Here is a 72,089-nt window from a genome sequence, read left to right as displayed (position 1 = left end):
GACTCTGGTCAATGGTTCAAATGGTTAAAAATCTTGGTTAAAGGTAAAGGATATTTTTTGGTAATTTTGTTTTGTTTTGTTAAAAAGGTTAAAGTACTATATTCTGATAGTAATCATTGCTACAGAGCATTTGTTCGGTCACAGGGGTCTCTCCAGCTCTTTAGTAAACAAAATATAGTACATGCTGTTTAATAAAGAGCTGGAGAGACTTGGGAGACTCGTTTTACTGAACAAACACTCTATAGCAATGATTACTATCAGAATATAGAGCTATTTAACACTTATTTTAATCAAAGTAAATCACTTACCCTACCTTTAAGAAATTGCCAGTTTAAATGAACTACATCTCTCTACTCAAATCTGTATCTGTCCAATGTCTTCTACTACAGTGACAACTGAACTTGAATTGTATTTGAAAAGAAAATAAAAAATCATCTGAGTGATTAACCCAGTGACCAATAGGGATCATTTAAAAGGTAAAACTTTCGGCTAGGCGTCTTATGGCAAGTGTCTTCAAACTGCTGACAAGTCAACACAGTGAATGAAGCCCAAAATACTCTGCTGTAACTTGTCTGTTTCTTATCTGTCTCTCTCCCTCACTGGTCCCCGGAACCCCAAGCAGTAAAATCCTCAGTAAATATGTACACGAATGTGTACCTCTGAGTGTGTACAAATGCAGCCAAATGGCAGTGGTGGAAAAAGTACTCATATTTGTTACTTAAGTAAAAGTATCAATACTGCAATGTAGAAATACTCTGTAAAAGTCTGGAATTCAAAATTGACTTGAGTAAAAGTACAAAAGTATTGGTTTCAGAATTTACTTAAAGTACCAAAAGTAGAAAGTACTCATTATGCAGAATGTCCCATTTCACATGTTTTCAAATGTATAAAAGGTAGACTAGGCTGAAGTGGTGAATGTATGCTCTGTTTTTCTACAAAGTAACAAGTAAGTTTTCAAATAATGGAGTAAAAGTACAATATTTGCCTCTGAGATGTAGTGGAGTAGAAGTAAAAGAATAGAAAAATGGAAATACTCCAGTAAAGTAAAAATTCCTCCAAAACAGTACTTGAGTAAATGTACTTAGTTACTTTCCACCACTGCCAGACCCTCCTACGGTCTACGCACTAGCTCCAGCCACTGAGGAATGCCTCAGTACTCTCCTGGCCTGATAGAGTGGCCACTGTTTCACCCTGATAACATCAGGCACCAGTGTCTGCAGCCAAGGGGCTCCGAGATACACTTTTATGACTTAAGTATCCAGGACTGATATCTGCAGCCATCAGCTCAGTACACCCTTGTCACATACTTACTTACACACACAGTGCACTTGTGCACACACACAACACACACAGTACACACTAACAGATGACAGACAGACCACGTAAATCAAGTCCCCTTTAATAGCTGCATAATAAGCACTGGTGCCGTCACAATGGAGACGCCCAGGTACACAGCTTTGATTCTTTGTTTAGTGATTGCTCCATTAAACCTGAGTTACACTTAGTTGCATGCGGGTGTTGTGCACCAAAAATAGATGATCTACAAGGTTACATGTTGTGAGCTTGTAGATCTGCACCATCAGGTGACGGACAGACATGCTTTCTGACTCAAATAGTTTAGTATCTCAGTGTTCATGCTGTGCCGGATGAGCTTTTAGAAACACTATGTGCTCATCAGTGTACTATTACTGCGGTGTGAACATTTTCAAGTTGTAATTTGATGCCATTCTACAAAAATATGTTGTATTTGCTACGGTCCTTAAAACATGTTATAAAAGTTTTTATCTTTTTATCTCAATGAATTCACTTTTTAAACTTTTGCCACACTGCAGGAATAGCTTTACCCAAATACGCTAAAGCTTTCCCCACGATGTGCCTGACTGGGAAAAGCTACTGTGCCTTTGACAATTTTGTGTGGAAAAAGCTTCACCCATGGGATGATGAAGCCTTTGCCACGTTTCTTCCGCCATCTTTCTTAGTTTCATCATCAAACGATAAATTGCAACGATAAAAAAAACATACTGCGCGCGTGCATTCGTGCGTGTGTGCATACAATGCATGTGCGCGTGTGTGCGTATCTGTCCTTCGCCTATCTCAAGAACTGGCCGGCCGATCGACTTCAAACTCGTCACGCACGTCGTTGAGGACCCAAGGGAGTGCAGTGCCCCGCGTATCCCAATTCCGGTCCAGAACTGCAGATCTGACCGATGGGCATATACTGATGACGTCAGAGATCTCCATATATGGGAATACAAGGGACATGGACAGACAGATACAGAGATCTCCTTATCGGGGCATAAAAGGGACCAGGCCAGACGGACAGGTAGAGCGATCTCCATATAAGGGCATAAAAGGGACACAGACAGACAATGGGTACAACGGGTATGCATAAATGGGTTGGCCAGTGGTACTGGTTACACCAATGCTAGTGTAACTAAGAGATTCACTCACACTCACTCCCAACTGCTTAGAATAACCTGGATGCTGTCCTCTTTATGGCAAAAGATTGCATAGATCAAGAGTCATTTTGGCCTGTATGCAGCATTGGCTAACTTGTTTCTTTCTGCAGATAAGGAGGAGACACTTGGACGGACTAGTAAGTACTTACTCAATCTTACTTTAGGTTCATTCATCTTCAAGCACCTCGAGCGTGCTATGATTAATACTTTTACTTACTACTCTTATACCTGTTATTCTTAATGATTTATTTTGTTATTGTTGATATTGCTGCTACAATGTTGAGGAAACGAAACCAAATAATTTTACTCTTGTGTGCTCATATGAGCTGTAATAAAATCATGCATCTATTGAAATAAGCCACTTTATAGCACACTTTCTCCGCTTACTGTCTGTTTATGAGAAAGTATAAATAATTATGTCAATACCAAAGCTCACGAATCCTATTTTTGAAAAACAAAAATAAAATAAAAACATGTTTTCACATTGGATGATGTCTGTCAGCTATGATGTCAATATTGTGACATCAGGCATGTCCATATTTGGGCATAATCCAGGCACCAGTGCTGTGACTTGCCTAACAACGTTGATTTGAGCTGACAGCAGGGATGTATATGGCCATTCAATCTAGGCACACACTCATCAACTGGTATCTCCATATATGGGCATGTGACGTGCTGATTTGCGCTGACATCGGCCATGTCCACCTTTGGGATGATAACGGGATGATGCGGAGCGCTATCTAGCTACCGTCATTGCTGTGGTTATTGAGATGTCGCGTCACAAATGTCCAGTCCATTTATCGGCATATCTGAGTGCCTGCCAAAGACAGACATACAAAGTTGATCTTTAAATATATATATATATATATATATATATATATATATATATATATATATATATATATATATATATATATATATATATATATGCGCGGTATATATCATGAGAATGTGTGTTTTGTGGTGGACAGGACTACTTCACTCTTTCACATTGATGGCTGGTCACACAAAAAAGAAAGGGATGAGACGAGTTTGTCATGGGGGTGAGCCTAATAAAATCAGGGTGTGTGGGGGTCCAGGGTAGGGGCCATATCTGATGCTCTAACAAAATGAAGGTCTTCGGCGTTCCAGCCCAGCAGTCTTTTAGCTGGAGCAAGCACATTTCTTTGAAGCCCGGCCACCTAGGCTGAAGAGCTATTACTCCCAGACTTTTCTATACATTAGCCATACAGCAGCAGCACAAGTGCATTACGGCCCGGCGCCCCGACGGGGCCTGATTGTACTCCCTCTTGTTAAATATTACCCCAACAGTGCTTTTGATTTTATTTTCATTTTTTTCCTCTGTCCGTTCCTCGTCCTCCTCCCCTCCCGCGATCAGATTAGGATCGATTGCTGCGTGGCAGCGCTGGCCCAGACACGAGGACCAGAACAACGCGGCAGCGTGATTGTGCTCCTCAGGCCCCGCCTTGGAGACTATTCAGGCGACTAAATAGAATGATTTGCCCTTAGATGTCAAATTTCCTCCGAGACAAGGATGTCAATACCAATTAGATTGTCTGCAGTTGCCTTAGTTACGCCAGTCTCGCCCCCACGCCCCACCGCCACCCCAACCTCTTCCCCTCTAAAGATACACTCAGTCTCTTTTAACATCTCACTCACATCTCTCTTGTTTGTAGGCAGAGTGGTGGTCTCGGCACCAAGCCTTTAGCTCCAAATCAGTTTTATGACTGGCACTGTGCAGACATTAGGCTAACTCCATTAGCTTCTCTGAAGGAGATGGCCTGAGGGGATACTCAGGGGCCAAGTGGGGGCTGCGTGTGTGTGCGTGCGGGTGTGCATGTGCGTGTGTGTGTGTGTGTGTGTGTGTGTGTGTGTGTGTGTGTGTGTGTGTGTGTGTGTGTGTGTGTGTGTGTGTGTGTGTGATGCAGGGGTGAAGGGGTAACATTGTCTTACAGACTCATTTGGCATCTACTTAAAGGTCAGTGTCTGCTGGTGCAAGGGGACGAGAGCATGAACGCAAACAAGAAGAAATGGGCAGAAAATTGATTACGGGCAAATATAACTAGTAAAAACGCAGGAAGGAGAGGTAGAAAGTAAGAAGAGTGTGTGTGTGTGTGTGTGTGTGTGTGTGTGTGTGTGTGTGTGTGTGTGTGTGTGTGTGTGTGTGTGTGTGTGTGTGTGTGTGTGTGTGTGTGTGTGTGTCTGTGTGTGTGTGTGTGTGTGTGTGTGTGTGTGTGTGTGTGTGTGTGTGTGTGTGTGTGTGTGTGTGTGTGTGTGTGAGAGAGAGTGAGTGCGTGCATGTGTGAGAGACAGACAGACAGGGAGCGGACCCTGTCTCCACTTTGTATTGTGGCTCCTGCAGGCGCTTAAGTGCAAACATGATAAACAGATGTGGCCCTGGCTGGCCAGACGTGTGCATGCGCATTCACACACACACACACACACACACACACACACACACGCACGCACACGCACACGCACACGCACACGCACACGCACACGCACACTGCAGGCTTCACTGACTGTGCACAATATTCAGAAAAAAATATGGGTTTACTTATTGATTTATAGGGATCTTAGCTTTAAAATACTGCACTATTTCAGGCAGTAGCAAACAAATTAAGACCAAAAAGACCAAATCCAAAGACAAATTCAAGAGTCAAACATGGAGAAAGCAACACTCTTTACACTTTAAACCACACACACAAAAAGGCAAGCATATTTTAGGCAAACAGTAATTCAGAATACATTGCAGACTCTAAAAGCCCGACAGCCATGGGTCCATAGTGCTTATATGACAACTGGAAAATAGCCTATAAGAAAAGAATGCGTCGCACTCTGCGACGCATTGTGTGCTTGTAGATCGACTATTTTCGGTATGGGACATTGGAGCGCATTCAAATAGATACAGTGAGTAGGACAAGCTGTCAAGGTTTCAATGTGGCTGTCAGTAGCTCATAGTTCAGACCTTATAGGAACATTTTTACATCAATTAACACTCTGGATTTTGTGGTAGTCACTACTCTTTGGCCTCCTGATCATTTCTATTCAGGTATTGTAGGAATAGCAATTATTAGTATTTTGTTATTAATTAGGTTGACGATCAAGTTTTTTTGTTTTCTTACTTGATATTGCGCCTCAGACTCAGTGGTTTTCTTGTAGATTTTATTATGTCCCATTCACATTACGTTTGAGGAAACATTGTCTGCCCACTCCCTGTCCTTCAAAAGCATGTGTTTTATAATTGGGTAGTTTATCCTTCCTCAGCTCCAGTATTCTCTAGCTACAGGCATGTAGATCCTAATATTTTACAAGTCATCAGTTTCTTTGCCAGGTTTGAGTTAGCATCTACTATTGCCATTAGCTAATTGACGACTCATTAGAAGAAGTCAATACCCATGCCAGAACGCATCTTAATCAGCATAAGATATAGTATATAACTCTGTTCTACATTCAATGTCAATAACAGTTAATGATTTCGATAAACACGAAGGGCCGTGTTTTAAGAACGTATGACAGCATCCGATCTAGTCTCGTCAGAAGAAAGAGTCTTGACGTTTCCAGCAATGTGCTCAAGCAAACCCATATGCCAAAGTTATTGAGATATAGTCAGCTGGGACAAAAATATCTTCAAAAGAAGCTGTAACAGTGCCCATCACTTTTAATGTTTTGCACATACTTACCCCAGGTTTCAGGTCAAAGGCACAGCCGGCATATCAGACTGATGTCAGCTATAACGTCTCTCCCTCCATCCCTTTCTGCCTTCCTTCCATTCATCCCTCTCTCCCTCTCTCCTGTAAGAATACACAATCACCGCACAATCAATTCCACAGTGGGGAATGGAAACGGGACTTCCATTTTGAAGTTGGCTTAACCTTGCAGTGACACCTATTGCAGAGGCTTTGAAATGGTTGTGGAGAATAGTTTCCGCATGGTGGGATCTGCAATTAGGCGGCACATCTGCTGCAGCAGCAGCAGCAGCAGCAACCCCCCCCCCCCCCCCAAACTCAGAATCTGGCATTCGCAATACAGTGTGTTGGTGGTCAGCCAACAACAACAGTTCCCACTCCCTAACTGTGAATAATTTTATTAGATGGATTTCAACTGGGCAATTAGATGGATTTCAACTGTGAATATTTCAAGAGGATTATGCATCTCCACCCTCCCATCCGGCAAAAAAAGAGGGGGGAATACACCAAAGAAGAGAGGGAGTCTCTCCACACAGCAGAGAGAGAGAGAGAGAGAGAGAGAGAGAGAGAGAGAGAGAGGGGGGGAGAGAGGAGGGATAAAGGGAAAAGTGGAGGAAGGAAACAGGGAGGGATGAGAGAAAGGAAGGGAAGAAAGACAGGAGAACAGAGATTTATGACCGGATCATCAATTAACTACTCCAATCACAATGGATCAAACAATTAAAGGAGCATTTATTCTAAACGACCTCATGACCGACAAACTCTGCAGATCAGTAGCTTGTCTTGATGTGTACCCGAGACACTGTAAAGTCCTAACATCTGAGAAGTCTGCTACGAGTGAGCAAATTTGGTGTATGCTGTCAGGAGCAAAACAAATGTACCCGTCCAATCCAGTGCAATCCGGTTATTTCAACCAACAAGAATAATGTCTTCTGCTCTGTAGCTGACATGTTTACCTAGCTCTGTGTTTTCCTCCTGCTGAATAAGCGCAGAATGTGACCATTAAATATATTGCTGATGGAGAGACAAGGGGAGGGAGGCATCAATATGGAAGGGAACTGAAGTTATAGCAGGTAGCAGAGCCCCCTCACTTCATCCCTGTGACATAATTGCCAAGTTACATGTATAATACCAAAGATTCCATGAATTAGCTTGCGTTGAATTACTTGAATCTCTCATGAATTTAGCCATGTGATCTAATGGTGTTTATGTACAGAGGCAGAATATGATGATAGGCTTATCATCATATTATATTATCATATTATATCATCATATTATAAAGTGTTTTTTTTTTTAAAACACTTTCAATCTGGCATCCCTATTTGGGCCATGTCATTAGACTTTTAAAAGTTTTCCAAACATTTTAAAATTCTCCAACATAATGCATATTAGCTTGAAGATCAGCTATTTTCACTATTCATCATACGATAAAATATATTGCTTTAAACCTACACTTATCTCCCCTACTACACAAACCAAAATAAGAAAGAAAACAGGTGTTCATTTCGCGTAAATAACCCTATTTAACAGCGAAAGCACGGAAAACAAAAGCATTTTGACCCCGAGACACGGCATGCTCTATAAAACCAACTTTCAACACCTTCGAAATTAGACCAACAGTCTCCCCAGAGGGGCCATTAGACGACAAATCCCTGGTATTGACCAGGTTCTACCTCCTGCGCGCTCATGACTGACGTCCTGACCTCTTTGAAGTCCTTCACCACCACAACATGGGCCGTTACCACTTCCTCTCCTCTAGAGAGGCAAAATGTGGGTTACCTCTTTTAGGGCACCAGGAAAGAGCACGAGGCAGGGGGGTAAGGGAGGGAATGCGACCCACAACATTCAAAATAAGCCAGATGTTTGCATCCCGACCCAAAATGTGGAGATATGTGCTTGCCGTGGGCCTGCATTAATGAAGTTGGAGACCCATCTGGGGGGGGGGCTGGTAAGCAAGGGGTTGCTGTGTGATAGGTCGTGGCACATACACACGCTCACCCGGTCACATGTGCTAGCAATAAGTTAGCCTCGCTGCCACTTTGGTTAGACAAACAGATGGAACTGTGTTAGGGCTTTTTTTTACTGAGACAGGAAATATCCCTGAAAGTAAAAATACTGACGAAAACAGCATTTTTTTGTTAAAACTGTTCTGGCACTGCTCTTTAGGGGGCTACAGTATGTATGCAGTGTTGAATTAAAAACCTATTGAAACCGGGAAAGCATCTGTGTCATTTTAGCTGTGTGTGTGTGTGTGTGTGTGTGTGTGTGTGTGTGTGTGTGTGTGTGTGTGTGTGTGTGTGTGTGTGTGTGTGTGTGTGTGTGTATGTATGTATATATATATATATATATATATATATATATATATATATATATAGCGCACATTGGTTCTCAAAGTGGGGACCGGGGATGCCCAGGGGTCCTTGGGGGGGTACCAGGGGGTCCCTAACAAAATGAGTTACAATCATTTTTACCACTTTAACCATATTTTATACTTTGGCTTTTCAAAAATAGCAGATATACAAGGTCATAGTTTGTCACTTCCTGCCACACTATTAGCTTGTAGATATACTATTTTTGAAAAATTGTGAATATCTGTTCAAATCTTTGAATATATATATATTTTTAACTCAAATCTTTTCTTCTGGAGGTCCCAGGAACACAATATTTTTGAGATTGGGGTACATGGCCAAATTTAATTATATATAATTTTGGGGGTCCTTGACATGAAAAGTTTGATATAGCAATATATGTTTTTCAGAAAACTTTTAGTATTTAGAAGATTTTTTTTTAATCGGCCCCAGGTCTTAATGGGTTAAAACTAAAAATTAGCAAATTAGAAAAGCAACTATTAGTTATTATAATATATGTTGTTTCAGAAGTAGCATTTGACATTGGTGATGTTATACACAACTTTACCCATAATTGCTTTTCAGCTTCTATTACTTATTCACATTAATGTGTTGAGAGTAGAATGAAATGTGATTTGTTTTTTAAGGAATATTGATAGATGGTACTTTGGTCTTGGGTTAGGGGGGGAATCGTTGACAATTAATATTTGTTGGGGTGAGGAGCAATTAGAAATGTCCCCCAAAAATTACATTCTCGAGCAATGCATTTCCTTCAGACGATAGGTAATTTCTGCAACATTGCACTCCTAAATCTTGTGTAAAGACAGTTAGATCAACAGTTGATACAAAACAGTATTAGTGGTTATGGTGTTTTATTTGCCCTTTGCTCCTACAGTTTGGGTGGGTATACGTGCAGAGGACAAATTCCATGTATATGCATGTATTTGACCAATGAAATGTTCCCCTATTGGTTGTATTCAGACAGTTAGCATTATTATCCTTGTATGACTCAGACATAGATTTGTACACAAGCTCATGAAATACTGAAAAAACACCATCAGCCGTGTCTATGAATGGAGTCCTGAAAGGTAAAATTATATGTTTTAACCCATTCAATCTGTGTCATATTTTAGCTATATATATAGCAACATACGTTTTTCAGAAAACTGTTTTGGCATTTTTAGAATCTGCCTCAGGTCTAAATGGCTTAAATACTCAGATATATTTGAAAAAGGCTTGGATATTTGATCATAGTGCCCTGTTCATATCATACAAATATAAAATCTTATGGTGTGTTTTTTATTTTTAATCAGTCACAGCCAAGAGAGATATTTCATCCTCATCAATTTTAGTATATCTTATAATATTAACATAATAAGTTAAAGGACCAAAGTTTATTCCAATATGTATTGGGATTGAGAATAGAAACAAAGAAGTGTGCACAGCAAAATCAGCAAAATCCTCAGTGTTAATTGAATTACCGGTAGTCAAAAACTATACCGTAAGGGTACATATTTACACTCTTGGGGTTAGGAACAGTTGTTTCTGTGTGGTGTCATTAAATTGTTTTAAGATTGTATGAAATTGTAAGAAATGTAATATATATATATATATATATATATATATAATTTATTTATCTATATTTATGCACACACACACAAACACATACTGTACATACATACTGCACACACACACACACACACACACACACACACACACACACACACACACACACACACACACACACACACACACACACACACACACACACACACACACACACACACACACACACACACACACACACACACACACACACACACACACACACACACACACACACACAAAACCCCGGCGGTTATTCAGGTTAACCGCCGAGCTCGTGTATACAGAAGTACACACACAGTCTGCCTCATGCTTCCAACATGGGTACAGGCTCCTGCGCTTTCAGTTAAATGTGCAACAGGAAAAATAAATCTAAAGATCTACACTTCAGCAATGTCCAGTCAAACAGAATTTAAAAATACAAGACAGAACTCAAGACAGAAATAACCGGTTACGGGGATTTGCATTTTGACAAAACAAAAAGACAAAAAAGAGAACTTCTTCAACAAAAAGAGAGAAGAAAAGAGTATGGGTGAATGGCAATGTAAAGATTGCACGGAATGCTCCTGCTTGAACTGTGAATGAACTCCCGAACCTCGATCTCCACCTGACAAAATCTGTTCCTCGCCCTGACATATAGCCATAAAGACTTGTAGCCAGCACACAAGAATGCCATCTAAAGATTACATTTGCTTCTGAACAGGCCTTACAAATAAATATTTCCCTCCCAAGAGAGGCCAACATTGAAACATTATACAACACAGTTCCAGACAATCTTTATACGCTCAATATTTCACCTTCCAGCTTTATGTGTTTGTTTCGGAAAAAAAATAAAAAAAATAAAAGACGAATATGCAGAGATGTGATACTTGGTACTTAGGTTCTCGTAGAGGGAATCATTGACAACTCAGGAAGAGTATTTCTTATTTTTTCTGTGGGGTGCAATGGGAGCAGTGAAGGGGCTGTCAACAAATTATAGACATGATAAACTTGTACACTCATTCACTGGCCTCGTCCCAACAACGGGAAGTTTTCATTTAAATTTTCAACTTAAAGAATCCAAGCAAAGCTAAGTAGCATGCCGTGAGTGTCGGGCAGAAAGCTTGTGCAATGCCGTCACTTTTGAGGAAATGGAAAAATATACATCCAACGTAGTTATTATTCAGTTACAAGCTCTTTTCATAAAACCCACAGACAGATTTAACCACTGCCAAAGTGGTGTCCCTATATTGAGCATGTAATTATAGGTGACAATTTTCACAGTTTTCCCAAGAGTGACAAAATAGCAGATCTACAAGCTCACGACATGTCGCATCTCAACATGTGTATAGTAATTTATGAAAAAAAACATTAAAATATGAAATACAGAGATACACATTTTCTTCCCGACAGTGACGACGTTCATCATTAGATACCCTGGCGAAAACCTCGCAATTTCCACACCTCTGTGACACGTAACCACAACTTTGGCCCTTTGCTCTGTTTCTAGCTGTCATCCATCACACACACACACACACACACACACACACACACACACACACACACACGGTTAAAACTGCACATGAATTGAGGTAATTGTGATAACCACCACTGCGTGGTTGGGGCTGTATTTAGGGAGCATAATGTCCTATTTGTTTTCCTACATAATCCCCCTGTGCTGCTCTCAACCCAGCGAGAGTGTGTTGAGTGGCATGATTGGGTGTGTGTGTGTGTGTGTGTGTGTGTGTGTGTGTGTGTGTGTGTGTGTGTGTGTGTGTGTGTGTGTGTCTTCAGAGAGACTCCCTCTCCTATGTCGGGGCCGGTCTCTCTCAGTCGTTCTCCCTCCTTTTAGTCTGTCACTCAGGTTCCCTTCACTCGATCTTTTCTTTCCCTTTTACTTCCCCTCTTTATGTCTGGTTGTTTCCTCCTCCCGCAGCCCCTCCGCCCATCCCTCCATCCCTCCTCCCTCCTCCCACTAGGGTTGTTCATACGCATTCCTGCCAGAAGGGGCAGAGGTGTCCGTGATCACGGAACCGCCTCCCTCCCCTCCCTCCCTTCAACACTGCCCTCCCTGTTGCTCATCCTCCTCCTCCTCTACCTCACCCCCTCCCTGGGAAAATGGGTGCCCACACCTCCCTGGCAGGGCTCCGGCTCTCCTTTGAGCGTGCTGCCAGCCGTGGCAGCAGAGACTTAACATGATTTGTTTGTCTGCTGCTGCGTGTTTGCGCCGAACCCCGAGCGCCAGGCCCCATTACTCCTGCCGGAGATCCAGGGAGAGGCTGGTTAGTTGGCCCAGTCTGGGAGATTGGCTCCTGGACAGAGTGTGTGTTTGTGGGGGCGGGTGGAGGGGTGTGAAAGAGGGGTGATAGCAGGTTAGGTGGTGGTGGGTGGGTGTAGGCGTGGGGGGGGGGGGGGGGGGGGGGGATACTGGAGGGCAGGGAGGAGGGGCATATGATCCACTGTCAGGAAACTGTCAACGTTTCCCAAAACTGGAAAAACTCAACGCTATGTTCTGAGCCTAGTTGCTATCAGATAAAGGGAAAGCAATTTTCCAGGCATGCACATGAATACGCATGCACCCATGCACATACACACACACACACACACACACACACACACACACACACACACACACACACACACACACACACACACACACACACACACACACACACACACACACACACACACACACATATACATAGACAGATTAACACTTGTCCCTGACCTTAAACAGTTCCCAAAGTGTAAAAGGTTTCAAATGTTTTTTTTTTGTACTTCCTTTTATTGGCTTGTTTCCTATAGTGCACCGGTGGCACCCATTGATCTTTCATCAGCCCACAGAGGTTGGACTGGAGGCGAAAGGAGAGGCTCTCTAGCGAGGCAGCCTCTGTTTTTATGGCAGCCCGCTGGAGCCTGCCTCGGATTGTTCCCCGTTTCCTCAGATTGTTTTTCATTTAGTCAGGGAGCAGCCGCGCACCGCTCTCAGAAGGTGAGGTGGACTGCCACAGACATTTAGGAGAGCACGTCCCAGCTGCGCTCAGGGTAGGTGGCCACAATGGGGTGTGTGTTTGTGTGTGTGTGTGTGTGTGTGTGTGTGTGTGTGTGTGTGTGTGTGTGTGTGTGTGTGTGTGTGTGTGTGTGTGTGTGTGTGTGTGTGTGTGTGTGTGTGTGTGTGTGTGTGCGCATGTTTATACAGTATGTGTGTATGAGTATGGGTGTGTGCTTTTTGTACTGCATATTTCTCTGTTTAAAAGCCTGGATGAAATGAAATGTAAACCTGTGATTAGTAGTAAGGTGCTGTAGGCCAGTGGTTTTCAAAGTGCGGTCCGGGGACCCACAGGGGTCCTTGGTGGGGCTCCAGGGGGTCCCCAGACAAATTAGTTACAGCATGAAAATCTGTTTAACCACTTTAAACCTATATAGATCGGCTATTTTAAGATAGCCGATCTACAGAGCTTGTATATTTGCTATTTTCAAATTTCAACACAAATCTTGTATGGAGGTCCCCCGCACAAAATATTTTCAGATGGGGGTTTGCAGCCAAATACATATTAATTTGGGGGTCCTTAACATGAAAAGGTTTGAGAACCTCTCGTGTAGGCAATTGATCTGTGGCAGTAATAACAGTGTGCATGTGTATCTGCTTGTAGTGCTGCAGGGTACTGATTAAGATGCCAGTAGGGATGCCAGGAGGATTAAGATGCAAGTAGCAATGCCAGGATGAAGATGTCAGTAGCGATGCCGTGCTTAGGACAAAATAAACAAGATGACTTACGTATACTACTATCTATCCACACACACACACACACACACACACACACACACACACACACACACACACACACACACACACACACACACACACACACACACACACACACACACACACACACACACACACACACACACACACACACACACGTTGTGTTCCAGAGTACTGGACAAATTATTTGTAACACATTTTAATCCAAAAAGCAGCCGCTCACTCCTTTAACAAGCCGCACTTGCCTTTAAGTGTCTAAAATTACCTTTATCAGTTTGTATGTATTCCATGCCATGCAGCCAATGGCAGTGGTCACAATGTCCACGTGATATCCAATCAGAGGGTCTGTTCAGCATGTGGGTGGGGTCATTCATACAGTATCCCCAACAGTATTCCATTGATCCAGGATCCAGTGTGCTGACCTGCAGCAGCCGTGCAGGCCCTGAACTTGGTCATCTAAATGATATGTGATATTAGAATACTTCTTCTGGGCAGCTCCAGGGGGATATGGTCAGAGAGGGAGAGAGAGAGAGAGAGAGAGAGAGAGAGAGAGAGAGAGAGAGAGAGAGAGAGAGAGAGAGAGAGAGAGAGAGAGAGAGAGAGAGAGAGCAGACTCCAGATCAGCAGATCAATTTTCACTGGACCTTGAATATTTCATGTAGGGAGTCTTGCAGCAGACACACAGATGGGCTAAATAAATGGCCAACGACCATGTCCATACACACTTGCACGACCAATTGTACATGCACATGTCCGTGCACTGTAGACACACTGACACACACACATACAGTAGACACACACGCTAGCGCATACACACACATGCGCAGTTGCGCACATGCACACGTACACTTCACCCTGAGGGCTGGGTTAGAGGAATCATGTCTGGATCATGTTTCTGGTCGCAGCGACCATGTGGTCGATGTAAGCCTGTGATACTGACACAGCCCTGGCCTTCAAACTGGGCACATGGACCAAAGCACAGCATGCTGAAACTGAGTTCATTCCTTTATGCAGAGGAACCATACTCTATATTCATGACTGGAATTATTAGTTTACTTTATCATTATTCTGTATTTGATGTAACTCCAGGCTGCTGCAAAGTGACATTTATTCATTTGGATAAAGAACATTCATCTTTAAACATCTAACGTTTTTTTCTGTTAAAGAATATTACCTGATCTATTTGTAAATGCCAAAATGTTTAATTAATGGAGTTCAGGGATAAACTGTGGCCTGCGGTTGCACACTGACTGTAAGACTAAAATATGTTTCAGACGTATTCATTTACCAAACTAAATAAATAACCATCAAACGGTACAGATTGAATTCATTAAGAATCTTTTAGTCTTGGAGGGTTACAGATTAGAGAATCCCAAAATAAAATTACAAACACTGTGTGAAATTATCCAATATTTTAGGTACAGTATATGTATGGGCAGTATGGCAAGTACACAGTAGAATCTTGAGGATTCATTCATCCATTTCTAACTCTGGGAAATAATAAATGTAATTCTCCAAGTTAAATTAACACTGAGGATTTTGACCATGTACAACAGACGTAGGCATTCCTGTAGCTATTACCCAAACCTGACCCCTAAACCTTCACCCACAGAAAGGATATTGTTTCACCGACTGTCTTCAAATACTTTCCTCTCGGAAAGACATCAGTGAAACCAGAGCCAGTCAGGTCCTCTGTTTGTTTATTAAGTATGTTCTTGGTCTGGCCCACTCCCAAGACGGCTGTAACCGAGAGATTTGTTCATGTAGGCATTAGTGCTGGCTATCAATGGTGAATTATTTATTGAAAAAAATCTCCCCTTCCTTGACGGATGAGAGAAAATATCGTGCTGCTCACTGACGCTGCCATATTGAGGCATTGTAGGAATGTTACAAACATTGGCAAGGACTGAATTATAGAAAACCAGCTGGACAGAGTGCCTGTTTATAGTTTGAAAATTACTTCAGTAATCCTGGGTAGTGACCTAATAAATGACAACAGTATATAATAGTAAGCACAGACGAGTCGAATTTTTAAATACTGTAAGTAAACTTATACACTAAATACAGTGTATACAGTGTGTGTGTGTATGTGTATGTGTATGTGTATGTGTGTGTATGTATGTATGTATGTATGTATGTATGTATGTATGTATGTATGTATGTATGTATGTATGTATGTATGTATGTATGTATGTATGTATGTATGTGTGTGTGTGTGTGTGTGTGTGTGTGTGTGTATGTGTGTGTGTGTGTGTGTGTGTGTGTGTGTGTGTGTGTGTGTGTGTGTGTGTGTGTGTGTGTGTGTGTGTGTGTGTAAATTATCATATTGATAATTATGAGTTTTCAATCTAAATACAGAAGCATACTTGATACGTTACGATTATAATTCACCCAAATAGTTTCTAGCTATCTTGTAAATGGGTTATCTCTCAGTTCTATGCCTTTCTATACATAACAACTAAACTGCCCCACATCTGAAAATCCCATTATCACTACTTTATCAGTGCCTCCATAAAATGGTTGAATGGTGTAAGCTTTATGAATGCTATCTTCTACAGTAAATATGATAAAGTGCAGGATTATAAATCCTCAGTGACAGGGACCACGGAGATTCCACATGGATGCTGCATTGATTGTGGAACATGTATTAATAATACTACTCATTTTTTGATCATGACAACATACAAAAGTGATCTAAAAACCCCAAAAGGACAAACTCATTCAGCAAGGCGAATTAAATTAAAGCTGCAATCCAGAGCTTATTTTAATGAGTAAAACATTATATGAACCAATCTGTATTGTAAACTATATTAATACATTATAACTACATGGTTGGAAATAGTCCTCCGACTCTTCAATTAAGAGATTTAGACCTACTGTAGGTGACGCATTGGACACCTACTGTTTGACAAGTAATAATGCCTGAAGCTCATGAACACAATATATCTCCTGGACAAGCAAGGATTGCCTGAATGAATGGTAGAAATGTGTTCTGTCATGTGGGAGACCCGTGTTTGAATCCCGGATAGGACATGAAAGTTGTGGATTGCAGCTTTAACACTCAGGAATTTGATGTGTACAATAAATCATTTCTGTCTATTTCCCCCAATCTCTGTCTCATGCTTTGTTTTTTTGTTGAGGCTGTGAGAGAAACAGATATAGATGGAGAGAGCGGGAGAGAGGGGAGAGAGGGGGAGAGTGATGGAGAGGGAGACAGGGGAGAGGGAGAGAAGGGAGAGAGGGAGAGAGGGAGAGAGGAGAGAGGAGAGAGGAGAGAGGGAGAGAGAAAGGGGGAGAGGGGCCTGGCTATTGTCATTCAATGGCAGAGCCATTTTGGAAATCACCGCTCCTGTTGTGTTCCTTTTGCCTTCTTGCCAGTATTCCCTAAAGGCTGGTCTACATGGAACGCTTCCTCTTATAATTTCCAAGTTATGTATACAAATCCCCCATGGCAGAACAAATGAAGAAGTGAGTTTCTTAGAATAACATATACATGTGGAGGGCATGGGTGAATGATGGAATGAGTGCATGCCATGATTAAATTAATAACTACGTCACAGAAGGAAGGTAGCGATGAATGAAAAGTGACAGAATGATTGAAATTTGTAGCCATTAAAGAAATCTTAATAGTGTCACAATAGCGTGTAGCTGCCTTGACGAATCATTCTATTGCTTTCCACATCTCACAATAAAATACACATTTGGATTCTCCCGAGACAATTTACAGCTACCAACGTCTACATACCAGTGTTTAAGCTAAAAGCTCATCCATTACCAGAAGGGACTAATAATTGTGATCTATGCCTGCTCACTCAGCAAATAATCAATCACAGTCATTTAAGCCTAGCGTGTTTAAACACGGGGATGCTGCTTAGGATTTCACAAAGTACCTAGAAGCTAGGTGTGTAAATAACCAGGCAAGGGGAACAATAGTCCTGCATGTAGATGGAACGTCTAGAACTGAGTCCAATTAGAGACATAGTTCAAAACCATCTACTGGATACAATAAGGCAATTTTAGACATGTTAGACTTAAACTTGTTACGATGTTGCACCTATAAGGGTCTAGAGGAGAGAGAGAGAGAGTGTGTGTGTGTGTGTGTGAGTGTGAGTGTGAGTGTGCGTGCGTGCGTGCGTGCGTGCGTGCGTGCGTGCGTGCGTGCGTGCGTGCGTGCGTGCGTGCGTGCGTGTGTGTGTGTGTGCGTGTGCGCCAATGTCACCGCCAATGGCGCCTAATGGCACGCTGCCAAGGAAGTAAATACCAGGATATCTTTTCTACATATTGTGAATTATTTTGCATGAATATTTCTTCACATTTTGTGAATACATGAGCTCATACACACCGTCGCGCCATCCCTCCATATTTGGGCCAGACTGACATCATCAATATGACATCAGAGATCCACAGGGAAGCCATGCTGTTAATAGACCCCATCTTATTACGTTTCAAAGCCTCACCCGAGGACACTCTCATTGTAAAGTGGTGGGTCGCTGGTCTTGCGAAGAGACGACCCACCAGTCCTGTGAACTTTCTGAGGTTTGCAGTGGCATTGGTATAATATACCGTAGCCATCATCGAAGGAGAATGCAAAGGCAGACTAATGAGGTTCTCACAGAAAGCATGTGAGACAGCATCCTCACTGGGGAGCGTCAATAAAGAGCTCAGCTAAAACAAAATCCATTTAAAAAATGCACTTCCTCCACACAGAAAGAGCAGCAATTAATAACAACAAAAGACAAGTACTGAACAAGTCATAGAACACACTCTCTATAACTACATCAGAACCACTTTAGTGATAGAAATGTTAAATATGCGGATTCTGACAATTAAGAGATTTGAAACACTGGTTCTCAACGTGAGGTCCAGGGACCACGAGGGATCCTTGGGGGGGTTCCAAGGGTTAGGAACTAAACGGAACATGCTGGGTCCGTAACAAATCAAACCAAATGATCCCTTCGGGTCCATTTGGTTCCATTTGTATTCTCACAGAGTTAAATTACTGTAACACTGAGAATTTCACAGTGTATGTTGGGGTCCCAGAGATTAAAAATAATAACAATTGTATTGGCCAAATGCATATCAAAACGGAAACTTCAAAAGCTGAGAATCACTGGTTTAAATAACTGCTGCCCTATTGTTAGAGCAACCTGTTGTGTTTTATTTGCAGTCGCATATCAGACGGAGCTTTCATTCTGCCAATTACATGTCATGGAAGATTATCATCATCTGGACCATGAAATGCACAGGCTTTCTACCAGACACCCCGTGAAGCTGAGCCATGCAGAGTGCTGCAGTGTGTGTGTGTGTGTGTGTGTGTGTGTGTGTGTGTGTGTGTGTGTGTGTGTGTGTGTGTGTGTGTGTGTGTGTGTGTGTGTGTGTGTGTGTGTGTGTGTGTGTGTGTGTGTGTGTGTGTGTCCTCTCTGTCCAGGAGGTTTTGACACATGAATTGTGTACAACGTCAATTTGGGTTTTTCTAACTATGCAGAGAAAAATCCTCATTTCACTCCAGGAGAGTAAAAATGTACCCAAAAGGTGCGCTTCCATTTGGTTACTTTTTACTCTCTCATTGAAAACATTTCCAATGAGGATTTTACTGTATGAGGTGGACTGATGTAACACACCTTTTTAACTTACTTAAAACATAGACTTTTCTGCATGAACTTCAGTATTTTCAACCAATGGTTGAAAGACAAGACAAGCATTATGAGTAGGCTACATCAATATATTGGTTAAACATGGCACTGTCATCATCATCAGCTTTGATAAAATGCCTGAACTTGAATGTACACCGATTTATATTGCAAATTTTGCCATGTGTTGTGAGCTTGTAGATCTGCTATTTTTGGTGCACGAAACCATATGATAAGCATGCTTAAATGCAACAAAATCCTCAGTGATGCCTTAACTCTGAGCAAAAACTGAGTTACACTGCAACACTGAGGATTCTAAGCCTAGGTGATCACACAGCTCCTGCATGCTGTAATCCGCCTGTTTTCACCAGGTTGAGGGGTTTGGAAGCTGACCTACGTGTAGGATACATAGCCTACACCCCCTATGAAATGAAAAAGGAGGGGCTAGCCTATGAGCTCGCAGCTCGCGCTCCCCCCCGCCTCTCGGTTGAGTTAAGATGCTCCAAGGTATTGCAGCAACAGTGTCTATAGGCCTATAGGTAGCACCATAATCCGTCATGTCACTGCAGAGCTGAGCAAACACGACAGGTAAAACTGGGGTCAAATTGAACAGTCATCTATTCCATCCACAGCTATAGCTAAGCATATCATCAGTATTTTTGATAAGAGTAAAAGTAAGTTGTAGACAACATATTTTAGAAGTAGGCTATACCTTTACAGATTATGTTCTCGCATCACGTGCATGTGTACAGTGTAAGTTAGTGTCTATGGTGTATGTGCATGTGAGTGTGTATATACAGTAGGCCTATATCATATATGTGCACGTATATATATATATATATATATATATATATATATATATATATATATATATATATATATATATATATATATATATATATATATATATATATATATATATATATATATATTTTGCCATGTATATATATATATATATATATATATATATATATATATATATATATATATATATATATATATATATATATATATATATATATATATATATATATATATATATATATATATATATATAATGTATAATGACAAACACATACACAGTAGCCTACAGTGTATACAGTATAATATACATATATACTTACTTACTATACACACACACACACACACACACACACACACACACACACACACACACACACACACACACACACACACACACACACACACACACACACACACACACACACACACACACACACACACACAGTAGCCTATAAACACACAAACGTACAGATATAGGCTACACACATGCATGCAAGCACGTGTCTCTCACGTCTCACACGCACACACACACACACACACACACACACACACACACACACACACACACACACACACACACACACACACACACACACACACACACACACACACACACACACACACACACGCGTCTAGTCTTGAAATAATAACTGGACTCTCTAATAACATTATGTATTTACATGATAGAACGAGCTGGTGTCCAGTGAATGACGGATATACAGTGCATGACAGCGGTGGGTCTGAACCTTCATCAGTGGCTGCTCACCGTCACTGAACTGCTGTATAATCCTCCGTTTAATATGGCTTGCTTTTAACGTGACGTTAGTGCGCCAGGCGCCAAAGAGAATCATTTGTTTACAGTGAGCGCGTCGATGGTCAGTTTTTATGATGTTGTTTGATCCAGACAGAGTCGAGAGGAGAGGACTGGAGGCTGTCTAGCAGAGCCCAGACAATCAGGCTCCACCATTGCAATGTCTTGCTTATAGCCTCGCTATAGGCTGCTCTATTTGAGCAGAGAGACAGGTGTAAATCTCTCCTATAAGGTCTTTACTCGGCACTCCCCGAGACACTTAGCCATACCTGAAGGTAAATACATGCTTTATGGCCAAGTAGGCTAAATGAAGCACCTTTCTTGCCTACATTCCTGCCTAAATAAAGAAATCACTCCAAGATGTTAAATGCCGTTTGGTGGTAGTTATTTGATTACAAATATATATATATATATATAATAGGAGAAAGCACTGGTCTATCAGAAAAAATGTAGGCTAAATAAACCTTTGGAGTCAACTTTTTCGCCCAAAAGAGGCTATGGATAAATGCCCTGTATACAGATTAGGCCTATTGAGGCTACATAATTATTTTGGAAATGTATCAAGACATGCATCGCACCAATTAGGCAACACATGTCAATTAAAGCGAACGTTTTCGTGTGAATGACGCCTGCACTATAGGCCACGCATTCTGGTGCTCTCACACCTGAAATGTGTGCACCATACAATTATATCCAACCACTACAGACACCACAGGCTATACAGCCTCTACATCCGCGCCTTTATGCCTTTGGAACACAATGGACATTCACTTAATTATGGAACAACTCCAAAAGTTCTGATGCCGCCCCGTAGGCTATAATTTGTCGCATTCATTCTCGTGTGGCACAGGACATGTCATGCACCAAACACAAAGAATAAGGGTGTGTGTGTGTGTGTGTGTGTGTCTGTGTGTGTGTGTGTGTGTGTGTGTGTGTGTGTGTGTGTGTGTGTGTGTGTGTGTGTGTGTGTGTGTGTGTGTGTGTGTGTGTGTGTGTGTGTGTGTGTGTGTGTGTGTGTGTGACTGTGCGTGCATGCGCCTTTGGGCAGTGGTGGAAGAAGTTCTGAGATATTTTACTTAAGTACGCAATACCACAATATAAACATACTCTGTAGTAAAAGGCCTATAAATGTTTATTTTTTTATTTGAGTAAAAGTAGGGCCTACAAAAGTATTGGCATCAAAATATACTTAAAGTACCAAAAGTAAAAGTAGGCTACTAAAATGTTTGAAAATAGCAAGCTCACAACCGATGTGAGGCATTGTGAGCTTGTAGATCGGCTATTTTCAAATAGCCTATATATAAAATAGGGCTAAAGTGGTTCATGCTTGTTTTATAATATACAAATGTAGGCCTATACCTGCATAGTAACTAAAGTTTTCAAATAATTGTAGTGGAGTAAAAAGTGCAATATTTGCCTGTGAGATGGAGTGGAAGTATAAATTGGAAATACTCCAGTGAGGTATACAAGAAGTACCTCAAAATTGTACTGAAGTGCAGTACTTGAGTAAATGTACTTGGTTACTTTCCACCACTGCCTTTGCGTGTACGTGTATGATGTGTACACAGTGCGTACGCGTGCGTGTGTGCGTGCTTTGTAGTGAGAAAGAGAGCGAGTGGGAGGGGGTTTATTATACCAAAGCTCTGCAAAGTAGGTCTGTGCCACTCTTGATTAGGGATTGTTCCCAAAAGATGGTTGCAGACATGAGATAATGAGGTCCTGTGATAACGCGGGTCTCCTTTAAGTTTTTCCCATGAATCGAGACTGTCGCCAGTCCACAAAACGACACTGTGCGTCGGCACCACGCTACTCACTTCTCATTTGTCGCGCACAAAAGCTGATCCAACCCAAATCCACCCTGACAAACCATGGGGCCGGGGAACGAAACATATAATGTTCGATCTTATTCACTTCTCCCCTAATTAACTGGAATCCCACCTTATTCTTTGATACGGTGACCAATTAATTTGCCATGTATGCCAAAGGTCTCCTGGGCCACGCTCGGTCGCCAGGAACATTTGTGAAGGTCTGTGGCTTCAAGGCAATGGATCTTATTAGGCGGATGACCTCGGCGAGGGAAAGGTTATAGGCTTTTCACTGCCTCGGTTGGAAAACTAAGATGTTTCCTAATCGGATTTTAATTGGTTGGTTGGAGGCTGGATGGTTGGTGCGCTTGTGTCTCGTCCCGCGTGTGCATTCGGATGGATCTGATGCTTATTTCATAGCGGACGTTGTCTGAACAATACACTAATCTGAAAGGCATGGGAAATGAGAAAAAACAATGGCTATATTACGAAATAGAAATACCATTCCACAAGTTGGATGTATAGAAAACATGGACTGTGATTTCAGGAGCAAATGTTGAAATCAACAGGTGTTAACAACAATTCAGAATAATTTGAAATAATTGAGTAAATAGCCTAACTATAAACTGGTGGTGACGTTATACTCACTCAACTGCAAAACACCAGTTGGCATAGATCATGCCCCACTTTTCAACGTCCTATTTGGACGGAGTTATGAACATTTTAGATATGCATGGCCACACATTATATCACCGACAACTATTTAGCCTGAAAGGGCCAGTCTCATTTTCTCTCCTAGAAACAATCTCTGCATGTCTTTGCGACAGTTGCACAGAGCCAGCCCCTTTCGTGCTGTATGAGTAGGCCAGCCAGGTTCAGCTCACGTTCAAATACTCCCCCTCATTACCCCAAAAAATGTCTTTATGCAAAACATCTGTGGGAACTTCAATAAATGAAAGCACAACTCCTAACCGCATCCTACTTATTTTGATTTTAATGTGGTTTTCGTGTATCGTCTAACTTAGTAAATAAGACCGGTCTCATATTTCAAATGTCACAAGTCTCTGACAACTTGTAATTTGAACACAAAAAGCAAGGCAGGCCATCAGCTTAAAAGAAACTACGGGCCTAGGTGAGTTAAGGGTATGACTGCATAACTTCAGTTTATGCAGCATAGCTGACAACAGGCCTATACAGAAACTAAACACAACTTATGTTTGGGTGGGGTGGAATTGCTGTGAATTGATCAAGTTAGCCTACTTTGGATAGTCATACATTGAAAGGAGCTGTAATAAGAACACATTTTGAATATTCAAGTGACAAATTTGGGACATACGTATGGTATTAATAGGCTATACACATGTAACGAACTAAATCGCATAGATAGCTAATTAAACGTGCATGTTCACTATACGTGACTACAAATTATCAGTAAAGGCCTAAAGACAAAGAGAGCTAAAAAAGCCCATAGGTGCCGGAATGATCATTTCTCATGGTAATAAAATAATACCAATGCCCTATAAAAAATATACAAGAACGTTTAGGATTTATCCAAACATTAACGTAATTAAAAAGCAATTAAGTTCTACAGAGAGTGTCTGCGCGTTTAATAGGCCCAAGGCATTTACAAGAGCTGTCTGCACATTTGTTGAGCAACGCAACACATTTCCAGCAAGTTAAAAACAAGGCCTGGTCTATTGTTAATTGTAAAAAAAAAAGAAAGTTGAACATATTTAATCATGGGTGTAGTTGGGATTATTTTAAAGTATGATTAAGGCGAATGAAATGTGCCTCTCTCCCTCAAGAGCAGCATAGCCTATAAGTCTAAGTCACGAAGAAGGCCCCTTGCCCAAAGGAATTATCAGTAAATATTTAGAAGCCATAATGGCCTCAAAACTTAAGGAGGGAAGCCATCCAACTCGCAGAGGAGCATGTGGGGGATTCAATTGACCGCACTCAACTTTGCCGTTTGAGCTTCGCCGCATGCACTTCAAATTGTTGTTCCCGCTACTGACAAAACCGTTAATTCACCCAGAAACAGAGGGTCAAGTTTCAGCAAAGGCAGGGGGAAAAAAGGAGCCGCCAATTTACAGAAACATTTGTATCAGACCACAAGGCTTCCACTCACAAACACCTAACTTCCACCTAACTGTGCAGCCAGGGCTCTCCTAAAATATTGACATACATCAACGAATGTTGAGAGTGGTTATTGCGTTTGAAATGTAATTTCCAGAATTATTTATTTTGATAGGAAACAGATATATATTTTTTGGTAAATCAAACCAAAATATTGGCCAGCAGGCTATTCAGTTAATCAATACTTTCTCAATAAAGAAATGCAGATTTTTGAAATGGCATGCATCATCAATTGGAGGTGCTCTTTTTATTTTTTATAAATTACATCTAATGAGTCAAGCTGATTTGTAAAGGGGGTATTTGCAACTTAAACACCTTTTCATATAAAATGCATGATTTCAGAATTAGGTCTATTTTAACCAGAAGATGTTTAAATACAGTGAAAATGAACAAATCATAAGAATGTATGCCAATTGGTTTCGCTAGCAAATCTCCAATATTTTGTCTGTGCCTAAGCCAATTGATGGCATTGAGTTAACATGTAGGCTAATTCTGTTATGTTTGATTATTGAGTTATTTAACTGCCGTGTCATGTTTCTTTTTCCTTTTTTTTCAGACATAAAGAGCATCTTTCATCCTTCAGGACTGAAGTGTTTGCAGTGGAGCTCCCTCTGAAAATGTTGGATTGAAGGATCCGGCCTAAGGCAGCACCTTTAGGGAATGGCAATTAAGGAAATCTTACTCAAAGTGAACCTGAACACCTGCAGTGTGATGTTAGCCATGAAAATGACACACCACATATCTTACAGAAAAAAAAATCTTGCCTGTCTTCTTTTGACTTCAGGGCATTGACACCCGAACATGCCATGATGAGCAGAGGTTTACATGGGCATGCAAGACCTTTCCCTGCATCCCAGAACTTTCATAAAGTCATACTTGTACATAACTGAGAATAGTCATAATGTGACGTGATTGTGGGCACAGGGATGATGAAAAAAACAAAAATCCTGATTCCCAATGTAAAATGTTATAGTACTAAGCATGGACTTAGTTTAAAGACTGGTATTGCATTTTATCCATTAACCCCAACAACTGTGCAGGTTCAGAAAACGTCTGATTGTGGGACTATACAGACATAAAAGGCATGATCCAACCATCCTCAAGCCATCAATGAAAATCAGCACTGGTTTCCCTTACCCACCCTCTCAGACTGCATGGCACTTGCTTTTCCGCCTATGGTTTTCCATTTCAAAGCTCCCTGTCTCCATGTAAATACCAAAACACAGTAATCCAATCTGACCCCATTGCAAATTTTCCAGAAACTATGGGGGGGCCCCGTTTTGACATGAGCCACACACTTATCCCACTTAACCTCTAGAGAGAAGCCACCCTAACCCCTTAGCACAAGATTCCCTTAGTAGAGGAATGCATGGCTTTATGCTGCTCTCCACTTAAAAGCACCAGGTTTCGGTCTTGGACTCAGTGACGGAGCCCTATAGCATCCTGAGACTCTGAAGTCAAAGAAAAGTAGCACAAAGCCGATGCCTATGGCAGGGGAGCTAAATGGACAGCAGATACTCCCATTAGAGCAGCTCCCTATGCCCACAATACAAACCTAAAACTGTCCCAAACTGACTGACATGGAAGACTGTGCCTCTGGACAACAAACGCATAAATACAATGGAAAAACAGTATTTATACTATATGCAAACTTAATAAAAAGAACCAGAGGACTGCTCTGTTTCCCATTTGCCATTGTTTGTTTTATAGCATGCAAAACTGGTTTCAGTAAGATTCTGTGTTCTTCAATCCAATAATAAAGATACTTATCTACAAGGGCTGACAAAGGGTGGCATGTAACGTGAAATAAATACTTCTGACAGACAGTCCACAACTTATTACCATGAACATGCATATCATACAGCTCCCAGCTGCAGCAGAGTAAACTTGACTGCTGTTTGTTGCATTATGCTCTACTGACGATGCATGCCCCTAGACTGAATTGTTCAGATAGTACTGTTTGTTCATAATAGTCCTCCTGATATTAACCCATTATTAATACATGAGGCCGATTCTGCAAATGCCTTCTAAATCAGTAGTTCTCAAACTTTCAAGATTTTTCAAAGATTTTCAAAAATAGCACATGTACAAGCTCGCAGCACGGCACGAAGTGACGCGCTGTGAGCATGTATATCTGCTATTTTTGAATAGCCAACGCAAAAATCTAAAATGACACAGATGCTTTCCCGGTTTTAATGGGATAATGTAGTTATGAACGAGAGTTGTTATTGTTTATACAGTGTAATAGCTACAGGCTAAATTGATCACGCATTTCACTTGTTTAGGAATCATTTAAAAAAAGTTACATTCCAACTGCAATATCATCATAACTTAGGACAAATAAAACAACTTATACAAACTAATTGAAATGCACTACCATTTTCCCTGTCAATCTGTATAGTCGATGCACTGTTGTCGATAAACACATCCCCTAATTAACTAAAATAGTTTTTCATCAATACCTGTACCAGGCCAGTGGAAGAATTGATGAGACCAAGGGTTGACTTGCATAAAAAATGACTGACAGGTACAAATCATTGACAGGTAAAGAGTTTATCATGCTTCCAGCAGATTGACTAAACCATACAGGCGATTCTAGAAAGTGCATTTCACAATTTCTGTCCATTTGAGCCAATAGCCCCAATGGATCAATATGAGTTGCACCTAAATCTTTGGAGTAAATGGTTACCATTTAGAAAGCCATTATAGTGTCAATTGACCCCCCCCCCAACCCCGCACGCACGCACGCACGCACGCGCACGCACACACACACACACACACACACACACACACACACACACACACACACACACACACACACACACACACACACACACACACACACACACACACACACACACACACACACACACACACACACACACACACACACACACACACACACACTTGTGTCAGGATGTCCATAATGAAGTTTGGGATCACTGAAATATAGCTGAATGGACTAACCTTGTGTTGTTTCCTTTCCATATCACGGCGAGTTAGGGCTGATGACTACCACCAGACGACGTCCTCCATTCAGCTAGGTGCCACCAAGTCTGTCCATGCTTATCATTTACAATCTGCAAATAAACAGCACAGCACACATTACATCACTTACAGCTCCATGATCAATTCTAGGAATGTCATTGATGGTTTACTTAATGAACCAACCAAGTGGTAGAGGCAGCATATAGCTTGGACATAAAGCATTGTAACCCGCATGACCACCACTTAAGCCTTACTTCGCTGCACAACAAATAGTGAAAATAGCCATTATAAACACGCTGGGAGCTTGTAGATCTGCTATTTTGGTATTTTTGAAAATGTTGAACATTTTAGAATTTTTGGTACATTTTTTTAAACTATAATGACATGCCCAAAATATAGCCGCCATGTTTATTTTGTTGTGTTTTATCGATGACATCTACAAAAAACTGGTGACACATCAGTAAAACTATGTACACATTAGGTAGGATAAGCAACTGGTTAGACTGAACAGCTGAAACATTTAAGGCATTTCTTTTCCATTTGAATGCTGTCTTTGCTCACCACATTGTGGGAAAGCAACCCTCTGCACAGTATGTGTACAACTATGTGGACAGCAGTGGACTCTACAATGTTGCTATTTATCAGACAGCGTTAAAATCCACACTGTCCTATTGCACTGCCAGGAATCACCCACCCACACAGAGTGAGAGATTTTAGAGCCTGTCTAGACAAATATACTGCCCCTTTTGATTTTGATATACATGATCACAGTGGATGTATAAGAGGCAAGCATTGACAAAGTCAGCCTCATCAATCAGTTGTGTCAGCGGAGACCTTTTTTATGGCCTCTTGGAGTCCCTGAGAGCCCTAACCCTGTAAAAGTTTATATAGTGTATTGACCATTCTCTGGGTTGCTTAGCTAATGAAGCTGCCCGGGCCAAAGAGAGACTGAAAGGCTACTGCCGTGTCAACACTGCTTCCTATTTGATGACACCTTCCACTAAATTGAAATGTGCTGCTAATGGGGGCAAGTGTTTAAAGAAGAATAAGCTCCTGTAATTGGCACAAGCCTGACCTCACATACAAAGGGGAGGCCACAAAGTCCATTGTGGACTGGTTACATTTTGGGATCTTGTCATAGGACATATATATATATATATATATATCATAATTCAGTTATACAGGTCATGTGTATTTAAATTCTTCCTGATGGGACAGAATGCTGTGACCAACAGCTCGTCATATTTTTCACTTGTACAGCAGATCGGGATCATGCAACACATAAGCCATGTCCTGTATCTCCCCTAATAATTACTGTGAGATAAACACATATGCATGTGTGTGCACGCACGCACGCACGCACGCACGCACGCACACACACACACACACACACACACACACACACACACACACACACACACACACACACACACACACACACACACACACACACACACACACACACACACACACACACACACACACACACACACACACACACACACACACCGGCCAGAGCATTACTTTAACTCTGAAAGTATAAACATTGACCTGCAATGGACATAGCAGGTCCACTGCAATTTCACTTCAAGAGTTAAATTAACACCCTGCATTTGGATTCTGAGGTATCTTCCCAGCACTAACAGCGAACTTTCATCTAGCCAAGTCTATGGCAAAGAGGATATTCCAACACTAATAACTCACAACATCATGCATTACACACATGTAGGGTATATAGCGCTAAAAGCATCCCAGGAACAAAACCAGAACATAACACTTGAAACTAGCTTCTCAGTGAAAACTTCAGGCTTGGATGATCCCGAATGGAGATTTGATTGTTTTCATTAGTGTAAAACTCAAGTAAATGTTCTCCCAAGGCTCCCAAGGAGCATGACCCCTGAGGCCCATCCACAAGTCCTCACAACACGGCTAGAGAGGTGGAGGTATCTTCTTTAAAATCAATACACTATTTTAGGCTTGCTGAATCTTTACAATGTATAAAAACAGAAAAGCAATAAGTAAACAAGATTTCTTCATAGACTCTACACATTTAACTTTTTAGGTTAACTCCAAGTGCAGGGCTCAGCAATAGAATTTCTCTGTGAACGCAGTTGCTTATTTTTATGGAATATCTAGGCCTAATGGTGAAATCAGAGGAGCCTACTCCTTAAGTGGATATCTGAGGCATTCTCAAAGATTTTGGGTTCCAATGCTCCTTGGGTCTTTGTATAGGACCTTGGAGACAGACAATTGGCTGAGAATTGATGGTCAATGTTTGTCCAGGGTGACTGACTATGGCCACCATTCTGTATAGTTTACTTGTGAAATAATCATTAGGGTTTGTTGTCGCAGGAGCCTGGCGCTGTCTAGACTGAGCATCTCTTTACAATGGAGCAATATTTTGGGATTTGATTGTGTAAGTTAGCAAAAGCTACAGCTATTCTAATTGTGTTTTGTGATATTGTAGACCAGCTCACAATATAGTATATTGTGAAAAATAAATATGCAACAAGATATGCGCTTATACAACCCATTGGCTCATAACAGGACAAAGAGTAGGCTAAAATATGACATAATTCATGGTGTTTATGCTAGATAAAAAGAAGGCAGAGCTGATAAAGATTCGTAGCAGTGTGGCCGCAAATGTATAGGCTACGTTTTTATGTCCAGTCAGACAGTGATAGATCCTATATGATTACAGCTGATAGATTACATGCATATATATCAAATGGATCCATGTGAGTAAGAGAGAGATAGACTATCATCTCTCTATGAAACGTATAGCCACACCAAATAGCACTAGCCTCTCATTAGACTGACTTACTTGTCATCCCATTTAAAAACAAAAAAACAATTAGGCTGCAGGGAAGACTAGAAATGAATATAATGAAATAAATGTGTGGTATGGGAAATGATGAAAGAATACAAGTAGATATGTATAGGCTTTATAGCTATAGTCAAAATAAATATAAAATAAAAGTAGCCACTCAACTCTAAAACACATCCTCAAAGTCAATCCACAAGATCAAATGTCATACAACGATCGGCGGACGTTTGGCCGGCGTTACAACTTCTACTGTCATATTCTTAAATATGATTAACGTTCCATATAACTTGTCATCGAGCGCCGCTCCAGTCGGCCGATCAAATGTCCCTATCGTTTCAAAATGAGATTTTTGCAGTGACGGATCCTTCCTTTATAACGCTCCGGTTAGACGAAATTAAAAGTCAGCAAAAACGCTCGGCATGTGGACCTGCGGAGCGGAATTAAGGAAGAATAATAGTCTACTCATTTATATTAATTAACGGAATATAAAACGTAATTCTTAAAAACAATAGCAACCCCGAGAATGCTGTTTACATGTTTGTGGGGGAAGCGACAGCTTCGGTGCTCTGCGTATGTACGAGAGACAACAACGCAAGCCAGAGAGAGGAGCTCTTAGCTCCGGCTTGCCTTGCTTGGCTACTCTCCCTTCGCTGGGTCCCACAGACCGACCGATAGCGCAACTATCTAATGATGTTGACATATTCACACAACATTGACGGAGGTAGTGGTGTTTCACGGCGCAAGCCTTTGAGTTTCCAAACACCTTTTTATAAGTCTGAAGTCTGTCCCCTCCACCCGACCTGTTAAAACCACGCCTACGGAGCCACACAATTGGTCCGAAAGCGTCAAAGAGCCAATCAACGGAGCCCAGGCTTCTCGTAACATGCAACACATCCATACAGTATGAAGCCTATGGCCACAGAAGCGCTAGGAAAACCTTAGTGCTGGGACCTTACCACCTCTCTCTGCCGTCAGCGGGACTCCTTTCACTGCCGTACGCTTTTGGGACTGAAATGTGTGTGTGCATAAAAGAGAGACGTATACAGCAGCGCGTGTGTGCGTGTGAGGGTGCATGTCTGGGACAAGTAAAGGCAGAGGAATTATTCGTCGCTATCGAAATATTTCAACACGTTGCTTGCTTGCGTTGCTGGAGGACTGAAGCCAATAAGAGGGGACGCATTTTAACAGGAATGCCGATATCGTAAACAGCGGCCAGAAAAGAAGCAGCAACACCGCAGTCAATTAAAAAAAGAGACTCGACCCTTCTTTTGGTTTAATTCCACTAATCTCCCAGGACACTGTGGAGCCTATAGAAAGGTGTCCGATGTCCGTCAATGTCTGAAGAAAATATTTCTCTCAACACTCTTGAAGATTAACGGAGAGAACTTTTCTTTTCTCGTTTATCTGTGCATGTCTTTAGAAGTGAGCGAACGGCAGTCGGCTCAGAATTCCCCGACAACTTGTGGAAAATACGTGGATGTTTATTTCTGACAGATTTGCGGTTGAATTTTGACCAATTTATAAACATTTAATTTCCCTTTTTATTTTATTTTTTTGGTTCTGTAGTTTGCGTCACCCGTCCTGTATACGCAGTGACAAGGCTACTGTGAATTTCTATCAAATAAAAAACACAAGCTACCAGGAACTTGGATGAGCTTCCTGATGAGAGACCCGGTCATACAGGGAGCAAGTATGGCATATCATCCGTTTATACCTCACCGGGGTCCGGAATTTGCCATGAGCGCAATGTTGGGACACCAGCCTCCTTTCTTCCCGGCCCTGGCGCTCCCTCACAACGGCTCCCTTTCACTCCCTGGCGCCCTGGGAAAGCCGATCATGGACCAGCTGATGGGAGCCGCTGAGACCGGCCTTCACTTCTCGGCTCTGGGGCACCAGGCTGCCGCAGCTCACCTTAGGCCTCTGAAGACCCTGGAACCCGAAGAGGAAGTGGAGGATGACCCTAAAGTTCACCTGGAGGCCAAGGAACTTTGGGAAACCTTCCACAAGCGAGGCACTGAAATGGTGATCACAAAATCCGGAAGGTAAATAGCAGCTTAGTGTGCATTCCCATACTATATGCGGACTGACATGCACCAGTTTAGCACTTTATGGAGGCACATTCTGATTATTCATACGCTGACAGTCCTCTCGGTCATTGATTTATTGATGGATGCTTGGAAATGTACCTCTACGGATCCTCTGACCAACATTTTGATTTCATGCATGCCTCTGGTGGCTATATATTTTTGAAATCAGTCAACTGAATACAATGTAAGTCTAGCAAAATTATCCTGCAGACACCATATTTATTTGGCCCACATAACATGCTAGTGTATAACACACTACGAAATAAGGATATAAACTATTTTAGTAGAACACCTTAGTCTGAACATTTTGTGACAAATAAGAAATGATTTAGTTGTGAAATCCTGGAAGCCTAACTTGACCCCTAGATTATGTAAGTTTGAACCTAAACTTTATACAGAAAGTTTCAAGCCAGCTTTTAACATATCTTCAATCATGATGATTACAGTTCGAATTGTGCTTAATTGTCTTTTTGTAAAAGGCCAATTTGCATCATGTATTACGCCTGTAACAAATTAATATTCAATCCAATATTTTAAGCAATAGCCTACTTCCAATTACCCGAGGGTTGTGTACATTCTGAAGCTGTTTTGTTATAGTCAGCCATTATTAATTCTAAACCTATAGCACCCTCATAGTTGAAATAACAGAATATTTGATGATTACTTTTAATACATTTTAATAACCAACCATCAGTGTGTGCAGCCCTGACAAAATGATTTTCGTCATCACGGCGCCATTCAAAGATGGCTGCTCCGTGTGTGTGTGTGTGTGTGTGTGTGTGTGTGTGTGTGTGTGTGTGTGTGTGTGTGTGTGTGTGTGTGTGTGTACACTCGTGCGTAATAGAGCATTACAAAAAATAAGTTTGAATCACATTTATGATCATAATTCTTATTATTTCCTTCTTCCCCACAGGCGAATGTTTCCCCCTTTCAAAGTGAGATGCACTGGCTTGGACAAGAAGGCAAAATACATTCTTTTGATGGATATTGTTGCAGCAGACGACTGCAGGTATAAATTTCATAATTCGCGCTGGATGGTGGCAGGGAAGGCCGACCCCGAAATGCCAAAGCGGATGTACATTCACCCGGACAGTCCAGCTACTGGTGAACAATGGATGTCAAAAGTCGTCAATTTTCACAAACTCAAGCTGACAAATAACATTTCCGACAAGCATGGATTTGTAAGTTCAGCTAATGTGTGTAATTCTTATTTCTTATTTACGCACCTTCACACGTAGCTCATTGAATATACATATATTTTGCATGTCAGTATTACCTTACTATACTTTACCATAAGTATCAAAAATGTCGATCTGTATTTGTTGACATTATTTGGGGTGAAATATGGACTGCAATAATATTAAGGCTTCTATTACTTGCTTATAATGCATGAATCACTATCGTTAAATTGAAAATGTAATCCATTGTAAGACTTAATAATACCCCACCATGAGTCAAAAGTCATGGCTTTCTAATTGTCATTCTAGCCATAATGTTTTAGATTAAATATTGTGCATAGGAAGTGTATTGCAACAACGATTACATAATCACATCTAACAACAGTGTATTACACGTGTTTTTTTTCTCTGATACAGACCATTCTAAACTCCATGCACAAATACCAGCCCCGATTTCACATCGTGAGGGCCAACGATATACTCAAACTCCCCTACAGTACATTCAGGACTTATGTTTTCCCTGAAACGGACTTCATCGCTGTGACTGCATATCAAAATGACAAGGTGAGGGAAATTAGTGTTTTGTTTAGTTTTTTTCTTGAAATGCTTTTTCAAGATATAGCTGAAGCAGAAAAATGCAATCTGAGTTTTAATGCGCTGAATGTGTCATGAACCCTTGGCCTTTGCATTCCCCCTTTGCTTTCCCATTTTGTTGTCATGAAATATGAATGACATAGGCTGTTTGAGCTTGTTTAGACTTTAGAGAGGGATATAAACCTCTTGTTCAACATGGATGGCTATAGCATTGATTCTCAAAGTGGGGTCCGGGGACCCCCAGGGGTCCTTGGCGGGGTATCAGGGGGTCCCCAGCTAAAATAAGTTAATATAGCGTCACAATCATTTTAACCACTTTAATGATTATTGTATACTTTGGCTATGCAAAAAATAGCAGATCTACAAGCTTATATCTGCTATTTTTGAAAAATCGTGAACTCGCAAATCTTTGAATCTATATTTATATATTTAAGCCAACATTTGTATCTCAAATCTTTGCTTCTAGGGATCCCTGGAACTAAATATTTTGGATAGGGTCCGTGCCCAAATTCATATAATTTTGGGGGTCCTTGACATGGAACATTTTGAGAACCACTGGGCTATAGGAAATTCAGAATTCCCAAGAATGTATGTCATACACAGCAGGCTATGTAGGCCTACAATTTATCTAATCACATGGAAAGGATTTAGCACCAAAACAACCTCGCACTCCCTCTCGCTATACCTCCGTGTGTACGTGTTTGTGTGCCCTGTACGCGTGCGCGACAAGAGGGGGGTGTGGGTGAGAAAAAGAGAGGGGGAACTCAATGTGCAGTGGAGCAGAGCAAAAAAAAGAAGAAAGGGGAGCATTTTGTTTGTAACAGCCTGGGCTGGTAACATTTTGTTCCATATGTGACATAGAGCTAATCAAAATCATCTCTCACGCTAGGTTTTTGATATCAAAGAGAGAGGAAGGTTAAGTGTTACTTCTGGCCACCGGTGTCAGGCAAAAAAGGGAAACATAAGGGAGAAAAAGGAAAAAAGGGGGTTGTATAGGAAAGGTTATAGGCTAAATGTTTTGCAGGAATCTGGGCTGAGAAGTATAGCCAATGTTGCCAAATTATGTACATACTGGATGAGAGGGAGAGGGGAGGGGCGGCAGTGGGAGAGGAAGTAAGGAGGGAATTCTGCAGGGGTTTACACACTGAAACACAGCATATTGTACAATGACGAACAATCCTCCCAAAGGTGGGAGGGCGTCTTCTTCTCTCCACACACACACACACACACACACACACACACACACACACACACACACACACACACACACACACACACACACACACACACACACACACACACACACACACACACACACACACACACACAATATTTTTCTTTTGTTGGTAATAATTCCCATCGTTTGAGATGAAGAAATGTACCTTAATGCTAAACATTATAGTCTGTATCTAAACGACGAAGAACAGTATAAACCTTTATGAAGAAGCTTAAGTTTAATTGCATATTTAGGCTCATGTATTTATTTTTTTATGATTGCAGATAACCCAGCTGAAAATTGACCATAATCCTTTTGCGAAAGGATTCCGTGACACCGGAAATGGGAGACGGGAAAAGAGGTAAAAAGAAAGGATAAAACGATCCTTACTGCAGCAAAAAATGTGTGACACCTGTTGTGTTGTCGAATTTTATATATGGGGACAGACGGTTTAGTGAATTCCAAAGAGCAGCATGACGATCGCGTTAATCCACGAAGGATTTTTTTCCCCACTAATGATAGAGATTAGTTTACTTTTATGAGAGAAAACAAATATATAGATACCATTCTGTTGTGAAAAATACACGGGGGAAAAACATTGTTTATGTTTAGGTTATTTTCGTTAAGTATTTATCTAAACATTAATTGTGTGGGCTACAAATGTTTCTGAATTGTGGCTAAAAGGTTCTGTGAAATCTGAAATAAAAATTAATCCACAAATTGGCGTGAATTGAGACAATTGCTACATTATGGGCTTGTCATATTCTCATCTATTCTTGTACAGCTAAATTGCTCGCTATGATGTAAAGTAAGCAGTCACCAGTGTTCATTTATCCATTTGTAGGCTACTCTCGGAGTTAATTAAAATTAACACTGGTGATTTTACTGTGTGTGTGGTGTGTCTAGTTTTAATCGAGCAGGTCTCACTATGAGCCGTCCTTACTCCTTGCACAGATAGCCTACTTTTTTAACGTGAGAACAGTGCCGATCATAACCTGCGTGGCTTATGTATAGGAAACAGCTGGCGCTGCAGTCCATGCGCTCCTATGAAGACCATCAGAAGAAAGAGAATGGGGCTTCAGACGACTCGTCTGGCGAACAGGCTTCGTTTAAGTGTTTTGGTCAGGCCTCGTCCCCTGCGGTGTCTACCGTGGGGCCTCCTCATCTGAAAGGTACGCTGATGTGTTGCATAATCTATGGTGTCAATCATAGGTTTGAGATGTCCAGTGCAATAAAATGGAATAAAGACTATCATATTTATTGAATATTTTCTGTGCACACTGCGAGTGAAATGTATTCGGAGTGCAGTGCTTGAACTGGATTTGGCACACTTAACACAGTCTTGGAAAAAATATGCATAGGCTATCACATTTGTTTTTCAGTACTTAGCCAATATACACATATAAATCGAATGGACTTATATTTTTACATGACAAACTATTCATACCCTTAATACATTTTTTAGGGTTATCTAAAATGCTAATTACATGGTTAGCAAATACAAAAAGACAATGCATGCAATTTGTCTCTTAATGCCTCAACACAATAGTGTGCATAACACATGTTTACATTGTAATGCAATTTAGTGTCTTATACCACTTTCTCAATTGGTTAGACCTCAGATATGCGGATCAAGTGAAGACACTGTTCCGATTGCAGGCTCCAAAACCAAACGGATTAAGAGTTCATGTTTAGGCTTAAACACAGTGGAGAAACACACGGACTACAGATCACAAAATATGGATCATAAAAACTAATCACATATGTGTCATTTTTGTCCCTCTCATTTTGGTAGATTTCTGCGACAGTGATGAGGACAGTGATGACGAGAGCAAAGACGGCAACACCAAAGATGGTCCCGATTCTAGCAAGATTTCCACGACCACGGAGGACGGGAAGGATCACGAAGCGAGTCCGGCCAAGTCTCATCAGTTTGTCAGCAGTGACTCCACCAGCAGGCCTAGAACTGAGAAAAGCCAAGCAGATTCACGACAGAGCCCCATCACCCTCATCTCCAGCACAACCCGTTCTGGGGAAGACCTCAAGAGCCCCAGCAGGGACCCGCCTAAAGGAGAGGAGTGCAGGCCCATAAAGGACACTTTTATGCCTTTGACTGTTCAGACTGACAGTGCGCACTTGGGTCACGGTCATTTGCATAATTTTGGATTTCCAACGGGTCTAACAGGACAGCAGTTTTTCAATCACTTAGGGGGAGCGCATCCTTTTCTCTTGCACCCCGGTCAGTTCAACATGGGGGGCGCTTTCTCAAACATGGCCGCAGGCATGGGTCCCTTACTAGCAGCGGTTTCATCTGGTGGAGTTAGCGCCATGGATACGGCAAGCATGGCGTCACCCCAAAGCTTGACAGGAGCGCATGGCCTGCCTTTTCATCTGCAGCAACATGTCTTGGCATCACAGGTAAAACCTGTTTCATTAGCCCTTATAGCACCACTGTTTCCCGGAGACTTTTCTTTATATTTCGCCAATTGCCTCAGCTCCAATAGGCTAGTGTCACTTCCATCAGTTTCTTTCATTAAGACAGATTATAATTTAGTTGTTTATGGTGTGTGTGCAAGCATGTGTCTTGTTTAGTCAATTTAACGTAATTCAGTGAAACATTAGCCAATTGTATTTTGACTGATTAAATTATAAAGCACACTTCATTACATTTCCTTGGGCACAGTTATGGATTTAAATTGTGTCAATTCTTTATAACAACAGATGGTTAAGTGGTTAAGACGCTAGAAGACCACCTAGGCACTGCAAACCTGGTGTTAGGGCATGGTGTTGATATGAGCTCATTAATTCTGTGTTTTGGAGGCAAAATGGCGAATGTTTTAAAACCCCTTCCTGATTTGGGGAGGGAAACAACATGGTTTAATACAGAACAGATCTGCCTTTTTCATGTAGCCTACAGTCTCAAAGGATGTTAGCACTAACAGCTCCAAAGTCCTGTTTCTGTTGTTTATTATGCGGGATTAGACTTTGAGATTATTATTTAATTTTGTGCCTAAATTAACAATTAAAGAGCTGTAAAGTTGTAAAGTTTCTCGTAATCGATTATAGGCTCATGCATTATAAAAATGTATTAGCTCATTGGGGTCTAGGCTTGTGTTAACTACACATACTAGACAGTCTCTCCAACGTCATTACAAAACGTTAGTGTGAATGTTAACTTTATCGATGGTTATGTGTCTCGTGTCTAAACGCTCACTGTGGGATATGAGTGTGTGTATCATTTTAACACCAAACAGGGGACTCACGCTCAGTCCTCTTTTTTTCCCCACAGGGCCTTGCCATGTCTCCTTTTGGGAGTCTGTTCCCCTATCCCTACACGTACATGGCAGCAGCCGCCGCTGCTCAATCCGCCGCTGCTCAGTCGTCGGTCCACCGGCATCCCTTCCTGAACGCGGTGCGCCCTCGCCTCCGGTACAGCCCCTACTCCATCCCCATGAGCGTGCCGGACAGCACGTTGCTCACCACCGCGATGCCCTCCATGGCCGGCCCCGGTAGTGCTGCTGATCTGAAGGGAGACGGCGACCACGTCTCCGCTGCTACCCTGGATTCCACGTGCGAGGTAACCAGCCGCTCCTCCACCATTTCGTCGGGCTCGGTCTCCATGTCTCCGAAAACGTGCAGCACGGAGAAAGACGGCGCCAACGAGCTGCAGAGCATACAGCGGCTGGTCAGTGGACTCGATTCGAATCAAGACAGGCCGCGGAGCGTGTCGCCATAGACCTTTCTCCACGCAGTAAAATCCTCAGTGTTAATTTAACTCTGAGAGAGTATAAATGGAACCAAATGGAGCCTTACGGGTCCATTTGGTCCCATCTATACTCTCTCAAGAGTTACGAATGGATACATTTAACACTGAGGATTTTACTGTGCACGTGCTTATCGTTTTAGTTTTTGTTGTTCTTGTGATGAAAATGTTGACAGTGATGAAGACATTAACAGCTGGACGATGCCCTCTTTAGATTAATGCGGGTTTAAAATGAAAAACTCAGACTGTTGGACATTTTAGATTTTTTAAATGCACTTTGGTTAAATACACACCTGATTATGTATAATTCTGTCTTTGTTAAATTAAACAATACTTCCTTTATTATTTTTTACTTTATATATTTTTTCCTGTTAGGCCTATTTGATTACCATACAAGTATTGAAACGGGAAGTGTTGGCTGGCATGGATGTGACTCACAGATGTATAGGAGAAGTTGCTGCTGTGTCCTATCTCCTATAAACTTTATTATAGGCCGACACGTGTTGCTGAGACAACTACATTTGTTTGGATAAATATGCACTCTGGTTTTGCTTATTTGAATTCACCTTCCGTATTCCTTATAAAGACTGCTGTATTTTGTTGTAACCTATTAATTGGTCGGAAATACTAACTTCTAAATCCTATCTATCATTACGCTCTAGATAGGTCAAACTTTGCATGGGCCCTTGAAAGCCATCACAGCTCTCTCTCTCTCGACTGACGTTGTTTTAACAATCAAATTGATATACGACAACCAAGAAAAAACGATTTGTTTGAAATATATTTCACTCACTCCTCTGTTGATAACTTTTTCTATTCAATTCGGTTCAACGTTTTCAAACGAATTTGTTGTGATTCATATACATCGTTTAAAATCAATATTCTGGCACTTGTTCAAATGAGCCAGGAATAAAGAACCGAGGTTATGGCATATAGCCTCTATACGAGTGTTGGAGACTGCCCTAAGCATGCTGAATTTAGCCTATATTCACCGGGCAAAGGGATTCTGAAATTCAATTAAAAGGTAGTATTGGTTTTAACTGTAAATAGTGCTATATAAAATATTTATGTAATTATTTCATATTGATATTGCGTGTAAATACGATGGAGTAGTTTGTTTTAGGGATCTGTTCTTAATTTATTGTCGATATACCTGTGTAAAGATAGTTTGTGGGCTATTATCCTTCTTTTTGCCATCTACATTTTATATCCCCCTACATATGGATTCCCCCTTTACCCCAAATATCCACAGAACTAGTTATTCACACTCACGTGCCATTGTGCTTTCACCTTTACCTGTTGTTTGTGTGTGAAGTGCTACTGTTCTAATGGATGAAAAAGCGACAACACACTGCACCATATGGCTTGAAGAAAAAAAAAGTTTTCTTTTTGAGAAGAGAAAAGGTGTCGTCAAAAGTGGACTATTTTTCTGATATTCAAATACATTTGCAGCCTGATAGTGAAAGTGCCGCATCTAATCGAAATATGAAGGTTTCTCTTGTGTTTCTTAAGGTTTCAGTGGGTTATGTTGTATTGGATTCATGTCTAGTTTACAACATCAACATCGTGTTCTTGAAAGTTTCAATAAAACGTTGAAATGCAGTCTCAAAATGTGTCCCTCGCTTTATGTCAATGTGGTAGACATAATTTGATTTATTACGTCAACGCCGCATATACAAAATAGTATAGGCCTATATAGATATGGCGTTAGGATATGTCACTCAACCGTTCAATTTAGAGAAGCCTTTTTGTTTAGTTTTTCGACCCACTCTAGTCCACTTCAGTAAGCACATGTCATAGATAGATATCATATCAGTTTAGACTGCGTTCAAAGAGTTCAATTAAGATAAGTCTTGGGAGAGAAACAGATCCTCTCAGTTCCAGCTATCATACCTGAAATTCCTACCTGGACAAGGGGTCGCGCAAAACCAACTTTGAGCACGTTTTTATGGGCCCGCAGAGTCGCCTATGATTGTTTATTTCAGTCAACTTGAGGCCTCAAGAATGTAAAATAACTGGATTGCCCTCTCCATTGCGCCTGGAGTCATGAGTTTATCAACATCATATCTTTATTTGTATATTGTATAGTTAATATGTAACCAGCATGGCGCTAGGGAATTGGGGTAAACACGACACCAACTATCTCAATTGTTCTGTCTTATTGCTCACCTGGCGCCTTCGATGGGCTATCTACTCGACTTTATTGCACGGAAGGCGGCGGTGCGTCTGCAATAATGCCCAACAGGAATCTCACTTTGGCGCGCCAGACGCAACGCCCCCACGTGGCCACAGCCGCGGTTACCACAGCGATAAGAAACCACAGGACAAGCCCCGGGTGAGAGCTTATTGCGGAGTCAAGTGATAAGGTTATATGCTCAGCAAAACCCTGAGTGATAGTGTTGGTTTAACTCCGAGAGTGCCGCTATAAAGTCAACACTCAGGATTTTGCTGAGTTGGGATATCATCCGCTGCAATTACCAAATGAGCAAAGTAAAAGAAATAGGCCTATCCTGCGTCAATTATGGCCCGAGTGGTTTAAGAATACAACAAAATCAGCTGTCGACATAGCCTCACGCTACCATTAGCAAGTTCAACATGCTTCATGACTCCTCTGGGTAAAAACAATAAGAGTGGAATCTGTTATTTATTTCATGGTGGCCTACATTTTACACAGCTTTTGGTTTATAGATATTCTTTAGACTCACTGTTTGACCATAAACATTTAAAACACTATAACTCCATACATCTCTAACAGACGAGCGGTTATATCCTATGATGTACATGGACTATATAAATATATATATATACTAGAAGGCTATACTGACGTATAGGCTATAATGCGTGCGCACACACCCCGAGATATGACACAGAGGGGAATCGGGATATATATTATAAGAGCAAAATGTCGTGTGTGCCAAACATATATATATGTAGGCCTATATCCACTGTAATTCAGTCACGGCAATTGCCCCAACATATCACTTTCAATTATCTGAGAATGAGGGTCAAAGACACGAGGAGAGTATAAGCCTATTCTTTGGCTATCTCTGTTACATTCCCATTTAATATCATACAATCTCCATTACGCATGCACCTGCCAGCTTTGGCGTAGGCTGCAGCTCCCTGGAGGCCCGGTTTACACCGATAGCAAGCGCACTTTGCACTAATCCGCACACCTGTGCAGTCGCGTTTTCACACGGAGTTGTTTTTTTCCCCCCACACTGACTGGGATGAATTCAGGACAGGGATCATGATCAACGTGTCCGTCCACGGATAAATGTGTCCATGACACATTCTTGTTTTTTTTTGGTTTTTTTTTTACATAACATTATAATCTCTTAATTTGAGTGTCAGTGTCAGTCTGTGGGTTTTCTTCAGAATATATATGACACTGATTTACTATGACACTAAGGCACACAAGGAGTCCACTAGGACAGTGGTTCTCTAACTATTTATTTTCAACGAGCCCCATAACTCTGAGAGTGCACAAATGGAACCAAATAGACCCGTATGGGTCCATTTGGTTCCATGTTGTGCACTCTCAGAGTTACAGACCTGTAAAGTTAATTTAAGGCTAGCTCTTTATGTGTTGCTTGCTGGTAATATTATTGTCTGCTCATTTGTATGTCCATGACAAAAAATGAATTTTCACAACAAGCCAGCATGGCGATGATCTCTGATTCAGGACAGTCCTGTTGTTGAATGTGTGCTCCAAGGACTTCTTCCGTGTTTCTGTAGGCCACCACTGTTAATTGAATTGAAATATGATATCTGTCTCCTTACGCCAGTGAGTGAGTCACCTTCAGTGTGTAAAAAACATGTGTCTAAAATGGGAGGAGGGTTGGAAGTGTCCTTTAGATATTTGCCAACTGTCTAGTAGCCTACTGACCAGTAGCCTCGCTGAACGCATGCCATGAGTCTGTTGCGCCACCCAGTGGCAGTTTCTGCTGCTCTTCTGTTACTGTCCATCCGTGACCTGTCCTTCACCAGATTAGAACACTTGTGTTTTTTCACTTATACTTTACCTTGCCAAGAAAAGGCCTGACTCAGTCATATGCTTACTCTTTTTAAGTCCTTTAATATACCAGAATCAGCCCAAACTCTACGCAGCATTATCGTATACTCGCATTTCAAAACCAATTAATCTAGGTTAAATGTCCATATTTTCAATCAACTTTTAGTGCTATTTATTTTTCGAATGCACTTTAGTGGTTCATTTGAATTTTGACTGTTTTAAACTGATGACACTTAAAAATAAGCAATAAAAAGTCAAAAAGACAAATAAAGCTATGTTTTGATATACAGATAGGCCTATGTACTAAATTTCACGAAAAGGGAGTAAACCCAGTAGCAAAATAAAACACATATACACTCTTATAGATACATATATTTCTTTATTAATCAATTAACTAACTAATATCAATTCATTAAACCAAATTACTCACTGAGTAATACTCTATCAAGTGACTAGTAAATGCTCAAATAACTATTTGCTACATATATATGCAAATATTATTATTATTATAAATCCTGTAAATTAAACTAACTTATTACATTAATAACTGAAAATAACAAATGAAATGGGTTTCTAAAGGTTAAATGGTTGCACAATACAGCCCATGAAATACTCTTATTATATTTTAATTTAAAAGCTGTTGTGTGGAATATTACATCTCATTAATGTTTACTAAATATAATAATATAGCTAGTTGTATAATAATAATAATAATAATAATAATAATAATAATAATAAAGAAAGTTGAATCTATTTTAGAGTCTGATCTCTGGGCATTATTGACTGAGAGCAGCAGCAAAAGTCTATAGTTTGTTGCACATTTAACCTCTTAAGACCAATATACTTTGTCATATAAATAGTGAAAATATCTTCATGCTTACAGTTTGTTGCATCACGGCACATTGTGAACTGGTAGATCTGCTTTTTTCACTATGTTTGAACATTTTTGAAAAAATGTAGAAAACCTGTGACATTTTTGTTGTTGTTGCATATTTGAAAAACATATTGGCAATCTTTGACATTTTTGGAAAAAAACTGAAAAACTGAAAATGTTTGATTTTTTTGGGGAAAAAATAATTTCTTGGTGATTATTGGTTAAGAATCCTGAGTAAGCAATATGTATATAACGACTTTATCACTTTGTGTTGAATTATGTTATTCATATAGCATAAACATACTGAATAGTTGATTATAAAATCTTATGTCTCTATTTAAGAAAAACTAAAAAAATACATATTAATTACATCGGGAGCACACTCCCTCCTCCTTCCCTGAAAGTTTTGCAAGGAGTTGCAACATTTAGCTGTCATATGAAGTTATTCATGTCAACTGAATAACTGTTGTATATTTCCATAAATACAGAGCAACACTGTAGAAACATCACATTGCTGTAACTGCATCTTGAAGAGACTCCATTAACAGTTAGCTGAGTAAAAGATTAATCGATTAAAGATTAAAACAAAAAACTGCAGTCTCAAGAGAGTTGTCATCTCAGCAAGATGAGGAAACTCTTTCATCGAAACGCAAACGATTACTCTGTTTTTATTATACTGTAGTATTGGTCAAGGACGTCAAAATCGATATCTATCAGATGCCTTTCTGAAAATATTTTGTGCCAGGGACCTTCTCTCCCTTGAGATAAGAGTTGTGTTAAAAAAAAATCTAAATTATTCTAAAATGTGAAACACTTTTTCAAGATTTTTTGAAAACTTTCAAAAATAGCAGATCTACAAGCTCAGAATGCCTTGCATCGCTGTGAGCTTGCAGATTGTCTATTTTTGAATAGCCGAAGTATAGGTTAAAGTGGTTAATATGATTGTGATCATGTTATACCAACTAATGTTGCTGGGGAGCCCCTGGAACCCATGCATTAAAGGACCCCTGGGGGTCCCCGGACCCCACTTTGTGAAGCGCTGTTTTATTAGATCATTGTGTCTTTGAAGTTTGAAGTGTTGTACAGTACTGTATCTAAAGCATGTTCCCCCTTGCGTACGATAAAATAAATCTTGGGACTGCAAATAATATAAGCATTGTTTCCAAGATAAACTTCGAGAAAGCCTGGTGGCCTGCAGATGAGCATATTCATGACATTGTTGATCGATGAGTCTCTCTTGTGTGCGGAGACAAAAGAATGTACTGTAGATCAATCTGATTAAGCATTTCTCACACACACACACACACACACACACACACACACACACACACACACACACACACACACACACACACACACACACACACACACACACACACACACACACACACACACACACACTTTTACATGCACATGTTTGCATGTAAAAGCACACAGTGTCATCATCACATATCCATCAAAAAGCCCCACATACACATTCACAAATGAATAACTGAACACACAACATCATGAGACAAAACTGTTTCGACTGATTTCAAGTGAAATATTCTATTCAACACATTTTTTTGTATCGTAAGTTTGTAACATTTATGACTAATTCCATTACAGCTTCTTACACTGTTATTGAACTCATTGTTTCTGACAAATGTTTATGCACTTATGTTTCCTAAATCAAGTTTTCTCAACGAGGGGTCCAGGGATCACCAGGGGTCTCTTATGGGTCTGCGAATGGACCCTTATGGGTCTGAAAGTGTGTCAGTGTACAAATGGAACCAAATGGACCATTCAGGGCTTATTTGGTACACTCTCATGAGTTAAATAAACACGGAGGATATCACAGTGTAGATTTGGGGTCCCAGAGAATACAAATTGTATCAAACTCAGGGTCCTTGAAACGGAAAGTCTTATAAGACAAACTGTCCTAAAAGCTTAAAAGAATCTGCACGCATTGTTAGAGTCTATATAGCAGATACTGTATATAAAAAAGTGCAGGTGACATTCACCTACACTCTCTCTGAGTTAACACCCATGATTACTGTTCAAAAAGGCGGTTGGATGTTTCCTTCCATTTGATTTGGAATAAAAGTTGTTCAAGTCTATTTAACCTATATACTTGTCATTCGACAAATAGCAAAAATATCTGATCTACAAGCTCCCAGTGTATCACATCTCAACACATGGTGAACTTGTAGATTGGCTATTTTCAGTATTTTTGAAAAACTTTGAAAGAATGAGAGAAAAAATAGTCTTTTATTTTTTAGAATTTTAGAAAAGTGACAGGAAATCAAGTAAAAGGGGGAGGCATGCAATACAGATGTCAAACATTACCCAGTCAACTACTGTACCAGTGCGCCCCCTTATGGACATATTTTTTGCTTGAGTGAATTGCACAAACAGGGAATTCATGTCAATATAAGCATGGCAATATAAGAGATGACAGCGCACTCTAGTGCCGAAACAAATTAGTACATGATTAATTTACTGCACTTCCTATTTTTTTCATTTAATTCACTTCCTCATTTTCACTAATTGGACCAAGGCTTGCCTTAACAGGGGCAGATGCTAAATATAGCCTAACTCAAATTGTGAAGTAAATTGGTAGTTGCCACTATACACAAGAGGAGGAATGGACACACACACACACACACACACACACACACACACACACACACACACACACACACACACACACACACACACACACACACACACACACACACACACACACACACACACACACACACACACACACACACACACACACTCACATTGTATGTGAAGTACTTTGTAAACCGTTTTTTGAAAAGTGCTATATAAATAAAGTTTATATTATATTTCTTCCACATCTCTCCATTCCTGAGATGTGACTTTGTAGTTATGAACTTGACCTTGATAATGACCATGAGGTTTTGGCCACATCAGTTAGGCATCTCTTTGGAGCTGATCACTGCCACCAAGTTTCACAAACGTCTGCCAATCCATTCTTAAGTAAATTTGCTTGAGACAGATAAGTAAACATGGACGTGTAGTGATGTTTACACTTTAACATCTTTAACGGGGCATTATAAAACACTGCATCTCAACGTGGGGTCCTGAGACCCCCATGGGTCCTTGAGAGGTTTCCAGGGGGTCCCCAACTAAATGATATACACTGTATAGCTAAGATAGGAACCAAATAGACCCTTATTTAAGTACATATTGTTCCATTTGTACACTCTGACTTAAATTAACACTGAGGATCTTATAGTGTAGATTGTATCACATGGGGACCCATAGTCTCTAATGCATATCAAACTAGGGGTCCATGAAATATGATTATTATGGTAATTAAATAACAGCTGTATAACATTTGGTCTTAAATAGATAGAACATTTAAATCATAGTCAGAGCTATGTGAAATATTTGTGTAGCTTTTATTAAACAGCATCACTGAATTATTACAGCTCTTATAGGAAATACAAAGTGTAGAACTAAATAAAAATGAACAAAAATAACATTTCCCTACAGCATGAATTCACTTTTAATTTATGAAGTACTTAGAGTGGATTAAATCATTTCTGATGAATACAGGGATCACGTATCAATCATGAAGGCATTGTTAAAAGTTACAGATCATAATTAGGCTACCTAAACGAAATAATCTTGAAACTAATTGGGGCAATTATTGTGAATTTTAGATACCCAACAGTTGAATCCGTACATAAGAGCAACACTAACAGCCTTAAGTCATGGGGACATTGACTTTGCAGAGCACACACACACACACACACACACACACACACACACACACACAGGTAATGTAGCATGTGACCATGTAATTGATATTCAGAATACTCCGAGATCATTTATGTAAGTAGACCTATCTAGCCAAAGAAAAGAGTGACGCCTGGAAGGTGACACTTTTAGCTAGCTAGCCAAAGAAAAGAGTGATGCCGGAAGGTGACACTTATTAGATAGCTAGCCAAAGAAAAGCGTGGAGCCGGAAGGTGACAAGAAGTTGCGGAATGCAAATGTCATGTGTCTCAGTGTGATTGCCTGATTTACAGGTGGAAAACCAAGGGGGAAATGGATTGGACTCTGATCTTGTGAGAAGGTGCAGCACGCAACGCTCAATAGATCATCACTACCTGTCCTAAAGTTACATTGTTCTTTCTTAAACATTGGTAGGTCACCGATATATCTTTCTGGCAATCACAGACATCCTTTGTTTCTGCAGCTGTCAACCTCGATCAGTCTGTCAGAAAGCACTGGCTTGGAGCTATAAAGGTGTGTATTTTGTTGGCAAGGAGTCTAACAACAGGAAAACCTGTTGCTCATTCATATCATCACCATGTTAAAGAAAGTTATTTAATCAATTTTCTGAACAATTTTGATGACATTGATAACTATCACTTTATAGCAGGTCAAGAGAAATGTGATAATTGAAGATTCAAGTTATATTGTCAAATATGTTATATGTTATTCATATTATATATATATATATATATATATATATATATATATATATATATATATATATATATATATATATATATATATATATATATATATATATATATATATATATATATATTATATATTATATAAATATGTTGTATTTTCAGATATCAAGTTATATTGAAGTTATATTAACTTATATAAGTTATATATTGTAAGTATATATCAAGTTATATTATGTATATATATAATTGATTATTAGCCTCTAATCTCTTTTGGCCATATGCACATAATCACATATATTCCCTTCTTTAAATGTCAGTGGTACCACCAGGGCAGGAATTTCAGGGAGGCCACGAAGGCCATGGTCGTCGTGGCCCCTCAGCTTGGCCTTGTGCCCCTCAAAAAATGGCATTACCCGAGGCCACAGTGGCCCTGACTGTACCACTTTCTCCTCTGTCTCTTTCTTGTCAATATGTAGACACCAGTGTCTCTTTCTTGTCAATATGTACTAGACACCAGTGTCTCTTTCTTGTCAATATGTAGACACCAGTGACTCTTTCTTGTCAATATGTAGACACCAGTGTCTTTTTCTTGTCATGTACAGTGCCTTTTGTTGAGATTCTGAATTCTTAACTCCCCTGAGTCCCCATCTTTAAACCAGTCCAGTGACTTTGATTGGTGCAGGGCTGAGCATGGATCAGATTGTAAATACCATCATTTATGTATTTCACTGCAGATTGTCTACATATTGCATTTGAAATCATCCATAAAGGACGACTTCACCGATTTTCAACCTATCTTCATATAATTGGTCCTCACTAATACTCATGATAAAATGGTACCATTTTTTTCTACTTAGTCTGTGTCTCATAGGAGGGCTGTGGACAGTCCAGAAACCCGTCTACCAGTGACGTCATTGCTAGGCAGGATTTTTTTTTCCAACAAGATTTCACATTTTTTATTTCGATTTTTATTAACACGAGAACAATGGCTTCTTTTATTGCATTGCAACTTTCCAGGAATAGAAAGCCTGCAGTTTCTATTAGCTTGGATTCCCCATTGATGATGTCACTGGTAGACGGGACTCTGAACTGTCCACAGCCCTCCTCTGAGACACAGACAGAGTAGAAAAAAATTGTACCATTTTATCATGAGTATTAGTGAGGACCAATTATATGAAGATAGGTTGAAAATCTGTGTAGTCGTCCTTTAACCCTTAAATTCAATTAATTCTTTCAATGGATTAAAATCTTGCTTTATTTGATGGCCTTCCTGCCCTGGCATTTGGCCTTTGTGCCCTCAACAAATGGACAACACCAAAGGCCAAGTGGCCCTGCTCCTAAAATGATGAAATTCCAGGCCTGGGTACCACTATCAAGAGTCTGAGCAGAACAAAATGATTCATATAATCTCCAAGCACTGCTTTTTCCACACACTTGAAGCTAATTTTTAGTTTAGTGGATTATAGGACCACCTCTGTGGCTTTGCTGGGGGTTCCTCCGACACTCAGGGCCACAGTCATATAGATAGTACAACTGTGTTTATTGTAGAGAGGGCAAGACGGTACAAGCCAGGGCAGATGTGCTGTCATGAGGCTGTATGGGGATGGCTGATTTATCCTGTGTGTATCGAGATCAATGCACAACAGGTGTGTAGTCACACTTAGCTCAGGGTCTAATTCATCTGACTCAGGCCAGGTGTGACTGCTTAAATCAGCCATCACCAACCATCACCCATCAACATTTAAACAATTTAATAAAGGTCACTTTAGTATGGCGGTGGGCAAACCAAGGAAGCACCACTTTTTTAAGGGCCATTCACACTGAGCAGTGAGCACTATGACTATAAAAATATAGTTTTAAAAAGTCAAGTGGATGGCAGAGTTCAACACCAACTATTAAAAAAATACAATGGTGAACGATATAGTTACATATATATCGTTATCTTTATAGTTACTCAGTGTGAATGGCGCTTTAGAGAGTATATTTTGAACAGAATTTCTACTCTACATAATAACTAAATTATTAGGATGGTTCACAGGTGTGGCTCACAGTTGAGAGGCTTTTTGAGATTGGCTCATTTAATTCACAAGCTTTTCAATTGTAGCCAGAATAGTTATGAGGAACGTGGCTTAAATAAAACCAAATATAGTTGTTTGGGGGTCATCTCTATGTTGTCAGGGTCATATTTTCCACAGATCTACATAATATGTAAACCACGCTCCCGTCGCTGTGATTTCTACATACATTTGACAATAAGGCAGGCAAGGCCTTGAGGCTCATGAGGCACGCCTGCGCCTAGTAAGTGCCCACAACGATATAATAGGTTATCACCTGTTTCACTCTATTTGAGTTTGAGCTGCAAGCAACTCAGCAACCTTTCGTGATCTCTGATCTGAATGAATGGATGTCAACTAATTTGGACGGTTTTGTTCTTACAGTCACGTACATGCAGGGCATTAGTACTTTGAAGTATGCAAGTAGCTTATAGGTCAGGAGCCTATCTCCTGTTTCCATAGCGTGAGCCATGAGGCAGCTTGATGTAAAAGTGTACCCGCTGGAAGTGAGACTAGTACAGTATGTCGCGGGGTCTTACCCCCAATTCAACCTTTGATGCTGAGTGCTAAGCAGGGAGGCATTGGGGACCATTTTTAAAGACTTTGGTGTGATTCGGCTGGGGATTAAACCCCAACCTTCCAGTCTCAGGGTGGACACTCCAACCTCAAGGCCACTGATAGGGATGTCCCGATCACGTTTTTTTGGCTCCCGATCCGATCCCGATCATTTGATTTTGAGTATCTGCCAATACCGATTTTTACCGATCCGATCTTTAGGCAATACATTAAGATAAAAGAAAACAAAACGCATTCAGTTATAGTTCTGTCTGCCTTCCTGTCAAGAACAGTCAGGAAGGAACACTGGTGAGTAGAATACAGTGAATACAGAACCCATATGCCGTCATAATCATACCAATACATCCATGGACATGCACCCCTGTAAATAATAAAGCGTCATTTCTCCAACGTGGAAAGTTACCCCACCGGTCATATCCGCATATTCTCACACACGTTTGCATACACAGCACTCAAACACACATCCAAAACAGACACATCCAATAAGAAATAATACCAACTAGAAAAAGTGCTCCTCGGAGCACAAGTCTCCGCCAGGTCAGGTAGGTTATTATGGCCTCCTGGTGGCGCTATAATAGGCCAATGTGAAAAGGGTGCCATTTATTCCTAGGCCGTGCATGGCAATCGGACACTGCATGCATTATTTGAGGCATTTTGTTCTAAAAATGTGTGTTGCTAAATTTGACCTGCTGGTGGCGCTATAACAGGCCAATGTTAAAAGGGTGGCATTTGTTCCTCAATGTAGTGCAAATGTACATTCAAAGTTTCACCGCAATCGGACGCTGCGTTCATGATTTGCGGCACTTTGTTCAAAACGGGCCACTCCTGCAAACATTACATGTCAATGTTAGCCAATCATGATGGAATATGAAAAATCAAACAGATCCGTCTTGATCACATGACTATAGAGATCATGTGTACCGATTTGCGTGAAATTTGGATCAAATCTGAAGGCTTAATATCAAAAAATGACTTTTACATAAGTCTGCCTCCCAGTGGCGCTATAAAAGGCAAATGTGAAAAATGCAGGGCAAAGGTTTTTCCTTGGCCTCTAGAGAGTGTGCATACAAAGTTTTACACTAATCGGTGCATTTATAGGTAAAAACACGAATCGGCCTGTTACAGCGCCACCATGAGGCTGATTTGAACATTTTCAAATGGTATTTCTTCCTCGGCCTAATGGAAATGTGTGTGCAAAATTTCACGGAAATTGCATGCTGTGTTCATGATTTGAGGCATTTTGTTCGAAATCGAAACGGAGTACTCCTACAAACTTTGAAAGCCACTTTTTGCCAATCAGGATGGAATATGAAAAATCTGAAATGAGCCGTTTCTTTTAATGACTATAGAGATACTGTGTACCGATTTGGGGGATTTTGGGCCAAAATCTGTATGAGTACTGTCCAAAAATGTGTTTTGCACAAATCGGCCTCCTGGTGGCGCTATAAAAGGCCCATGTGAAAAATTTGGAGCAGACGTTCTGCTCTGGCATCCAGGGAGTGTGTGTGCACAGTTTCGCTGCGATCAAGCCAACGGTGCCAGAGATTAGCTGTACACAAAATGACAGAATGACACACGGACAGAATCACACACACACACACAGTGCCGCTTTAGACTCCACAGGGGCTCTACGAATGATACCGGACACATGCACGCGTGCCATGTGTCCCCCGTGCGCGCGCGATTTTTTTCGGGTTTCCCGCGGATAAAGTTACTTTTTTTGTTACTTTATTTCGGTTTTAGGGTGACAAGCAGCGCTGCACAGCCTGCGCTGATGTGAACGCAGTAATGCACGTTATTTTCTGCTGAAGGGAGGGGGCGGAGAGGGGGCTCCTTTGATCGGCGGGTAGGCGGGGCCCCATGCAACCTGCGTAGTGTGCGTGTAGGGAGAAGCGGCCCTGCACACACACACACACACACACACACACACACACACACACACAATAAAACATACTCTCTCGCCATGCCTTTCGGCCTGGCAGGGACAATAAAGTATAACAAAAACACAACAACAGTGCCACCAAGAGGCCAATATGAAAAATTGGAGAGGAGGTTCTTCCTTGGCCTACTGGGAGTATACATGCAAAGTTTGCACCCACACTCCTGGTCTGATTTGGCAAACATAATGGCAAAAATGTGATCAACAGATAGTATGCATAGTAAACTAGCATCAATAAAAAAAGGAAAGGGATACAAGGAGATAGTAGATAGTGGGAGAGGTGAGTTTTCAGACCATGGCAGAAAATGGGGAGTGAGTCTGCAGTTCTGATGTTAGACAACAGTTGCTATAGTGTTTTTTGAAGGTCTCGTTTTAGCTGTTCTGTCCTTGGGTCCTGCCATCAACCCCTTTCTCGTTTTTACACAATTTATAAAGAATAATTTAACGACTTCCCCTCTTAACACTCTCACCCTCTCTACTGTACTTTCCTTAATGGGCTTTCATTTACCATCTAGCTACACCGGCCTGAACTGTAGCCTGAACTGCTCTTTGCGATGTTCATCATGTGGCAAGCTTTTCACAGGCTGCATGTTTTTGGGCGAAACGTTGTTGTCCTGTTTATCTTAAACAATAGACATGCATCCTCACCATGTTTTTATTTTCATGCATTAAACTGTGTGTGTAGTTATCAAGTGTTCTACAGACAAATAAGAAACACCATATTTTAATTGTAAAAATGGCAGACCAACAATAATAATAACACACGGTTAAGAAATGCAATGTGAGACATTCAAATTCTCAGTGAGAGGGTGTGAATATAACTTTTGTAAGATAATACATTGCTTTATCAAGCAATAATGAAGAATATAACCCTGCGCCCCAGTGTACAGTGGAAGTGTGAATGTGCCAATGGGTCCTTTGACATCCACTTTTATTCTCATCTGACTACATGCTATTTACTGAAACTCAAGATTGCCTTTTTTCTGCACCAACTCCTCCAAAACTGTATACAAATATTATGAAAAATAATTACAATTATCATAAATAGATTTTCTCAAATGTGATCGCTTGAATTCATTTCAGTAGAAACTTATATCAGGAACTTGCATAAATTGCATATACACAGTATAATTTCACTATACACCCCCGCAAAGCAACTATGCAGTTACAGAGCATGACCAGGCCACATTATGTGTGTGGTATTATACATTGTAAGCACTAGAAAAACCACTGGTACTTTGTTCTCTTGTGCTAAATGGGTTCTTTACATGCTTTTCACTCAACCTCATGTCTTAAAAATCCTGGATCCAACCACAGAATCCCTCTGTGTAAGAGAGAAGGTCTAATCTTTGCCATCAGGTCTAAGTTTAGATGAGCTGTGGGGAATAAGAGAAGACAGCCATCCCTCCCTTCATGTGCCTAATAGTCTGCAATGTCAATGACACATCATACACAACCATTGCATGGCAGATTAGAGAGGAGACTCACCGCAAACACACATACATGCATGCACCACCAGCAAGGGTGCACACATGTCCATGTGCGCACGCACATGCACACAGGCATGCCTTCATTCTATATATATATGTATACACACATTATAAAATATGACTTGTGACGCATTTGGCTGTAACGTTTGGCGCGCGCGCGCACACACACACACACACACACACACACACACACACACACACACACACACACACACACACACACACACACACACACACACACACACACACACACACACTTCATTCAATTCCCTGAATGAATTTTGTACAGTAAAATCCACCTTAGTGTTAATTTACGGTAACTCCAGAGTGTACAAATGGACACATACAGAGTTGAATTAACACTGAGCCTTTTACTGTGCATCTATATGGCATGAAAACTCCTGGGGTCATCCCTATGTTACCAGGGTTGCAGGGTCCTATATGTTCCCATGGGTTGTATGTTCCCATGGGTCGTATGTTTACAGGGTTATATGTTGCCCAGTTCTGAAAAACATTCCTATGTTTCCAGGGTCCTAAGTACATAAGAGAATATTTGTTTGCTTTTGTTTCCTCAACATTATAGCAGCAATAATAACAATAACAGAGAAATAAAGAAATAAGTCATAGCACACTTTGCGGTTCAACATTGGTGAACCTTGACCGGGCGCCAACCAATAGGACAGAAGCACCGTTGTTGACCCCACTTGGCCGCCATTTGGCTTGCAGTTTTCTTTCAGTGAGTCAACACTCCAACGTAAGTCAAACAAACTACACATCGGAAAACCGGCACTCCCGCCGGCACTGCCCACAACCCCGCAAGACAACAAGGGAAATGGATGCGTCTGAATTCTCGGCTTGCATTGACAACAATGTGTGTGAAGCGCATGTGACTGGGACCTCACTGCTTTCACTCACCTTTCTAAATTGATAACAGATTTCAAGGATGTCCTTTTCCTCCATGCGGTTACTGATTATTCATGTCCAGTCCCTCGACATGTAGGCTACTGTAGATACTGTAGGTATGAACCTAAGGAAACAGAAAAAAAAAGAAAAAGGATATTAAACAAATAATCTTTCATTAATTGTAATTTAGTACGGTAAAAGTTTGAAATAATTGTGATATTGATACGTCATAACAGCCAGCCCTATTATATCCATAATGCAAATGAATTTAGCTAACATAAAACCTCAGATGAAAGGTTCCTGCCAGCATGGTGATAGCTTAGCCCTAGAATGTCTGGGATATTACAAACATTTCATGTATTCCAAATACACAGCCATAGATCGGTCCTATCCCCAACCGGTTAGCAGACTGATCTGGGCGGCCTTTATGTGTGTCGCGCTGCGTGTGTACTCACCCCATAATTAATTCCTGCAACTTGGAGTCAGATATTGTTCTCTAGTTTCATATCCATTTGAAAATTCTGTCAGTAAACGTGTGCTTAGTAAAAAATCTCCACTTTTCCACGAGCTTCACACAGACAACATTCTCTCCGAGAGAGAAATGAGTGCAGGACTGAACATATCAAAACTTCCTTTGGGAAGCACAAATGTATGGGGCACACAATTGGCAGGTGGTGTGATAAATTAGCCCACATCAATCGCAACGCACCTGTCAATTGTGTGCCCCATACGTTTGTGCTTCCCAAACATCGACTGTGCCCAAAGGAAGTTTTCATATGTTCACTCCAGCAGTCATTTCGGGTCTGGCCTCGTCGCTGACAGAGAATGTTGTCCGTGTGAATCTCGTGGAAAACTGGAGATATCTGCCAGAGCTTTCAAATGGATATGAAACTAGAGGACAATATCTAACTGAAGTCTTAAGAATCCATTATTGTGTGAGTACACATGCTGTGAGGAGTACTTTTATGCCGCGGAGATCAGACTGCTAACCGGCCGCGGATAGGACCGATCTATGGCTGTGTATTTGGAATACATGAAATGTATGTATGATCACAGACATTCTAGGGCTAGATTCCTGCCAGCATGGTGATATCTGTATTTTTCAAAGATAGCTAGTCAGGCATTGACACTAAGGGTTGCCCACCTTCCCCTGGCAGGTAAATAAAACTTGCGGGCAGGTGGAGTTTGCTTTCAGGTTGCCCGACCGGGCAAGTGCTCGTTTGAGAGGGGACGCAACCGTCTATAAACACAACAAGAGATTTCTGTCTAAACACCTGAACGTGGCCAGAGCTCTGTCTTCTGATCTGTGGAATGTAAAATAAGAGCACTGTTTACCTATAATGTGCTGTTTTCACTGGTGCTACACTTAAAAATATAAAATAACAAGTGTGAGCCCATAGTCATTTTCATAGCTATGTACGTATTTGGCATAAAAAATTATATGACATTTTTTATCGCACAGCCCCAGAAAGGAAAAAAATAAGTGTTAAATTGACAGAGTTTACCTATCATTTTATAATGTACGATTTACTTTTCGGGCAAGTGGGCATGACCTTTGGGTAAGTAGAACATCATGACCTGTACTTGCCCGACGGGCAAGTGCCTCTGAGACCTTAGTGTCAACCCTTGGCTAGTGCATAGGAAGCAGCGTGAGACTGTGTTGACATCATAAAGCAGTATTATTAATGTTTGACATTTTCCTCTGCATTTTGACCTGGAAAAATCTAATGGAATGAATTGTTTTGCTACCTATAAACTTTGATGGTGATTAAAAATTACCAGCTCACTGCTTCATACTCATACAGCACTCAAGCAATTACCAAATTAATAGAGGCTATTAAAATGGGATGTGTAGGAGACAAACTATATTTTGCCTATGTTTTTGTTTTGTTTTCCCACGCTGATTTAGCTCCTGTTGTGGTGTCTGTCTCGTCTCGTCATTATCTTTTCATTTATGTCAGGTGTGTCTGTCACCAGCCAGTGAGTGAAAGGAGGGGGGGCTAGGCTCGATATTTTCTGTTGACCTTTTACGTTCATTTACGTTTGTTTTCTGTTAAGTTTCACAATTTTCAGTACTTTTTTATCTTTATATTAAACACTTAACAGCAAGAAGTTGATCAGGTTTTGTTTGGAGATGAAATGCGTCACTGTACCTGGCGAAAACCATCCTCTTAGCGCTACTTTTAAGATGTTTGAATCATTGGGAAGAAGTAGCCTTGGATCAGGACTAGATGTATTTTACCGAGTCTTCGGACTTTTACTTTAGAATTTACGACAGTCTTGGCTAGCACCCCCCCAGTGCGTCATGCACTTTCACCAATAAAGCCCGTACTTCTCCGTTCTCCGTACATGTACATATATATATATATATACCCGGTTGCCCCAATGTTTACATGCGCTTTGTGCAATGTATTACTCCGTATTTTTTAAATAAAGAAGTGTTTTAATCCCGTCTGTGCCAGATTCTGTCGGAAATTCCCTGTATTCCTCAATGGGCGGTAGTGATGGGGCGCATCCGGTGAAAGCTGGAATGACACACTATGTAAACAGGAAGTAAACGAGGGGGGAAAATGATGTTCGGCCACAGACAGGATTAAAACGCATATCTATTGAAAAATACGGACTAATACAATGCACAAAGACTCCGGACCGCTAGTTAACATTTGGGGCAACCGGAAAAGCACCTTATGTTGTACATGTTCGGAGAAATACGAGATTTACTGGTGAAAGTGCAGGACGCACTGGGGGGTGCTCGCGAAGACTCTCGTAGATATAAAAATGTCAAAATCGATAAAATACATACGATAGTGTTGATCTAAGGCTAGGACAGAAGTATCGCTACAATAGGATGCTTGCTGTTATATGATTCGCCTGCGAGACAAAATGCTAAGCAAACAGATGGAGGAAAGTTGTACTAACATAACATTAGCTGCCTCACTGCTACTATGTCGCAGCCAAGAGCCAACTGCCTGCAAAGCAAAACTATGACTAGAGTTATTGTGTGTAACGTGAGGGTGTATTGCATTTCATTTTGACATGTTAAAAGGGTTTGACGCTCTACTAACCTTGTGAGCATTGAGCAACCTTGTTGATCTGCAACCTCCCCCAGCATCAGATCAGCGTTGTGTGACTGCAATCCCTGTTGGAAGAAGCCAATACCATATCCTGGGCGGGAAAGGTATGCATCTATAAGGTATGTGTTTATGTGACCAATCAGAAGAATATGTTTGACCCATAATATAAAATGATCATAACTACATATTATATAAAAAAAATAAAAAATAAACAACAATAGTATTGTGCAAATATAATCTGAAGGGGTAGGCCTACATACCCCCCTCAGTTTCAATGAGCATGATGGCACTGTTGCAATCTTCTCCTACTGACTCCCAATCCATCCTCTTCAAAACAGTGACTCTATCCCCAGTGAGGATACAGGATAGGTGGGCACTAGGGACACCTGGGCACCTCGATTTTATTTAAAATGTTAAAAAAATATATATTTGAAAAAGGGTTTTAAGTAATGTAAAATAAACATGATGTGAACATGCACGGTATATCATTATCAGACTTTTTTTTATCAGAATTTTATCCTTCAACCTTTTTTGATGCCCCAAAATGACTGGATATACAGGTTGTGTAGCAATTTGAAGCAATTGTAGTAATATTAGACCTTAATTGTCGAATGTTTAAGCATGTTCTAATCATGTATACTTTACTTTAATTAGACCATTTTCCAAATATTAAATGTTTTAACATTTTGGACAAAATTGCAAATTTTACATCGAGGTGCCCAGATGTCCCTAGTGCCCACCTATCCTGTTGCTTTGATTGATTGATTGACATTTATTAGGGAAAAATAATGTAAAACATCACATTTACATTTATAATACTTTTGTCTAAAAGGTCCGTCCAAAAAAAGTCCTTGCGGACTTGTTTCCGTTGAGGTCCTTGGTATTCATTTCATAGACATATATAGTAGCAACCAAACAGTTCAATAACAACTTAAAAATATACAGCAAAAAAAGATAATAACACTTTGTTCAAAAAAACTAACAAAACAAAACAAGCATGAAAAAAAAATATATATACAAAAAAGGGGAGGGGGGTCGGTCGTCTGTCTACCGGGAAACTGGTACTGACTCCGATTAGTCCAGGGCTGAATGTGTATGAACTTTTGACAATTATTGAGACAAATATTACTAGTAATACATTATGTACATGTTTTTATATTTATTTATTTATTTACTTATACTAATGTATGTGTCATTGTTTTATTTGATGCCCTTGCTGCTGTGGCATTTGGCCTTTGAATTGATAACACCAAGGGTCAAATGGCCTTGCCCCTACAATGATGAAATTCCAGGCCTGGTACTAATATAACTGATTTGGCATTGACCAAAGCTAAAAGCGGGGGCTGTCTTGGACTGAACCTTTTTCATGCAGCTGTGAAACAATACTGCTGTTATTAGAAACATCGAAATCTGCATTTTATCCGAATCCTTACACATGAGTGCTGGTAACCTTGTTAAATTAAATTTTACTCTCTTGAAGATTAACCCAAAAAGTACACAATATGCCAATATGTTGTTGATCTTCTGGTCTGTTAGCTGAAGTTAAAAAACAGCAAATTAAAGCTGCAAGCAGCGATGACTGGGCCCTTGCACACCTGTCCATGTTAGGGGCAAATATCGACCAATCAGAAAAGGGAGCAGAGCTAAGTAACTCTAACGAAGGACAAGGACATTCAACTGAGTCCAGTGAGGCGACTCATGACTCTATACGACAAACTGTTCAAAAGTTATGGCCAATTATAGAAACTATGAAATATCAACTAATCACAATATGGGGCAGGGCTAAGTGACTCCAATCAAGGACTCTCAACCGAAGCGATGCGAGTCACAAGTCTGTGCAAAAGTTATAGTAAAAAATAGGAACTGTCAAATATCGACCGATCAGAAGAGGCGGCGGAGCTAGGTAACACCAATGAAGAACAAGAACTGTTATCTGAGTCCAATGACATCACCCAGTACTAGTGTGTATGGCAATCAGCTCAAAAGTTACATTTAAAAAAGTGAAAAACTTGACCCTGTAGACTAGACCCTATTTTCACTTCCTGTTTGGTGGTGAAAGATGGAAGTTTGACACTTCGCCACTGTCTCACCGTTTTACGAAAACTCACGCTTTTGATAATTTTTCATCGTTAAGGTCTTTTACAAATGCTGAGCGAGTGTGAGGAGGGTCTGGCCCAGCCTCCTAGGAGGAGTTCTTTAAAGAACGACCTGTGAAAATGGCATGAAATGCACTAAAATGACACAATAAATTAAAAATGGCTGACTTCCTGTTGGGTTTAGGTCATGGCTCCAAGATACTTTTTGTAAGTCGGGACATGTGTACCAATTTGTACACATGTAGGTGAAACTGTAATGTGATGCTTCAACTTTGAAATGTTGTAGGGGGCGCCATTGAGCCATTCGGCCAAGCCCCTTTTTGAGACCATTAAAATGCGTAATTTTTCGCCACGTGTGATGTGTGTGCAAAGTTGCGCAAATTTTTTAGTGCGTTTATGCTGTCAAAAACGAATTTGTGCGAAGAAGAATAATAATCTTTGCAATTTCAATAGGACTTCACACTGGTGCAGTGCTCGGGCCCTAAAATGTTGATGTGTGCGTGTGCGTGCGTTTGGGTGTGTGTGTGACTTCATAATATCTCAAGACAGATCAGAACTACTGCCCTAAACATTTAGCATTGTTGTTAGTAGGAATAAACACAGAAGAGGTGGTGCCCCCAGAGGCAAAAACAAAGGGGAAAATAATATGTTCTGTATTCCTTTTATTTTTACGGAATGGGTTCCCAGATTGGTGACATCATGGATGGACTCCATATTTAGGCATGGCTGACGGAACTCCATATGGATATGACCAGAGCCTATGACTAACGAATCATGGCATCATTGGGACGACAAGAGCATCCCCACCAGACAGTATATAAAGTTCCAACAGTACCCCTCAACACGAACCAGGATCCAGACCTGTATTGCATATTCTGCTTCTAATCATCTGAAGCCACCCTCTGGATCACACAGGGCAGACATTCTTGGTTAAGTTCTGGACACCTGCCGCGAGTCCTGGTCCTAGACAACCAGTCCCCCTTGTCTTTGAGTGTTTTTTACAGTCCGGTCTTTTAGAGAAGCTAATCTTATCAAACTGTCAGACTTCATCTTGTTTACCTTTTCGCTTGTTGCAGCAAAGAGAGCCAAGCAAATATTAGTCCTCTAACGTTATCTAACGAGGTTGGTGGTGAAAAATGGCGGCTAACATGACCAACACACCACCGACTGCTGACAACTGGTCCTATGGACATGGAGGCCAGGTTCATGATTACCCACAATGGGAGAAAGCAAGACAGGCACTACCCTCAATTTCCATTAGCAAGGGTGGTGAGAGCTCTACCAAGACTGCACAGGCTGAGCAGACCACAGTAGAGGCCGATCAGTTTCAGCCCACAGTCACTGACTCCATTCAACAACAACAGCACCACCACCAGCAGCAGCAGCAGCAGCAGCAACATCACCTCCCTCAGCACCACGTTGCTCCCAATATAGAACCCTCCTCTGTGGTACCCCCAATCTTTGACCCACCAACCCATACCAGCAGTACCATCCCAGCCACCGACTCTATTTTTACGACTCCACTACCACGACAAATCGCTCGACCTAACTCCCAGTCATTACAGCAGCCGTCCCCCTATGGCACTCCAGTAGCTTACTATGGAGAGCAACCATACCATGCTCTCCAAACACAGCACACACAGCAGCCCAGTTTGGTGACAACACCGCCTAGCTGTCCTGGCACCCTTGTCTATCCCATTGTTTCCTACCCTTCAGCTCCGGTTAGCAGCCAGTATGGGACATTGCGGTCTTCAGAGACCATTGCTGCTAACACTGTTCCCGCCCTAATGAATACATCCCTCCATCAGCAACCCCCAAGGAACACCTTACACCCAGCCCATTCCACGAAAACGGTGCAGGTTGGGTACACCGTGGAACCACCTCCTGGTCCATTGACGATGGCAGTGAATGGCCAGGCGAGCACAGGCTTAATGACAAGTCACCGACACTATGATCAGAGCCACCAGGCATCTGTGGCCTATGACCCCTTTGGAGGGGTGGTGAATCACAGCAGCATGGGTCCAGATGGAGACAGACCCTGCTCAGGGACCATTCCTTCTGTCCATTCCTCTCCAGGACACCACCAAGGCGTGCAGTACGGATATGTTGCTAATAATGGAGATAGCTCAGGCATTAATGCCAGTATCTCGACTCAGGCAGCAGCAGCCCCCTCGTCATCTAGCTCACATAAGAATGAGGAAACAGGTGTTGATACTTCCTACCCTACAATTAGTAGTGCCTCTCCGATGCCCAACATCTATGATTCGTTAGAAGGAGGCGTTCTATCTCCCTCGAATGACATTGCAAGCCAGGCCCTGCCCTACAGTTACTACGGTTACCCCCAAATTCCACTGGCCTATCAGCAGAAGGGCTCCAACGTTGACTCCTCACTTTCCCATGGAGGCTGCTATGACCAGTCTAGCTACCAGCAGTTTTCCCAGACCTACCCTAACCTGCGCCAAGAGGCCCTGAGGCAGGTGAACCTGCTGCAGGAGAGGAACCTGCTGCCCCCCAGGCCCCTGGAGGCCCCTGGGCCCAACCTCAGCGCTGAGCTCAAGATGGCCAACTGCAGCCCCCAGACATTCAGGTGTACCCTGACCAGTGTTCCACAGACCAAGGCACTGCTCAATAAGGCCAAGCTTCCACTGGGACTCCTCCTCCACCCTTTCAAAGATCTCCAACCGGTGAGCACGTCAAAAACCATAGTTCGCTGTCGCTGGTGCCGAACTTACATCAATCCCTTTGTCTCCTTCCTGGACCAGCGCAGGTGGAAGTGTAACACCTGCCACAAGATAAACAATGTTACAGATGAAAACTGCTCCATTGAGCTGCACAAGAGACCTGAGGTCCAGAACTCTACTATTGACTATATTGCCAACACAGATTACACTTTGAGGCCCCCTCAACCAGCAGTCTACCTGTTTGTGTTCGACGTGTCGCACAATGCTGTGGAGACAGGCTATCTGAAGTACTTCTGTGAATCATTACTGGAAAACCTAGATAAGTTGCCTGGGGATACACGGACACGGGTGGGGTTCCTGACCTTCGACAGCACCATCCACTTCTACAAACTCCAGGAGGGCCTGTCAGAGCCACAGATGCTGGTGGTCTCAGACATTAATGATGTGTTCATTCCATCTCATGACAGCCTAATGGTCAATCTGAAGGAAAGCAAAGAGCTGGTGAAGGACCTGTTGAACTGCCTCCCATCTATGTTCAGTAACAGCGAGGAGACCCACAGTGCTTTGGGCCCCGCGTTACAGGCAGCTTACAAACTCATGTCCCCCACCGGGGGGCGAGTGTCTGTGTTCCAGACCCAGCTGCCAACACTGGGGGCGGGTCTGTTGAGGTCCCGAGAACACCCCAATCAGAGGTCCAGTACTAAGAGTGATCAGCACCTGGGTCCAGCTACAGACTTCTATAAAAAGTTGGCTCTGGATTTCTCTAGTCAACAGATAGGAGTGGACCTCTTCTTGCTCAGCTCCCAGTATGCTGACCTAGCTTCTCTGGCGTGTGTGTCCAAGTACTCTGCTGGCAGTATCTTCTACTACCCATACTTCCACCACGTCCACAACCCGGCCCAGCTAGAGAAATTCCAGAACGATGTAAACTATTACCTCACTAGGAACATGGGCTTCGAGGCAGTCTTGAGAATACGTTGCACCAAAGGTTTGTCTATCCATACATTCCATGGGAACTGCTTTGTGCGACAGCCTGACCTGCTGTCTCTCGCCAATGTGAACCCAGACTCTGCCTTAGCTGTCCAGATGTCAATTGAGGATAGCCTGACGGACAGCTCACAGGCCTGCTTCCAGGCTGCACTGCTCTATACATCTAGTACAGGGTTGAGGCGTATCCGTGTCCATACGATTTGTCTGCCGGTGGTGAATCAGCTGAGTGATGTGTACGCCGGAGCAGATGTCCAAGCTATCACCCATCTACTGGCCAACATGGCCATCGACCGGGTGGTGTCATCTAGTCTGAAGGATGCGCGGGTGGACCTGGTGAATGCAGTGGTGGATTCCCTAGGTGCCTACAAGGGCACCATTTCCAACATGCAGCAGTCAGGTCTCATCGCTCCCTCAGCCCTAAGCCTCTTCCCTCTCTACATCCTTGCACTCCTCAAACAGAAAGCCCTGAAGATTGGCAACGGCACACGGCTGGACGAGAGAGTCTTTGCCATGTGTGAGTTAAAGACCCAGCCACTGCAGCAGATGATGCGTATGGTCCACCCTGATCTTTACCGCCTGGACAACATGTCTGACCAGGGGGCACTCCATTTGAATGACATGGTGGTTCCTCAGCCCCATCTGCTGCATCTGTCAGCTGAAAGGCTGAGCCGAGACGGGGCCTTCCTCATGGACTGTGGAAACGTGTTTTACCTGTGGATTGGTAAATTGTGTAATGAGATGTTCATCAGAGACATTCTTGGCTGCCTCAATTACACTTCTATACCACCTACCATGACCCAAATCCCTGAGTTGGACACCCTTATGTCAAAGAGAGTGCGTGCGTTCCTCGACTGGCTGAAAAACCAAAGACCATTCAGCTCCATGCTTTATGTCGTTAAGGACGATGCTTCGTCCAAGACTACGTTCTTCCAACACCTGGTGGAGGAGAGGTCAGTGGAAGACTTCTCTTACCTCGAGTTCCTCCAGCACATCCAGCAGAAAATGTCTAAATAGGGACACAGCCCTATCAACAAAGAAAGCCGCTTTGGTGGCTGTGCAGAAGAAAAACAGCGAGTGCAGTGATTCTGGACAGAATCTGTGACATTGTCAGCCAAAGGTGCAGGAGTAAAAGATGACAGAAACAAAGAATGAAAGGACTCTGAACAAATAGGGGGGGATGTAAACCCCTGATGCCCCAATCCTTCCCCTTTATGTTTCCAACAATTTCAAAGATACTGGGGTAAAAGGATGGTACTATAAAAACACATCAAATTTGGCGTTTGATTGGTCCAGCAGTTTGCAGGATTAGACAAGACACATAAGACAAGACGAGACAAGACAGACAGACTGGGCTAGTGTCCTTTCGAGCTAAATCTAGCTGTCTTGGGGATCTTATCTACCCCATTGGTTCCACCTGATTCGGATGCTATCAATGCATTGAATGGGACATTATCACCTTTTATTAGACCATTGAATGGGCGAAGTAGGCGACCTACTTACCTACCCGCGATTTATCAGACCATTCATTGGGTGTTATCAAGACATACTGACCTACCAACGGAGATGACTTAAACAGTTCAGTTTCGGTTTTGGGTTTTGGTTTCGGAACATGACGGAGGCGCGCAGTCTTAGGCGAACTGGAGCCCCGTGAAGGACCACCGAGGGAGCTAAAGTGACCGAGTTGCCGTGCCGTGACGTCAGCGCGCAGCAGCGGTGACACACCGACAGGAGAGAGTTTGTGGTGTTTATCTCCAGAGCATGTCTGTCCAGATGAACAGACAAGACAGACCGAGAGACAGTTTCAGCCTAGGCTGACTTCCAGTATAAAATGAAAGTTTTAAAAAAAGTGATATTTAAGTTTAAAATACCTTATATTAAAATTGGACCGTGGGTGGGCATCGCAAACATAACTTGCCCATATTTGGAGAGACAACTTTAAACTAACCATAATAATTATAGAATGTAATAATAACAATAAAAATTGCCCATGACCTTCCTCCGACCATAATACACTGCTATGAAACGTTTCAGCTCAATCACTCTGTCTGTTTGGCCTCCAATACTATAGCCTGAGTTGTATTCCATCTGTTTTCCAGGGCTTGTGGGCTAACCTATACGATGAACCCAGCATACATAATTTGATGATGTTTATAGGTATTTTAAGCCTTCATTTTTTTTGTGTAGAAATTATCTGTAGCTTATTTGTCTTGCAGTTAGTGGAGGCTTCCCCCCATTTCATAATGTTTATTGGAAGTGTGTCTAAATGTTTAATTGTGCTTGTGAAGACATGGAGCCTTCTTGTTTGTGTCCTCGCTGCCATGTTCATGACATCATGTAATGGATTTGTTTTTTAATAGTGTCAGAATTGCAGTAATGTTCACTTTTATTAAAACTCAAACATATTCAGCCTTCCATTATTGCTAGTAATACTTGCGCTCACATGCATGTATTTCATAGTCTAAAAAAAGCATTTAAATCTCCCCAGCTGTAAATGTAATTGGATGTTAAAGTCTTGTGTTGCTTAGAAGCTAAAGTGTTGATAACACATACCCGGTCTTTCAGAATGTTCTCAATTATGTGTCAATGCAACGTGTTGTATCAGTAGGCCGTTAGTAAGTGTGGGGGTGCTTAGGGGGTGTTGTTCCGGGATGGGTCATTCCAGACTAATATCTACTTGAGGAATAGTCTTATAATTTCACTCAGTGCAGATTCTTGAAGATATACAATGAAAGGATTATCCGCACTGCAGCAGCAGTCTACCTAGAGAAATGGACACGTTTCGGCACGTCAGCCTTCCTCAGCGTTTCAAACTGATGGATAGACTGCTGCTGCATTCTGTGCAAACCTATTATATACAATAAACGTGAGTTTCTGAGAGGGAGAGCAAGACAAGAAAGCACAAAGACTCCGGGGGAGAAGTCAAGTTAGTAATATGCATTGATGGGACATGAATGCATACAGATGAAGAGGAGAGAGGACCTCTGTGAGCCATGGTAAGTCTCCCACTATTCTACGCCTATAGCAGCATAACTAAGGCTGAGCCAGCTTGATCAAAAAGGAAGGTTTTTAAGCCTACTACTATGCATCTCTCCATACCTGTAATGTTTTAAAAAGACTATCGAGGGCAGGGTGAGGTCATCTGGATCCCGGCAGAAGAGCGGCATTAAAGACTTCAAGTTCCTAACACCAGTGCGCAGTTCTTGCCATAGCGAACACAAATCATCTCACCTGTCTGGAATGCTGGCAGACCACGACCCCGGTGTGTCTTTGCTGGATGAGCTGTTGCTGTTAGAGAATGACCCCAGCGCATACATCTGAGGAGAAACCTGTTATAGTCATCTCATCTTATTTCCATATGTCTTTCTACATTATGGTTACAACGAAGGCATAGTGTATTGTTAAGGTACTGTGTGGTTACATGTAGTCCTATGGTGTATGTATGTATTGTTGTTAGAGCCAAGACGATTGTATAAAAACAACTTAATAATAATAATAATAATAATAATAACAACGAAGGCATGGAAGGCAGCGTATTGTTGTATTATAGTGTATTGTACTGTATGTTACTCTGAAGCCCCTGATATCAAATAACTTTGATCCAGAACTCTGCAGTTGTCTGTCCATCACCTTCAACATATTCACCTGTGTCCTGTTAGCCTGTGTGTGTGTGTGTGTGTGTGTGTGTGTGTGTGTGTGTGTGTGTGTGTGTGTGTGTGTGTGTGTGTGTGTGTGTGTGTGTGTGTGTGTGTGTGTATATACTCCCCACAGTCCCCTGTTTTCCTTGTTCTTTTGCCAGATCGTAAAGCATATTGCTGAGCATATGTTGTTTTGGCTCTTAGCCTTCTAGTTATCTGTTCCTAGTGTTTTTCGTAGTCTACCTCACATAGTGCTCCATTACTTGTTTCAGTGTTTTGATCGTTTTGACTTTTACTTGGATTATTGATTTTTTGCCTTGCTCCTCTGTTATTAAATTGAGATTGAAGTCAAATCTGCACAGCCACTGGTTGTCCTGAATTTGGGTCCTACTCTCTTGACTCCCATGCAACAAAACACAGTTGGCATATCCAATATTGAGGCTGTGTTACAAACAATCACATTTTATAACCAAACAAATATTTCTGAAAACATTTGAGGTGAGAAATATGCAATGCGCTACATAATCTTTATTTATATGTGGAATACCACTCCCTATTGTTTTAAAGATATTTTTGGGGGCTTTTTCTGCCTTTATTAATAGGAACAGTAGACTGACAGAAAATGGGGAGAGAGATCGGGGGTGGCACGCAGCAAAGGTCGTCTGGATCGGGAGTTGAACCCGTGACATGCTCTGAGATTACCAGCCAGGGTGCCCAGACGGTTACACCAACCGTCCGGGCCATACCACTCCCTATTTTAACAGTTTTTTACGTTGTAGTCCAATAGGTGACCTCCACGAGTGAGGTGGGGTGTCTGGTTGTGGTGCTTCCAAAGCTCCATGCGTTTCAATCCCACACCGATCGCTGTGATTGGCTGAGACGCGCTTTCTGCATGCTTCCTGTAAAGTTATTGAATAAATCCCTCAGCAGCTCTTTAACTCCAGTCAGACACAGGTTATTTAACTTCTTCACTTGGTAACATCAAAGTCATGAGTAACGTCTTTCACTGCCAATAACATCACATAACAGTAACATCCGGGGCTCCCTCATTGGTGTTTCTAGTATGATGAAATACAAAGCAGGCGTGGATGAAATGAAATACTGTCAAATCACTGGAGCATAAGGAACAAAACATGAAATAAAATATACATTAAGCCATAAACATAACAGCCCTCTTTTATTTTTTTTATGTATGTTTAAAAAAATGCATTTCAACAAAACACATTTTATCAGCTGGTGGAGCAAGCTGGTTTATATTCAGCTGCTATGCTAGTAGTGATTTCTTTCTTTTTTTTGTGACTTTCTCCTCATTGGCTGTCCTTTTAAGCCATGGGGAGTCCGCAATGCCTTCTCATACTCTGAGCACTCGCTAATTTACCGTAGTAGACACAGACACTTGCTACTCTTCACCCTCCGGTAGGTGGAAATGTGTCCACTGTTGTATTTGGCACAGTTCTGAAAGGTTTTATAATGCATGATATTGATAACAGCTATCTGGCATATTAATAAATTAATAAAGTTGGCCAATAGAGTAATTACTTAAAGTAAATTATTAATTAAGAGTAATGTTTAACTTTGCGTTTAATAATCATTGGATTTAACATTATTAATAATTTAAAACATTGCCTATTAGACGAGGCCTAGTGCTGTAGCTATTCTCCTAATGGACCCAAACTGAGGAAGAAGATGGATCACTCACTCTCGTACCATGTGAGGAAACTGGTCTATATAAGTTAAAATAACATTCCTGGTTATCTTAAAACACAAGTAAAATGTTTATTCATTAGTAGCTAGTAAGCTATTTTTATTGAATATAAAATGAGAAATATATTTATTATGGTTTGGCAATTAATTGGATCTGCTTTTAGGTACTCTGAGAAAGCGCATCTCCCAACCATAGGGACTCTGAATCCCCAGTACATAAAAGAAGATCCAAAACGACAGGTGGTAGCTGGGGTGGTGGAGGATGAGCAGCAGTTTTAAAGCAGCAGCAGTAGCAAGCGTCAGCAGCATAGACGCAGTAGGCAGCAGCAAAAGGCAAGCAAGGAATGAGCAACTGCAACTGCAATGACCTCCCTGACAAAACTTGCTATGCGCATGTCTGTACCAAGCGCGACGCTCATGATGTGCATGTTTGAATTATCATAATTTTTATCTCCCTTTCAACATCAGGAAAGTCACAGGTTGCTGCCAGTTGCCACAGCCTTGTGTGATAAGAATCAAGCGATTCCCCTGCCAGTTGTTTAGCTAGTCTGAATTTGCAGATTGAGGTGAAGAACCCAGGGAAGGGTTAGACTCGGGGTGGGGCGGTTGTCTCAAGAGGCAGGTTATGGTAATGAACATGCTGAGATGATAGACGATAACTAGGTACGGGCATTTTATTTTGGGCCCATGCAACGTGACCCCCTTCAGTAGACCCTTTATTGGGTCAGGAAAAACTCAGGAAGCGCCAGAGAACACTGCCGGGAGGCCTCGCCTGGACACTTGGAGCTGGCGCCGATGCAGAAGGAGTGGCCAGCGTAAAGGTGAGGTGGAATGCCTGATGGTGGATACAGCTAGGAGTCGACGCCGGATGTGAAGGTGGAACTGGAATCAGGTGGAGATGGTAGTGGTATCAGTGATGAACAGGGGGTCTTGAGGTGAAGCACTGCAGGGGTGTCTCATGGCGGCGTATAGTTGCGGATCGGTTCGTACGGACCGAGGGGTTGTCTACTCATCAATTTATTTATTTATTTTATTTTGTTTGGCTTTAATATTAAAAACTGATGTTGTGAGCTAGCTTCAGTACCCCCATTTGAGATGCACTGTTTTAAAGCCTCAGTGGTCCAGTTACAACAATGCCTTCTATGCCTCTCTATCCTCATAACTTTACCTGTGGTTTCTAGTCAGTTCCACCAGGTGTCACCATAGAGATTGCTCTTGTGTCCTTGTCAGTTGTTTGCCATTCCCTCATCACCATGCTGTTCCTCATTTACCAGTTAACCCCTGATAAGGCTGCATCCTCAGTGGCTTGTTTGTCATTACCTTTCATTCTAAGCTATAATCTTTTGTGTTAGCAGCCTACCTAGTACAGGTTTCAAACTCCTGCCTCTTGCCTGGTTTTCTGTCCAGACTTGGACACTAGCCAGTGTCTCATGGACATGGGATTAGCTCAAATCACATTTTCAACACCATGGTACAGATGAATCACTTTGTTTAAATGTATAATTTCAATCACCAAAATGTGTCCACTGTCGTATTTGGCACAGTTCTGAAAGGTTTTATAATGCATGATACCAAGAAGGTGTCTACAAATTGATAACAGCTATCTGGCGTATTAATAAATAAAGTAGGCCAATAAAGTAATTATTTAATAAAGTAAATCATTAAAGAGTGTAAGGTTTAACGTGGATTTAATAACGTGGATTTAACATTGCCAATTAGACGAGGCCTACTGCTGTAGCTATTCTCCTAATGTACCCAAACTGAGGAAGAAGATGGATCACTCACTCTCGTCTCATGTGAGGAAACTGGTCTATATAAGTTAAAATAACATCCCAGCTGGTTATCCTAAAACACAAGTAAATTTTTTATTCATTAGTAGCTAAACTGCAGTAGATGAGCAAGGTACTATGCTCAACACACACGCGCACACA

General features: G+C 41.4%; 2 protein-coding genes across 3 annotated transcripts; both read left to right on the top strand.

Moving 5' to 3' along the window:
• Positions 1–31,784: 31,784 nt before the first annotated feature.
• Positions 31,785–41,261, top strand: tbx3a (T-box transcription factor 3a). Of its 2 annotated transcripts, none has more exons than XM_084046638.1 (7): positions 31,785–32,889; positions 33,848–34,115; positions 34,530–34,676; positions 36,207–36,283; positions 36,937–37,094; positions 37,718–38,340; positions 39,212–41,261. In XM_084046638.1, the coding sequence occupies exons 1-7, from the start codon at positions 32,498–32,500 to the stop codon at positions 39,656–39,658; spliced, it is 2,112 nt and encodes a 703-aa protein (XP_083902764.1). In that variant the 5' UTR covers positions 31,785–32,497; the 3' UTR covers positions 39,659–41,261. The 2 variants fall into 2 exon arrangements, with proteins under 2 accessions (XP_083902764.1, XP_083902763.1); XM_084046637.1 differs by having other exon boundaries at positions 33,848–34,130.
• A 21,023-nt stretch (positions 41,262–62,284) lies between these two features.
• LOC311037856 (protein transport protein Sec24B-like) lies at positions 62,285–65,833 on the top strand (the record flags this gene model as incomplete). Its single annotated transcript, XM_084047150.1, has 2 exons — positions 62,285–62,350; positions 62,528–65,833. The coding sequence occupies 2 exons, from the start codon at positions 62,285–62,287 to the stop codon at positions 65,831–65,833; spliced, it is 3,372 nt and encodes a 1,123-aa protein (XP_083903276.1).
• Between the last annotated feature and the right edge of the window lie 6,256 nt (positions 65,834–72,089).

The sequence above is a fragment of the Gymnoscopelus microlampas genome (assembly GCF_963454915.1).
Source record: "Gymnoscopelus microlampas genome assembly, chromosome: 21".
Lineage (NCBI taxonomy): Eukaryota > Metazoa > Chordata > Actinopteri > Myctophiformes > Myctophidae > Gymnoscopelus > Gymnoscopelus microlampas.
The sequence above is the reverse complement of the archived record's forward strand: the minus strand, read 5'-3'. Positions and strand labels throughout refer to the sequence as shown.

What these genes read in the sequence shown, in the direction of transcription:
- tbx3a (XM_084046637.1), top strand. Translation starts at nt 32,498, where the DNA reads ATGAGCTTCCTGATGAGAGACCCGGTCATACAGGGAGCAAGTATGGCA. An exon ending in GTGATCACAAAATCCGGAAG is followed by an intron (nt 32,890 to 33,847) that starts GTAAATAGCAGC and finishes TCTTCCCCACAG; the next exon opens with GCGAATGTTTCCCCCTTTCA. An exon ending in GGGGCCTCCTCATCTGAAAG is followed by an intron (nt 37,095 to 37,717) that starts GTACGCTGATGT and finishes TCATTTTGGTAG; the next exon opens with ATTTCTGCGACAGTGATGAG.